Here is a 71162-nt window from a genome sequence, read left to right as displayed (position 1 = left end):
CCAAATTGGTCTTTTTAGTTGATGGTAAATTCGTACGATCGTTCTGAGAAGATTGTGGTCTCACGATCAGGATCTGATCTTTTAAAAATCTCAACATCTATGACCAGTTTAACTCAGAGTTATAGAGCTGAAAAGCAGGAAGTAGTGTTCTGGCTATTATGTTACACATCCACTCACTCCAGCCTTTATACATTACATTTTTGCCTAACTGACTATATTAGATACATGTTTTATTTTGCACTGCCTGTCTATTTACACTATTTTTATTTTCACACTGAACTGTTCCTTTAAGATGATTTTTGTCACTGTCGGCACCCAACACCAGAACAAACACCAGGCACCCTGGTCTCGGCTCGTGCTTCACCAGTAGTGGGACCGCCTTTGGGCCTCGGGAGGAGCCCTCGGCTTACTTGGGTGCCACCTGGACTTAAACGAGAGGTGCAAGACAAGGGTTCTGGATAGACAGAGGGGCACGACTGTAGAGCAAAGTCTTTGGACAGAAGATCGTAGTACAAGGCGTTAGGCAAAAGAGTAGTCAGATCAGGCCGGGTCGAGGCAGGCAGAGAATAAATGTAGTCAGGCAGGCAAGGGTCAAACCAGGAAGTCAATCAGAGGGTTCATCAGAAGAGGTAGTCGGTAATCAGGCAGGGGTCGGGATCGAGAACTCAGAATAGTCACAATAGCCAGGCAGGGGTCAAAACAGGAATCAAACAGGTTCAGTATATAGCAACGAATAGCACAAGGCTCAAGAGCACCAGGAAACACAACCCTATAACGGGCAAAATGAAAATCCAAACTGTGCCTTTAAATATAGCGCCACTGCGCGCTGATGTCAAACGCCAGCGCGCATGCGCCTTTAAATAATGTACGCGTGACGCGTGTGCGCCCTAAGGGAAGCCGGCAGAGGAACAGACTGGACGCAGGCGGCGGGCGTCACTGCCAGAGACACGGCGGATGCCCCCCCCCCGCATGTCAGGGGCACCCACTAGACCACCAGGGTAAGCGGATTTTATCACAATATTCTTGTAAGAATGTCACATTTGGTATTCTTTACATTTCTGAGTTTACTTTGTCTCTTAGAAAAGTGATTCAACCCATTAACATTCCAGGACACAAAGGACAAAGAATTTGATCTTGGTGAAAACATCAACCTGAAAGATGAGCCTGAGCAGATTTAAATAAAATAATATAACATATATAGTCACATGCACTGGTATGAACACAACAAAGCAAACAACATTGATCTGCAAATAAAACTGAAAAATAGTGACTTATAAAACCAAATAACAAATTAGGTGTATCAAGTAATAGGACACATCCTAAAAAACCTTAAAAAACTCTCTCTCTCTATGAGATGAGTTACACAGAGAGTATACCACCCACTACAGGGTCATATTAAAGAAAAAGTCAAATCCCTTTAGGAGTCAAGAGATCGTGTCTTCTTCTCTGGAGTGTGGAAGGCTGTCTGTTCTAGGAGGAAGTGGAGATCTCGATCTAGACTTGGTCTGAACTCGAGAAGGTTTTAAGTCATTTGAAAGTTTAGATTGTCGAGGAATATCATATCTCTTCCATCTTTGACCCTTTGGGGGAGAGCCAAATCTTGAGTTAGGTGTTGTTACTGAAGTAAGATTTCCACTTTTCTTTTTTTCCAGATGTAGAGTAAATCTGTGCTTCTCCAGGATCACTAAAAACTCTGGCTCCAGAAGGCAGAAAAATCTTTAGTTTAGCAGGATACATCAAAGAAAAATTGATATGTAGATTAGCCAATGCTTGGCAAGTTTTGGAAAATTCCTTTCGTTTTTGTGAGTAATGAGTAGTCCTGAAATATCAAAATTGTATTTCCTTCAACATCAAGGGGCAGAATTATCAAGGGTTGAAATTCGAAGGTTAAAATACTTCGAAATTCGACCATCGAAGTCGAATATCGAAGTCGAAGTTTTTTTCATCGAATTTGGCCATTTACGGTCAAAGTAAAATCATTTGATCGAACGATTAAATCCTTCGAATCAAATGATTCAAAGGATTTCAGTGATCAATCGAATGATTTTTCTTCGACTTCAAAAAACTTAGAAAACTGCTCTAGAAGGTCCCCATAGGCTAACATAGCACTTAGGCAGGATTAATTTGGCGAAGTATTGAAGTCGAAGTTTTTTAAAGAGACAGTACTTTGATTATTGAATGGTCGAATATTCAAACTATTTTACTTCGAGTCGAAGTCGTAGTATTCTATTCGATGGTCGAGGTATCCAAAAAATTACTTCGAATTTCGAATTTTTTTACTTCGAAAATTCCCTCAAATTCACTTCGACCCTTGATAAATCTGCCCCAAAGTGTATTCAATTTTTTGTAGGCTTGAAATAGTCAATTTTAATCCGAATAGTCCAGGTATTTGACAATTACAGCTCTTGGTCTCGTGGGTTGGAGATCTTTAGGTGGACCAATCCTGAGGAAGACCAAGTTTAAGTGGAATTGTTTTAGAAATGAGTGTGTTTAATGAGTCTTTCTGAAAAGATTCAGGTATGTTTATGAATCTAAGATTGTTTCTCCTAGATCTATTTTCCAAGTCATCAAGTTTCAGCTTGAGTTCTTGATTTTGTTTCTCTAAAGGGTCCATGACCTTCTTGAAAAACCGTCACAGAAATGTAAATGGGCAGGAAAAACTAGATATGAAGCTGCTGTTTGAGCGTTAGTAAATAAGTAGGTCCCACAAGGTTGTTACTAAAATGGCGGGTGCTGAGGTACTTGCTTCCAATGTCGTAGTGAAATCAGCATAGGACTGAGCAGAGACACCTCCAACTATTGAATCAAGTAAGGGTGCGCTTAGTGACAACTCTTATCACGCCTATAACACTTGCGATGGCTTTTTTGTAATAGCGAAACTAAACTTAGTCCTGCAGGCGCAACTTCTTAAGATGGCGGGTGCTGAGGCAACTTATTAGAAAGCCGCAATAGGGTTCGCGTTTGTCCGAGCACCACCAAAGCTGCTTCTCCTCTTCCACTTCTCTAGTCGCCAGTTCCGTTGACCGGTAAGGACAAATTTGGGGAAGGGAACAGGCGTTATTTGCCGAATGTAGAACCAAGTAGCAGGAGCTCTAATCCGGCGTCTCCATCCCTGCGGGCGCCAAACCGGAAGTCTGTATATAATAATGTATATAATAATGTATATAATAATGTAAATAATAATGTATATAATAATGTAAATAATAATGTATAAAATAATGTATATATAAATAATGTATATAATAATGTATAAAATAATGTATATAATAATGTAAATAATAATGTATAAAATAATGTATATAATAATGTATAAAATAATGTAAATAATACTGTATATAATAATGTATAAAATAATGTATATAATAATGTATATAATAATGTAAATAATACTGTATATAATAATGTATAAAATAATGTATATAATAATGTAAATAATAATGTATATAATGTAAATAATAATGTATAAAATAATGTATATAATAATGTATAAAATAATGTAAATAATACTGTATATAATAATGTATAAAATAATGTATATAATATGTATATAATAATGTAAATAATAATGTATATAATGTAAATAATAATGTATAAAATAATGTATATAATAATGTATAAAATAATGTAAATAATACTGTATATAATAATGTATAAAATAATGTATATAATAATGTATATAATAATGTAAATAATAATGTATAAAATAATGTAAATAATAATGTATAAAATAATGTATATAATAATGTATAAAATAATGTAAATAATACTGTATATAATAATGTATAAAATAATGTATATAATAATGTATAAAATAATGTATATAATAATGTATAAATAATGTATATAATAATGTATAAAATAATGTAAATAATACTGTATAAAATAATGTATATAATAATGTATATAATAATGTATATAATAATGTACTGTATATAATAATGTACTGTATATAATAATGTATAAAATAATGTAAATAATACTGTATAAAATAATGTATAAAATAATGTATATAATAATGTATATAATAATGTACTGTATATAATAATGTATAAAATAATGTATATAATAATGTATATAATAATGTATATAATAATGTACTGTATATAATAATGTAAATAATAATGTATATAATAATGTAAATAATAATGTAAATAATACTGTATATAATAATGTATATAATAATGTATATAATAATCTTCATCAGCTGTTATTTACCATTCACTGTACAGAAGCCAAACCATTTATATCTATATCTCTATATACTGTATATCCCTCCGTTCCTGCAACTGGTGTGTCGTGTGCAGGGCTGCCATTAGAAATCACAACAACATTTTTGGGGCCCCCTGGGAGGGACCCGGAAAGGACCCGCCCACCCACCCAGGCCCCACCCCAGATCCCGCCCACATCACAGTTAAAAGAGCACACCGACATCAGCACTAAAAAAGGTAAACCCCACACACACACAAGTTATAAAAAGCTATTGATGGTCAGGCCCCCTTATAAGAAAAAAAAAAACTGCCCTCCATAAAAGTTTTTTTTGAAAAAAGTGGTGAGGACCCTCTCGTACAAGTTAAAAAAAATAATAATTGGTGACCAGGGCACCCCTATAAGTTAAAAAAACATAACATTGGTGCCAGGTCCCCCATAAAAGTTTTTTTTGAAAAAAGTGGTGAGGACCCCCCTCGTACAAGTTAAAAAAAATAATAATTGGTGACCAGGGCACCCCTATAAGTTAAAAAAACATAACATTGGTGCCAGGTCCCCCATAAAAGTTTTTTTTACATAAACATTGGTGCCAGGGCCCACCTTACAAGTTAAAAAAATTGGGACCCCAAAGAATATATATATTTTTTTACAAAAACCTTGGTGCCAGGGCCCCCTTACAAGTTAAAAAAAATTGGGGCAGCAGAAAATATTTTATTTTAAAAAAACTTTAGCAACAGGACCCCCTTACAAGTTAAAAAAATTGGGTCCCCAAAGAATATTTTTTTAAAAAAAACCTTGGTGCCAGGGCCCCCTTACAAGTTAAAAAAAATTTGGGACAGCAGAAAATATTTTTTTTAAAAAAACTTTGGCACCTGGACCCCCTTACAAGTTGAAAAAATTGTGGCCCCAAGGATATTTTTAAAAAAAACCTTGGCGCCAGGGCCCCATTACAAGTTTAAAAAAAACTTGGGGCCCCATAGAATATTTTTTTTAAAAATTGGCAGAGGCCTATAGAGTATTAAAATAAAACATTAGTGGCCAGAGGATTAATAAAAAAAAAACAAAAAACCCCAGATTGGTGTCAGTAGAATTGAACTCGTGGCTTCAGGACTTCAGTGTCGGCTCCTTTTGTGACTTCGGGTCTTTCCGCGGCTTCAGGATTTCGTGTGTGTGGCACTTCCACATTCGACTGTTCAGTACTTCGATCGAGCGGCACCACTTCTGAGTTGTCAAGGGGGGCCCGGCTCTTCAAAAAATGCAGCACTGCTGGGCCCCCCTTCAGCCCCAGGACTCTTGTCCCCCCTGATGTCGGCCCTGGTGGTGTGCATCATGTGACTGACGTACAGGAATTAGACTGATGAGAGAGTTAATGGTGCAGCAGAGCTCACACTCACAATACACATACAATTTATATACAAAATACTTTCTCTTACTCACTACTCTATACAACGTTCCTCTTCACCCCAATCTTTATCTCATACTCGTTGTGTAAATTAGAGACTTCTGGGGGTGTATGTAAATGATCACTGGTTAACTCTTGAGAGAAGAGCAGTGAGAGGTGCAGTTTCACACACACTTTATTATACTGACACTTTATTGTACTGACACTTTATTATACTGACACTTTATTATACTGACACTTTATTGTACTGACACTTTATTATACTGACACTTTATTATACTGACACTTTATTATACTGACACTTTATTGTACTGACACTTTATTATACTGACACTTTATTGTACTGACACTAACATCTGCTTCTATTTAATGGGGTTGTTCCCCTTTACATTAACTGTCAGTATGATGTACAGAGGGATATTCTGAGACCATTCGCAATTGGTTTTCATTTTTTATTATTTGAGGTTTTTGACTTATTTCTTTTTTTATTCAGCAGTTCTTCAATTGGCATTTTAAGCAATCTGGTAACTAGGGTCCAAATTCCCCTAGCAACCATGCACTGATTTGAATAAGAGACTGGAATATGAATAGGAGAGACTGAATAGAAAGACTAGGAATAAAAAGTAGCAATAACAATACATTTGTAGCCTTACAGAGCATTTGTTTTTTAGATGGGGTCAGTGACCCCCATTTGAAAGCTGGAAAGAGTCAGAAGAAAAAGGCAAATAATTACAAAAGTATAGAAATGAAAAGCTCAGAGTCAGCCCTTGTATAATCTACTAAAAGTTACCTCCCGTTTCTGTGAGGGCACAGACACACTGGGCTAATAGGAAATAAAAGTGGCCAGTAATTAATATCAGTGGGAGGAGTTAGTGATGTGTAATTAGGCCACACAGTCGCACACAGCTCTGCTACACAACAAATACACAAAGTGATGTTTATTTATTACACACATTGTCATTTATTAGGGAATCTGTAAGAATCACATCAGAACTACTGAAACCCTTCCCCCACCATCCAGCGAATCCTCGTGTGTGAGACGAATCCCAATCTGCATATGTAAATTAGGGGTGGGGAGGGGAATCACCTGACGTTTTGTCTCAAAACAAGGAAGTAAAACATTTCCTTTTCCACTTGTTCTTTTCCCGCCTCTAATTTGCATCTGGAAATTCTATTTGGTATTGGGGCAAATGTTTCATAAAGGGTTTGTATTGGGACAAGATCCAGTCCTATTGGTCAGTGATCCAGTGATTGTCCTATTGGTCAGTGATCCAGTGATTGTCCTATTGGTCAGTGATCCAGTGATTGTCCTATTGGTCAGTGATCCGGTGATTGTCCTATTGGTCAGTCATCCGGTGATTGTCCTATTGGTCAGTGATCCGGTGATTGTCCTATTGGTCAGTGATCCAGTGAGTCTCCTATTGGTCAGTGATCCAGTGATTGTCCTATTGGTCAGTGATCCAGTGATTGTCCTATTGGTCAGTGATCCGGTGAGTGTCCTATTGGTCAGTGATCCAGTGAGTGTCCTATTGGTCAGTGATCCACTGATTGTCCTATTGGTCAGTGATCCAGTGAGTGTCCTATTGGTCAGTGATCCACTGATTGTCCTATTGGTCAGTGATCCAGTGAGTGTCCTATTGGTCAGTGATCCACTGATTGTCCTATTGGTCAGTGATCCAGTGAGTGTCCTATTGGTCAGTGATCCACTGATTGTCCTATTGGTCAGTGATCCAATGATTGTCCTATTGGTCAGTGATCCGGTGAGTGTCCTATTGGTCAGTGATCCGGTGATTGTCCTATTGGTCAGTGATCCAATGATTGTCCTATTGGTCAGTGATCCAATGATTGTCCTATTGGTCAGTGATCCAGTGAGTGTCCTATTGGTCAGTGATCCACTGATTGTCCTATTGGTCAGTGATCCAGTGAGTGTCCTATTGGTCAGTGATCCACTGATTGTCCTATTGGTCAGTGATCCAGTGAGTGTCCTATTGGTCAGTGATCCAGTGATTGTCCTATTGGTCAGTGATCCAGTGATTGTCCTATTGGTCAGTGATCCAGTGAGTGTCCTATTGGTCAGTGATCCAGTGATTGTCCTATTGGTCAGTGATCCGGTGATTGTCCTATTGGTCAGTGATCCGGTGATTGTCCTATTGGTCAGTGATCCAGTGATTGTCCTATTGGTCAGTGATCCAGTGATTGTCCTATTGGTCAGTGATCCAGTGATTGTCCTATTGGTCAGTGATCCAGTGATTGTCCTATTGGTCAGTGATCCAGTGATTGTCCTATTGGTCAGTGATCCAGTGAGTGTCCTATTGGTCAGTGATCCAGTGATTGTCCTATTGGTCAGTGATCCGGTGATTGTCCTATTGGTCAGTCATCCGGTGATTGTCCTATTGGTCAGTGATCCAGTGATTGTCCTATTGGTCAGTGATCCAGTGAGTCTCCTATTGGTCAGTGATCCAGTGATTGTCCTATTGGTCAGTGATCCAGTGATTGTCCTATTGGTCAGTGATCCGGTGAGTGTCCTATTGGTCAGTGATCCACTGATTGTCCTATTGGTCAGTGATCCAGTGAGTGTCCTATTGGTCAGTGATCCACTGATTGTCCTATTGGTCAGTGATCCAGTGAGTGTCCTATTGGTCAGTGATCCACTGATTGTCCTATTGGTCAGTGATCCAGTGAGTGTCCTATTGGTCAGTGATCCACTGATTGTCCTATTGGTCAGTGATCCAGTGAGTGTCCTATTGGTCAGTGATCCACTGATTGTCCTATTGGTCAGTGATCCAGTGATTGTCCTATTGGTCAGTGATCCAGTGAGTGTCCTATTGGTCAGTGATCCACTGATTGTCCTATTGGTCAGTGATCCAGTGATTGTCCTATTGGTCAGTGATCCGGTGATTGTCCTATTGGTCAGTCATCCGGTGATTGTCCTATTGGTCAGTGATCCAGTGATTGTCCTATTGGTCAGTGATCCAATGATTGTCCTATTGGTCAGTGATCCAGTGAGTGTCCTATTGGTCAGTGATCCACTGATTGTCCTATTGGTCAGTGATCCAGTGAGTGTCCTATTGGTCAGTGATCCACTGATTGTCCTATTGGTCAGTGATCCAGTGAGTGTCCTATTGGTCAGTGATCCAGTGATTGTCCTATTGGTCAGTGATCCAGTGATTGTCCTATTGGTCAGTGATCCAGTGAGTGTCCTATTGGTCAGTGATCCAGTGATTGTCCTATTGGTCAGTGATCCGGTGATTGTCCTATTGGTCAGTCATCCGGTGATTGTCCTATTGGTCAGTGATCCAGTGATTGTCCTATTGGTCAGTGATCCAGTGAGTCTCCTATTGGTCAGTGATCCAGTGATTGTCCTATTGGTCAGTGATCCAGTGATTGTCCTATTGGTCAGTGATCCGGTGAGTGTCCTATTGGTCAGTGATCCACTGATTGTCCTATTGGTCAGTGATCCAGTGAGTGTCCTATTGGTCAGTGATCCACTGATTGTCCTATTGGTCAGTGATCCAGTGAGTGTCCTATTGGTCAGTGATCCACTGATTGTCCTATTGGTCAGTGATCCAGTGAGTGTCCTATTGGTCAGTGATCCACTGATTGTCCTATTGGTCAGTGATCCAGTGAGTGTCCTATTGGTCAGTGATCCACTGATTGTCCTATTGGTCAGTGATCCAGTGAGTGTCCTATTGGTCAGTGATCCACTGATTGTCCTATTGGTCAGTGATCCAGTGATTGTCCTATTGGTCAGTGATCCGGTGAGTGTCCTATTGGTCAGTGATCCGGTGAGTGTCCTATTGGTCAGTGATCCACTGATTGTCCTATTGGTCAGTGATCCAGTGAGTGTCCTATTGGTCAGTGATCCACTGATTGTCCTATTGGTCAGTGATCCAGTGAGTGTCCTATTGGTCAGTGATCCACTGATTGTCCTATTGGTCAGTGATCCAGTGAGTGTCCTATTGGTCAGTGATCCACTGATTGTCCTATTGGTCAGTGATCCAGTGAGTGTCCTATTGGTCAGTGATCCACTGATTGTCCTATTGGTCAGTGATCCAGTGATTGTCCTATTGGTCAGTGATCCGGTGAGTGTCCTATTGGTCAGTGATCCAGTGATTGTCCTATTGGTCAGTGATCCAATGATTGTCCTATTGGTCAGTGATCCAATGATTGTCCTATTGGTCAGTGATCCAGTGAGTGTCCTATTGGTCAGTGATCCACTGATTGTCCTATTGGTCAGTGATCCAGTGAGTGTCCTATTGGTCAGTGATCCACTGATTGTCCTATTGGTCAGTGATCCAGTGAGTGTCCTATTGGTCAGTGATCCAGTGATTGTCCTATTGGTCAGTGATCCAGTGATTGTCCTATTGGTCAGTGATCCAGTGAGTGTCCTATTGGTCAGTGATCCAGTGATTGTCCTATTGGTCAGTGATCCGGTGATTGTCCTATTGGTCAGTCATCCGGTGATTGTCCTATTGGTCAGTGATCCGGTGATTGTCCTATTGGTCAGTGATCCGGTGAGTCTCCTATTGGTCAGTGATCCAGTGATTGTCCTATTGGTCAGTGATCCAGTGATTGTCCTATTGGTCAGTGATCCGGTGAGTGTCCTATTGGTCAGTGATCCACTGATTGTCCTATTGGTCAGTGATCCAGTGAGTGTCCTATTGGTCAGTGATCCGGTGAGTGTCCTATAGGTCAGTGATCCGGTGAGTGTCCTATTGGTCAGTGATCCGGTGAGTGTCCTATTGGTCAGTGATCCACTGATTGTCCTATTGGTCAGTGATCCAGTGAGTGTCCTATTGGTCAGTGATCCGGTGAGTGTCCTATTGGTCAGTGATCCGGTGAGTGTCCTATTGGTCAGTGATCCAGTGAGTGTCCTATTGGTCAGTGATCCAGTGAGTGTCCTATTGGTCAGTGATCCAATGATTGTCCTATTGGTCAGTGATCCGGTGAGTGTCCTATTGGTCAGTGATCCACTGATTGTCCTATTGGTCAGTGATCCAGTGATTGTCCTATTGGTCAGTGATCCGGTGATTGTCCTATTGGTCAGTGATCCAGTGATTGTCCTATTGGTCAGTGATCCGGTGATTGTCCTATTGGTCAGTGATCCAGTGATTGTCCTATTGGTCAGTGATCCGGTGATTGTCCTATTGGTCAGTGATCCAGTGATTGTCCTATTGGTCAGTGATCCAGTGATTGTCCTATTGGTCAGTGATCCAGTGAGTGAGAGACAAGTCTGTTTATTCCTCACACAAACCCTCTGAGAGTGGAGTGACAAATAAATAAACAAACAGAATAGAAATCACAGTTTATGTCTCTCCCTGTCCCTCAGGTATAAATTCATCACTATAATGAGATTGTGTCACACACGTGACGTCACTAATAGTCAATAATCAAATCTATCAATAAATGACACTGGACATCACTTTCCTCAGTCTTGTGCGGAAATAAAAACATTAAATAAAGTCATTTCACTCATTTAATAATGATAATTAATGACGTGCCGTGTGGGGCGGGGCCTGTGTATGTGGGGGCGGGGCCTGTGTATGTGGGGGCGGAGCGAGTGTATGTGGGGGCGGGTCTGTGTATGTGGGGCGGGGCCTGTGTATGTGGGGGCGGAGCGAGTGTATGTGGGGGCGGAGCGAGTGTATGTGGGGGCGGGGCCTGTGTATGTGGCCCCGGGGCCCCTCCAGTAGAAAGAACATAAGAGGAGCAAGAGAAGAGCAGAATGACCGGGAATGACTGAGACTCGTCACTGTCAGACACTCGGGCCCTTTATACTCAGTCAGACGGGAAATCTCCGCCAGCACAAAACATGTCTCCTGCCCGGCATCAATATCCGCGGTGCGCATGCTCCGTTACGCTAATGTTCCACACATGCGCACTAACACTGCCGAAACCTCTGGCATCTGCACTCTGAGCGGCCGCTCTATGCACTGAGCATGTGCAACTTCTGACTTTTTTCTCTTTCAGCGCATGCGCAGAAGAAATGAGTCTTTGCTTAATTTTCTCTCCCCAAAATCTAAAAATCCTACTGACGGGGATCTGCTGCCCCCCTGCTGGGACTGAGAGAAAGGTGAGTCCGACCCTCTGTTCCCTCTTATTGACCCCCAATACCTTGTATGTACCCCCCTCCCCTCCCTCTGTACCCCTCATTCCTCTCCCTCTGTACCCCTCATTCCTCTTCATCTGTACCCCTCATTCTCCTCCCTCTGTACCCCTCATTCCTCTCCCTCTGTACCCCTCATTCCTCTTCATCTGTACCCCTCATTCTCCTCCCTCTGTACCCCTCATTCCTCTCCCTCTGTACCCCTCATTCCTCTCCCTCTGTACCCCTCATTCCTCTCCCTCTGTACCCCTCATTCCTCTTCATCTGTACCCCTCATTCCTCTCCCTCTGTACCCCTCATTCTCCTCCCTCTGTACCCCTCATTCCTCTCCCTCTGTACCCCTCATTCTCCTCCCTCTGTACCCCTCATTCCTCTCCCTCTGTACCCCTCATTCTCCTCACTCTGTACCCCTCATTCCTCTCCCTCTGTACCCCTCATTCTCCTCCCTCTGTACCCCTCATTCCTCTCCCTCTGTACCCCTCATTTCCCTCCCTCTGTACCCCTCATTCCTCTCCCTCTGTACCCCTCATTCCTCTCCCTCTGTACCCCTCATTCTCCTCCCTCTGTACCCCTCATTCCTCTCCCTCTGTACCCCTCATTCTCCTCCCTCTGTACCCCTCATTCCTCTCCCTCTGTACCCCTCATTCTCCTCCCTCTGTACCCCTCATTCCTCTCCCTCTGTACCCCTCATTTCCCTCCCTCTGTACCCCTCATTCCTCTCCCTCTGTACCCCTCATTCCTCTTCATCTGTACCCCTCATTCCTCTCCATCTGTACCCCTCATTCTCCTCCCTCTGTACCCCTCATTCCTCTCCCTCTGTACCCCTCATTCTCCTCCCTCTGTACCCCTCATTCCTCTCCCTCTGTACCCCTCATTCTCCTCCCTCTGTACCCCTCATTCTCCTCCCTCTGTACCCCTCATTCCCCTCCCTCTGTACCCCTCATTCTCCTCCCTCTGTACCCCTCATTCCTCTTCATCTGTACCCCTCATTCCTCTCCATCTGTACCCCTCATTCTCCTCCCTCTGTACCCCTCATTCCTCTTCATCTGTACCCCTTATTCCTCTCCCTCTGTACCCCTCATTCCTCTCCCTCTGTACCCCTCATTCCTCCTCCCTCTGTACCCCTCATTCCTCTCCCTCTGTACCCCTCATTCTCTCTCCCTCTGTACCCCTCATTCCTCTCCCTCTGTACCCCTCATTCTCCTCCCTCTGTACCCCTCATTCCTCCTCCCTCTGTACCCCTCATTCCTCCTCCCTCTGTACCCCTCATTCCTCCTCCCTCTGTACCCCTCATTCCTCTTCATCTGTACCCCTCATTCCCCTCCCTCTGTACCCCTCATTCCTCCTCCCTCTGTACCCCTCATTCCTCTTCATCTGTACCCCTCATTCCTCTTCATCTGTACCCCTCATTCTCCTCCCTCTGTACCCCTCATTCTCCTCCCTCTGTACCCCTCATTCCTACTCCCTCTGTACCCCTCATTCCTCCTCCATCTGTACCCCTCATTCTCTCCTTCATCTGTACCATTAATTCCCTTCTTTATCTGTACCCCTAATTCCCTCCTTTATCTGTACCCCTCATTCCCTCCTTCATCTGTACCCCTAATTTCCTCCTTCAGATGTACCCCAGCTCCCCAATTCATCTCTACCCCCCAGCTTCCTGATCTAGCAGCTCCCCAGCTTCATCTGTTCCCCCTGATCTAGCAGCTCCCCTAATTCATCTGTACCCCCTGAGCCAGCATTCAGTATCCATGAATGTGATTGAGGGGGAGCATATAAACCCTGGAGATATTGTTATAGCGCCGCTCTACAGGCAGGAGACAGGAGCTACAGACTCTGATGATAAAGTCACAACTGGCACCCAGAACATTCTCTTTCCTCTACAGGGCATTGCCTGTCACCCCTCTACCCCCACTGCACCAGCATGGACCCCTCTTTTCTACCCCAGCAAGTCTCCGTCCGGGTAAGAACCATTGTGCTGTTCTGTTAGTGTAAGGGACTAGTAACCTGGTTACTAATACACATTCCTAAGGATACACCAGTCGGGGGGCAGATAATCACATGATGGTGTCTGATAGAAACGTTATGTGGATAAGGGGCATCTGAACAATCACAGCAGCAGAATTGGGAACCAGTGGGGTAAGTGTTAGAAATATAACTGACACTTTGGTGGAATCACATGGGGCACTTTAAAGGCAAAGTCTATGCACAAAGTCCCATTGCAGAAGGGTTGGGGTTCCCTTTCTTTATTGGAACAAGGTCAGCTGATCCCACATGCGCTTCATACGCCCCAGGGGGTGGTTAAACCTGTATAGTCACCAGGTCTTGTTTCAGGTCAGTGGTTGGTTAATATAAGTGTAGGGGGGGGGCAGTGTAGCTTTAGAGCCACATGTTGCCCATTAGTCACATTCTGAGCCGTTATTTGTGCCCCCCTCAGTGTCAAGTGGATGTGTGACCTGTGGACATTGGATTTGGAGCACAGACCGGGGTGCTTGAGGCAACACTAATATTGGGGCGTTGACTCCTTGTGTCTCACTCTTCAGGCTCTGGTAACGTTCCATGATGTGGCGGCATGTTTCTCAGCCGAAGACTGGCGCCAGTTAGAGGATTGGCAGAAAGAGCTTTATAAGAATGTCATGCGGGAGATCCACTCCGCCCTGGTGGCCATGGGTAAGGGGCATTGTGTGGGGCACATCTACTCCTCACTGCAATCCTCTCAAATATTGTGTGCCCAGAACATTCCTTCTCTGTATATTTGTATTTATACATATGGGAGGAGGAGGTGCCATATTGATTCCCTTAGACAGTACAGTATGAGGGTATAGCTTATTGTGTGCCCAGAACATTCCTTCTCTGTATATTTGTATTTATACATATGGGAGGAGGAGGTGCCATATTGATTCCCTTAGACAGTACAGTATGAGGGTATAGCTTATTGTGTGCCCAGAGCATTCCTTCTCTGTATATTTGTATTTATACATATGGGAGGAGGAGGTGCCATATTGATTCCCTTAGACAGTACAGTATGAGGGTATAGCTTATTGTGTGCCCAGAACATTCCTTCTCTGTATATTTATACATATGGGAGGAGGTGCCATATTGATTCCCTTAGACAGTACAGTATGAGGGTATAGCTTATTGTGTGCCCAGAACATTCCTTCTCTGTATATTTGTATTTATACATATGGGAGGAGGAGGTGCCATATTGATTCCCTTAGACAGTACAGTATGAGGGTATAGCTTATTGTGTGCCCAGAACATTCCTTCTCTGTATATTTGTATTTATACATATGGGAGGAGGAGGTGCCATATTGATTCCTTAGACAGTACAGTATGAGGGTATAGCTTATTGTGTGCCCAGAACATTCCTTCTCTGTATATTTGTATTTATACATATGGGAGGAGGAGGTGCCATATTGATTCCCTTAGACAGTACAGTAGGAGGGTATAGCTGTACATGGGGGTCCCTGTGTAAGATCCAGTGGGTGGGTCAGTAAATGTACAAGGGGATGTGACAGTTGCTTCTGGCTGTGGTGCAGGATACACAATACAGAACCCAGAGCAGCTGCTCCGTGTGCACGAACTGAAAGAGACATCACAGGACACTGGAAAGGGGAAGGAGCGGAACAACTTGCTCACTGCAGGTAATGTGCCCCCCAATATTCACAGTGACTGTATGACAATGAGAAACATGCACTTACCCCCTCTCCCACCCTAGAGACCCCCACAAACTGCCCCTGGATAAATCCCACACCTACTTCTCTGCCCCACCAATGTCTTGCACCACAGTCTCCCCCATTTATGCTCAGGTTACTCAGAGTCTCCCCATTTATGCTCAGGTTACCCAGAGTCTCCCCATTTAGGCTCAGGTGACCCAGAGTCTCCCCATTTATGCTCAGGTTACTCAGAGTCTCTCCATTTAGGCTCAGGTTACCCAGAGTCTCCCCATTTAGGCTCAGGTTACCCAGAGTCTCCCCATTTATTCGCAGGTTACCCAGAGTCTCACCATTTATGCTCAGGTTACCCAGAGTCTCCCCATTTATGCTCAAGTTACCCAGAGTCTCCCCATTTAGGCTGAGGTGACCCAGAGTCTCCCCATTTAGGCTCAGGTGACCCAGAGTCTCCCCATTTAGGCTCAGGTGACCCAGAGTCTCCCCATTTAGGCTCAGGTGACCCAGAGTCTCCCCATTTAGGCTCAGGTGACCCAGAGTCTCCCCATTTAGGCTCAGGTGACCCAGAGTCTCCCCATTTAGGCTCAGGTGACCCAGAGTCTCCCCATTTAGGCTCAGGTGACCCAGAGTCTCCCCATTTAGGCTCAGGTGACCCAGAGTCTCCCCATTTAGGCTCAGGTGACCCAGAGTCTCCCCATTTAGGCTCAGGTGACTCAGAGTCTCCCCATTTAGGCTCAGGTTACCCAGAGTCTCCCCATTTAGGCTCAGGTTACCCAGAGTCTCCCCATTTAGGCTCAGGTTACCCAGAGTCTCCCCATTTAGGCTCAGGTTACCCAGAGTCTCGCCATTTAGGCTCAGGTTACCCAGAGTCTCCCCATTTAGGCTCAGGTTACCCAGAGTCTCGCCATTTAGGCTCAGGTTACCCGGAGTCTCCCCATTTAGGCTCAGGTGACCCGGAGTCTCCCCATTTAGGCTCAGGTGACCCGGAGTCTCCCCATTTAGGCTCAGGTGACCCAGAGTCTCGCCATTTAGGCTCAGGTTACCCAGAGTCTCGCCATTTATGCTCAGGTGACCCAGAGTCTCCCCATTTATGCTCAAGTGACCCGGAGTCTCCCCATTTAGGCTCAGGTGACCCGGAGTCTCCCCATTTAGGCTCAGGTGACCCGGAGTCTCCCCATTTAGGCTCAGGTGACCCGGAGTCTCCCCATTTAGGCTCAGGTGACCCGGAGTCTCCCCATTTAGGCTCAGGTGACCCGGAGTCTCCCCATTTAGGCTCAGGTGACCCGGAGTCTCCCCATTTAGGCTCAGGTGACCCGGAGTCTCCCCATTTAGGCTCAGGTGACCCGGAGTCTCCCCATTTAGGCTCAGGTGACTCGGAGTCTCCCCATTTAGGCTCAGGTTACCCGGAGTCTCCCCATTTAGGCTCAGGTTACCCGGAGTCTCCCCATTTAGGCTCAGGTTACCCAGAGTCTCCCCCATAAATACTCCGGTTACCCAGAGTCTCCCCCATAAATACTCCACTCATAGTCACTGCTCACAGACAGACAGAGAGAGGGTTCAGCGATTGATTGTGATGGTGGTTGTGTCTCGCCCCAGGTGCTCCCGTGTTCAATCCCGACATCTCTCTGTGGATCCGGGAAGTGGTGGAGGAGAATTTTTCTGCCTCTCAGAATCCAGAACCGACGGCCGACCCAGAAACTGCCAGTTCAGGTCAGACAAGTGAATTTGTATCCCAACAAACAGGGTCCCCAGGCTCTTCCCACTCTCCCCCCCCCAGGGATCCATTACAGTACAATCAGATCAGTTACGCTTTGGATCCCATATATGAGACTATGTTCCATGATGCTATGAGCCAATCATTGGGTTTGTTGAACACATAGATTTCCAGGTTCTTTTGGGGCAGATATAAAGTCCTCAGTTCCAGGTTGTGGGTTCCGAGTGGATATTAATGTGTGTGTTGTTTGGGGGTCTCCTGATGGTGTGAATGTTTTGTGTTGCTGCAGAGCTGCCGGTGGTGAAGCCGGACATATTCCTGCGCATAAAGCCTGACGAGCTGCTGTTTGAGGCTTGTCCTGACCCGGAGCCAGATGATGGAGACACAGGGGAGAGTGAGTGACAACATGGGACGGGGTCTTTCTGGTGCTGTGTGGGACCAAAAACACTATCTGACTTCAATATTGACCGGCCCAACTGTCATTGTTTCACTCCCAACAGCCAAGTGATGACAGATAGGCCAAGTGACTGGACCTGGCAGTGTATGGTCCCTGTATGGGTGGGACTGTTCCTACAGTAGAAACCAACCCTCTGAGTGGAACTTCCCTGATAAAACCCAGTGGATTTGTTAATAACGGTGGGATATAGATCTAGACTGGTCTGGCCCAACCAACCCCATTATTTGGTGCCCCTGAAGTCACAATGGCTAGTGTACTAACATAGTTACTAACATAGGTGCCCATAGCAACCAACTGGCTCTTTGCTTTCGTTTTCCATCTTAAATTAGTGCCCGTCATAGTACATCAGCCCCACAGAACCACTGCCCCCAGCAGGAACAGACTGGCCATGACTCCTGACTTACCCACACTACGTACATACGACCCATAATCCACCCTATTGGGCTGCCAGTGTCATCAACACCCAATCACTTCACTGGACCTGAGCGGTTCTGTCTCTTCCCAGGTGCCCCGAGCGTGAGGTCCGGCATATCAGTCACTATAGACAGGGAGGTGGAGCCCTTTTGGCTGAACATCCAGGAGACAGAGAATGAGGATTTGGCAGAAGAACAGGACACAGGTGAGGAACGGCAATGGGGTCATTACATAGGGGGTTACTGGGGTGCCACAGCTAATGAGCCCAAGTGCACAAGTTGTCCATTGCGTAAAATTCCCCCTCCTTATTCAACGTCCCACTCACTTCCATGTCACTTTTTATGTGATGATGGTAAATATTGTGATTCGATATTATTATCCCCTGTGTGACATGAGGTCAGCCAGTTGGGGGGTATATAGAAAAGGGGGGACAGATATAAATGTACATGTATTATTGTTACACACACAGCTGATTCCTCACATTGATAGGAACCCCAATACTGTGTCTGTGTCATATTAAAGATAGAAAAGAGTATCAGAGTGCAGACATGGGGGAGGACAGGCACTTTGCGTATCACTTAAAGGAGAAGGAAAGGCTAAAAGTAAGTAAACTTTATCAGAAAGATCTATATAAATACACCAGTAACCCCTCAAAGTAATGCTGCTCTGAGTCCTCTGTCAAACAGCACATTTCTTTCCTTCTATTGTGTACTCATGGGCTTCTGTATCAGACTAACTGTTTTCAGCTTCAACCTCCAGGGCTAGGGCTTGAGCATGCTCAGTTTGCTCCTCTCTCCTCCCTGCTGTAATCTGAGCCCAGAGCTATGAGCAAGAACGGACAGACTCAGGCAGGAAGTGATGTCACACCAAGCTAATATGGCAGCTGCTATCCTAAACAAACAGAGACTGTGTCCAGAGATGTTTACTCTAGCTTCCACTGTTGTGGCTAATATATTGGCAATAAACTGCCGTGGTAGCTTTCCTTCTCCTTTAAGATGAAAATCCATGCCCTTTACAGCTTATTGGCTTTGTCAGATCTGTAGCCCTGCCCATAGGCTTCATAATATGACTGTGCATACTTGGAAAATAAAGGGTAAGTTAGCTATTCTAGTAATAGCATCCTGTTATCCAGACTTATTACTATAGTATATACAATATATTATACTATACCAGGTGCCAGATGTTTCTGTTATTTTGCATTGGCAGGTGATGATTTTGGCAGCAGAGAATTAGAGGATTGTCTTACGCCCCTTCAGCCCCATGACTTGCCCACAGAGAACAGCTCCCACATGTCCCAGGAGGACTGGGATAACACATCCACAATTCGACTTCCCCGGGCACGGAAGTGCCAGTCCATATACAGGATTGGTCAGTCTTTGCCCCAGTGTGCATATGACTTTACCGACCCTACTAGTCCCACCCCTCCCAGGGCATTTCAGTGTTCTGAGTGTCAGCAAAGCTTCAGTGAGAGTGAGATGTTGCTCCTCCACCAGACAGTCCACGCGTCAAGGACATGTAACCCTCAGGAAGGTGGTGGTGAGGTTTACATACCCCAACAGCCTTCACCTGCCCTTCTAGGAGGCTGCCCAGTGGTGCCAGCACCATATATATGTGGAGATTGTGGTAAAGGTTTCTCCAGCTCCTACAAACTCAAGATACACCACAGAATCCACACCGGAGAGAGGCCCTACAAGTGCCTCGTGTGTGAGAAACGTTTTCACAAAAGCGCCCACCTCAAGGTCCATCACAGAACGCACACAGGGGAGAGACCCTATGGGTGTCAGGTCTGTGGCAAGAGGTTCACCAAGTCGTATCATCTCAAGGTTCACCTGAGAACACACACGGGGGAAAGGCCATACAAATGCCCAGAATGCCTCAAAACCTTCAGTGTCAACTCCCACCTAACAGTGCACCAGAGAACTCACACAGGGGAAAAACCCTTTGTCTGCTTTGAATGCGGCAAAAGCTTCCGGCAAAAAACCAGCCTTGTGGGCCACCAAAAATCACACCAACGGATTGCAGAGCGTAGGAAGCTGTCTTGGAAGACTCTATGGCCAGAGAAATGATAGATGTTACCTGGAAGAATTCAGCATAGAAGTTACTTCATGAGTGAGAGGCTCAGGCCTTTGGGGTAGTAGGAGCTGGAGCAAGCCAGGTCCCTTGTCTTCCCATGTCTTCAGACCTATGGCTAAAGGATAGTTGCGGTTCTCTAGTGAATGCAAAAGGGATACAAACTGCTTAGCTCCTTGTTAAGCCACGTCTCCTGCCCATGAGCTCCTATTTATCTTTCTATATGTGATTCTGTCCCTTCACTGAATCTCCACCAGAAACTTGGTCCAGTCCTGCACATGACATCTGGTTTCAGAGAATTAGCTCTTTATAGTTTCAGGCTGCCATGTTGACTAATCCATGTTACACTTCTAATGGAGGCATCTGGGCAATTTATCCTCATGTTCAGGGTTCTAATGTGTTTGTTTCTATTAAAAGTGAGTTTTCACTTTGTTTGTGCCTAGTGACCCAAATGGGTGACAGTAGCGGAGATATAGTGTGCTCCATGGAACGGGAGACTGTACAACAATTGGTGAATGAGCAGTAGAGGGTCCTTGTGGGATTAGCCGTGGACCCTTCACAGCACAGAGTGCATGATCATATTTCCACTGATGAAGCGTTTACAGAGTCACACCCATTTATATTCTACCAACAGTTAGTACAGAGCCACGCCCAATTATATTCCACCAATGAAGAGTGTGCAAAGAGCCACACCTATTTATATTCTACCAATGAAGAGTTAGTACAGAGCCACACCTATTTATATTCTACCAATGAAGAGTTAGTACAGCGCCACGCCCAATTATATTCCACCAATGAAGAGTGTGCAAAGAGCCATACCTATTTATATTCTACCAATGAAGAGTTAGTACAGAGCCACACCTATTTATATTCTACCAATGAAGAGTTAGTACAGCGCCACGCCCAATTATATTCCACCAATGAAGAGTGTGCAAAGAGCCACACCTATTTATATTCTACCAATGAAGAGTTAGTACAGAGCCACACCTATTTATATTCTACCAATGAAGAGTTAGTACAGCGCCACACCCAATTATATTCCACCAATGAAGAGTGTGCAAAGAGCCACACCTATTTATGTTCTACCAATGAAGAGTTAGTCCAGAGCCACACCCATTTATATTCTACCAATGGAGAGTTTGCTAAGCATCACACCCATTTATATTCCACCTATGAAGACATAGTAGCGTCATAGCCATTTTTATTCCACCAGTAAAGAGTTTGCAAAGAGTCATAACCAATTTATATTCTGCTAATGAAGAGTTAGTATAGTCACACCCATTTATATTCCACCAGCGAAGCGTTTATAAAGAGTCACACCCATTTATTTTCTGCCAAATGAAGTTTGCAAAGAGTCACTCCCATTTATATTCCACCAATGGAGAGTTTGCAAAACTTCACATCCATTTATATGAAGACATAGTAGAGTTACACCCATTTATATTCCACCAATGAAGAGCTAGTACGGAGTCACACCCATTTATATTCTACCAATGGAGAGTTTGCAACATTTACACCGATTTATATAAAGACATAGTAGAGTTACACACATTTATATTCCATCAATAAAAAAATTGCAGTCACTCCCATTTATATTCCACTAATGAAGACTTTGCAAAGAGTCACTCCCATTTATATTCCACTAATGACGCTTGTAGAGTCACTGCCATTTATGTTCTACCAATGATGGGTTTGCACATAATCACACATTTATATTTTACCAATGAGGAATTATATATTATATAATATTCTGCTCCGTGGTACTAGGGTCATTCCTAGTTACAATGAGCCACATATCTACTGTTGCCTCCATCCAGAAACAGAATACCGTCCACCATGTTTCTCAGTTTAGTTGCTTTGTAGGCTGCAGTTTGCTGTACCCCCATAATGAAAACATGGAACTATCTTGCACTGCTACAAACATTAGGGTTACTCCACCCCCAGGAATTGGGGCACTCCCAGCACTTCTTGCGGGATATAGAACCTATAAGGCTGAGGTCAAACATATGAAATTCACATTCTTACCCCCTGCTGAGCTTTAGATGAAAGGAAAAATATCAATAAAGGCAATTCTTAATCAAGCTTTAACTCTGGATGACTGAGGGCCACAATTGTTTTTTTTAATCTCAGATTTTGAATATAGTGATTGGTCAATCTTTCATGAGGGGTTTTATGTACCCCATAGTTTTATCCTTTGCGTTCCTACAGCAGCAGCAGTTCCAAAACTGACCTATGGGAAGAGACAAGTTGGTTTGTTTGGTTCCAGGAAATGTGTTGCAGTTGTACAGATTCAGGAGTCACAAACAGCACTGCAGTGCGGATATCAAGTGAAACGTAGGGGATACCAGGAGCGCAAAGCTTGTAAAGTGTCTGTTGACACTGGAACTGCTCAAGGAGAAGCCATTAGCTGATCTACATATATATATATACAGTATACATATCTTATAATTACAGTTCTGTTTGGTGATATATACATTACTCACTAAACCTCAATGGGATTCACCACATTCAGTCATTTACAGCATGTTGGCACCACTGTTCTAATGTCTGTGGTATGAAAGTTTGGGGAATTCGTTTTTCCATGGGATTTGGGGAGAGAGGATTTCCAGGAGATTTGGGAATCCAAATGATTTGGGGGTCGAATATTTCCAGAAAATTGAAAGATAGGTAGTGGTGGTTAAGTATTTCCAAAAGATTTGGAGTCTGAGTATTTCCAGAGGATTTAGGTCATCAAGTATTTCCGGGAATATGGGGAAAGAGTATTCTCTGTTCCTTCCAAGTGGCGGTGGGCACAAAAGGGTTAATCCCTCTGCTGTGCAGAAGGCACAGGAAGTGACATCAAATAAAAGGACTTCCCCATTCCCTTGGTGCCCATCTATTGCTTCCTGCCACAGACAATACCCCTTTTATACCAGTAGAACAGGGGTCCCCAACCTTTTTCACCCGTGAGCCACATTCAGTTGTAAAAAAGAGTTGGGGAGCAACACAAGCATGAAACAAGTTCCTGCTGGTGCCAAATAAGGGCTGTGATTGGCTATTTGGTAGCCCCTGTGTGAACTGGCAGCTACAGGAGGCTCTTTTTGGCAGTACATCTGGTTTTTATACAACTAAAACTTGCCTCCAAGCCTGGAATTCAAAAATAATCACCTGCTTTGAGGCCACTGGGAGCAACATCCAAGGGGTTGGGGAGGAACATGTTACTCACGAGCTACTGGTTGGGGATCACTGCAGTAGAGTAAAGCTCTCCTCTTGCTGAAGCTCCAAAGCCAAGATTGTTCCTTTATATTATCCCTAGGTGAAGCCGGTGGGCTTGTGGCCATCCATTGCCGTCAGTGCAGTAAGACGCAATGTCATACCTGCCAAATGTGCCATTTTTCGCGAAACAGTCCCGATTTTGACAGCTCAACCTCCAGTCCCGGATTGTTACTGCAATGTCCTGACTTTCTCTTTGATCTCCTGCCCTGAACAGCCAGAAAAAGATACAAAGTTTCAAATTTAATTGGCTTTTGGCAGAGTCAGGAACAGCCACCAGGTGCACTTCGACACGTGTAACAATTTAATATAAGCAAATAAACAACTATAACAATTTAAGATAAGACAAGACGCTTGACCAGAACGTGGGTTCTATGCATGTGTATCTTCTGGGGAAGCTCTGAAAGAGGTGACTGGCGACAACATTTAAATGTATATTTTCTCCTTCCTTGAACATGTCTGTGGTAAATCTGCTTCGGCTCTGAAGTTGTGTCTATTCTGTAAGCTATATGCCCATTCTATCATAGTAATAATTGTATTATTGTCAAGGAATTCTCTACAGTATGACAGATCCAGCACACTTAAAGGAGAACTAAATCCCCCAGTAACAAAAGCACCCCTTAACTGCCTGCAATTGCTCCCCTTTCCATTCCTGCATTGTGCATAAGTCAAAAGACTGACACTAAATGCAGCGGAGTTCCCCAGCACCATCTTCTGCCCATTCAAATTGTTTCAGGTCTCTTTGCCGATACGAAGTCTGCAGGAGCATGCACAGTTGGGTCTAGTCAGGAATCGGCTTCAACTACACCTGCTCCTCCAGACTTAGTGTCGGTGGTGAGACCAGAAGACAACGTGAAGGAGCAGAAGATGGTGCCGGGAACTCTGCTGCAATTTAGGGTCAGGTTTATGTTATGGGGCACCTTTTTGACTAATACACAGTGCAGGAAGGTAGAGGGGAGCAATGGCAGGTAGTTATAGCTGTCAATGAACTAGACTTCATCCTTTCAGACCTCCTGAAGGGATTATTATGGTGGTCCCATGAAGGGAAACGTTTTGTCGGAATTTATTCTCATTTTCTTTTGAATAGAAAGCCCAACAGGCAATTTTGGATGATTTTGAACTTGAATGAACTCAACAAATGTCAATTGCTCTTGGATGGCCATGGTAGAGCTCTCAGATGCTTATCTCCATATCCCCATTTGGCATCATTACCCTTGGAAGACATTTCCAGTACTCCGCAATGCCATATGGTCTTCACCAAATTTTAGCTCCTCTTCTGACCCACTTCCGCATCTGGGGGATTCAGATCAATGGATATCTACATAGTTACATAGTTAAATTGGGTTGAAAAAAGACAAAGTCCATCAAGTTCAACCCCTCCAAATGAAAACCCAGCCCCATACACACACCCCTCCCTACTGTCACATAAATGATATATACCCATATCTATACTAACTATAGAGTTTAGTATCACAATAGCCTTTGTATTATGTCTGTCCAAGAAATCATCCAAGTCCCTCTTATAGTCATTAAAGGAAAACTATACCCCCCAAACAATGTAGGTCTCTATTAAAAGATACTGAGTAAAACAGCTCATGTGTAAAATCCTGCTTCATGTAAATTAACCATTATCATAATAATATACTTTTTTAGTAGTATGTGCCATTGGGTAATCATAAATAGAAAATTGCCATTTTAAAAAATAAGTGCCGCCCCCTGAGATCGTAAGATTCACTGTGTACACATACAAACCACATGTAAGGTCACATGAGCCAATTAACAGACAGAGTTCTGCCTTTTGCTTCTTCACTTCTTCCTGTTACAGTTAGTGTTGTAGTATTTCTGGTCAGGTGATCTCTGAGGCAGCACAGATAGAGTCACGAAATGGTGGTTCAAGGCAAGAGATGTAAAAGGGCAATATTTATATAAATATATATTCTAGTTTGGTAAGATTCTTTAATATGTCATTCAATTTGATATAAACTATCTGTTGCTTAAGTATTCATTTTGGGGGTATAGTTTTCCTTTAACTGAATCATCACCCGGCAGTGCATTCCCCAACCTCACTGTCCTCACTGTGAAGAACCCCCTACATTGACCTTCTAGTCAATGCTCCATCGAGGCTAGGCCTTCAAAACCATCTCCAGATTGTGGTGACTACCCTGGATGAATGGGGTTGACTTATAAATTAGGAGAGGTTCCCACCAAAGAGATTTCTTTTCTGTGGCCCATCAGATGTCATTTAAACCAAATCAGAAAATGCTGTCAAATCCCTGAGCTTGTGACTGAACAAAAGAAATCTGAGGGTTGCCATATCTTTAGCTCCCCCAATGTGGTAAATCATCACAACAAATGTCAGCAGGATGGGTTGGGGTGCCCACTACAAGGACCAGATCTGCCAGGGTACATGGTCTACAACAGACAGCACGAGGAGCTCAAATCGGAATGAATTCAGAGCTGTATTCCTGAGCCTGTTAAAGTTTCAACACCTGATCAGAGGTAAAGGGATTCTAATCAGGTCAGACAACCTCACGACAGGGTCCTACAGCAATAATCAAGGAGGTACCAAATCCCAAGCCCTGTTAAACATGACCACGGCTATTCTTTCATGGGTGGAGAAGAACCTCAAGAATATCTGAGCTCATATCACCTGGATGACAAAGCGTGGATAGAAATTGAACAACAGTCCACATGCACACATCTCATCCACCTACCCTGGATTGATAAAGTACATCGCCGAATACTCCACGCCTCCCACCCAGCTCTAACTTATACAATGGAGGTTTGGGATGCACTAAAGCATAAGATGCACCTCTCAACCTCTCCTTCTCCTCTCACTCCGGTAACTAATAACCCGGCATTCCCACCAGCCTTGAATTCTAATGCATTCCAGGAGTGGTTAGTGGATGGCCACCTCCAAATGATACATCTCATGACAAATGATCAATTAGCAGACCTCGAGAAATTGCGACAAACCAGACCGACCAGTCACTTGCCTGATTACCAGTACTTCCAAATTAAACATTTCTATCATTATTTGGGGGGGAACGCCTGCCTGGGCAGGAACCTTACATCTTTTGAGCAATTGTGCTTAGCACCTGACCCTCCCACACACTCTATTTCAACATTATATGGTCTTCAAACACAGCGGACTTAATAACGCACTTAAACTTTATCAAAGCTTGGGAAAGGGAATTGGCGGTGCAACTTTCAGAAGAAGATATCAGGAATGGAATAAAGGCATTGCTTTTCAGTTCGCGATGCTGCCGAATTCAAGAGATGAATTACAAACTCCTTTCCAGGTGGTACTACACACCCCAGAAATTGAAGCAGATATATCCAACAGCCAACAACATATGCTGGAGGTGTAAATCAGAGGTTGGCACACTTTTACATATTTTCTGGGACTGTAATTTATTACGACCCTATTGGGAATCAATTCTGGATGCTTGTTCTCAGTTACTAGGCCGAGAAGTAGTGCGTACCCCAGCCCATTCCTTATTGAATCTTGAGACCAGTCCGAGACACCACCAGATTCTGCCTTAGAAAGATGTCTGCTTAATGCTGCTAAAATTCTTATCCCAAGTAGATGGAAGACGACTACCTCCCCCTCCTTCAAGGACTGGCTAGGTAAGGTTAACGAGCTGGCAAAATTTGAGGAACTCTCAGCTAGAACTGAACGACAAAATCAATCCTTTAGGGACGCTTGGCTACGGTGGTTCCTATTTAGAGACTCAGACACATACAAACAACATAGCTAGGGTACCTGATAAAGGGCTGGATATTCACCGAATATTCTTAGGAACCTGTCTATTTCGTCCCAAAATCAATAAACCATTCCTTGTGATGACCATTCAGTTAGATGTGCAACAGTGACATATAGGAATACTTACTGTGGTAAATCTAGGTAATGGGCAGTCCCTATAATTCTTGACTTTCTGATACCGCATACTACTGTATGGTATTTTATACTTCATTGCGTGTAATTGTTCTGTGATGACATGATACATGACTGTTGATATTTCTGTGCAACCAATGTGTGGCAACCCCTCACCTTTATTTGTTTTGCAATTTTTCTCCCTTTGTTTTGCCATATACCCCTCCTCCTTTCTTTCTTCTGTATCCCCCTCCTTTTGTTGGAAATCTCTTCAATAAAAACTATTGAAAGAAATATTAAAAAAAAAAAAAAAAAAAAGAATATCTGAGCTTGGTACGTTTAGAATCATCTGGCACCAGGCCCGGACGGGCAATCCGTCTGTTCTGGGAAATGCCATAGGGGCCGCTCTATATTTTCTTCAAGTGGGCTGCTCCTGATCTATACTCTGTATTAGAAAGTGCCTTTCAATGCATCCAGTGGGCTCTAGGACTGCTCCTCCATCCTCTCTACCACTGTGGCTCCACCCCTCCCTCCTCTCTGTTTTTGTGCTGTGTGCAGGCCCGCCCGCCACGCCCGGACTGGCAATCTGTGGCCTCTGGCAAATGCCAGAGGGGCTGTTTTAAGATGCCATAGAAAGTTAATATTTAGTGGTCTGGTGGGGGCTGATTGGGCCTCTGTGTACCTGAAATGCCAGGGCCTATTTTAATTCTCAGTCCGGAACTGCCGCCCCCCATCAGGAGGGCGCAGGGGGGACAGTCATCCCGCGCCCAGCAGGATTTAGGCTTTAAGGGGGCCCGGCTGTGCTGCTCTTTCAGAATTAGCCGGCCCACCTTAATAGCGTGGACAGCGCTGAAGCCGAAGACCGGATCTCTCTCTGCACTCTCTGTCTCTGCACTTTCTGTGAGTCTTTGTCTCTCTCTCTGCCCTTCTCTCTGTCTCTCTCTGTCTCTGCACCTTCTGTGAGTCTCTCTCTGTCTCTCTCTCTGCCCCTCTCTCTGAATTACACTTAAGTGAGAAAGGCAGCTCGCTATGCACATACATTTTTGCAGTTTTACCCCAATATGAGCGGATGTGTAAAAGTCAGACCATCGGGTGTTTACATGTCGGCTGCTTTGATTTTTTTCACTCACCTCAACAGAAAATTCCTGGCTATTGGGGAATGGGAGCTCTATCAGGAAACGTTTGAGATGATGATAGCCAAAAAACGGGGCCCCATTTTCTTAGACCTTATGGCTTCATTCCAGAATACCAACCTTCTGCTCATGGGGGGAAAGACAGACAGATGACTTTTTGGGATGCCTTATTGTTCCCATGAAAATTTGCTTATATCTTCCCTCCTCTGGCAATGATCTCAAAGACCATCAAGAAAATCAGGGAGGACAGAGCAAATTTTATTCTATTTGTTCCATGGTGGTCAAAGAGACCCTGGTTCCCTCTTCTAATGCAGATGGAGCAAGACAAACCATTATGACTTCCGGTAATGCAAAACCTTCTTCATCAGTGGTCTCTTCTCCAAGTTTTGCAATGTATAAGTTGAAGCAGAGTGTGGAGTTGTTACGGAGGTTCGTTTTGGAACCAACAGATAACATTAAAGGCTGAAGTCTTTGCGCATAGAGAGAAGGGGAGCTGGAGCACAGAAGATCACAGTTTCTATGAAAACTATAAAGATTTTTTAATCAAAGCAAATTGAAAATTTGAAATATTGTACTGTTTCTTGAAAATAATGGATTATGTGCAGCTGATTGCTCTGTTCCTCTACTCTCCTTGCTGAAGCTGCGAGCAGGACTTTTCCCGCTGCCCAGAGCACTTGTCTGCATTCCGAAGGTCAGAGTGGGGTTTCTTCTCTTTAAATAAACAAATGAAATAACCCAGCTCTGCTTCCATGTCCTTCAGAATGCGGACAAGAACTTGATAGTTTTCTACCTACTCTCACTGGCCAGTCTGAGGAAGGTCCTGCGTGCGCTTGAGCAAGAACATGAGACAAACACTTAATTAGCTGCACAGAATCAGTTAATTTAAAGAAATGGTACAACATTTTTAATTAGAGTACATTAGGTTCGTGAGCAGGACCTGCAATATTATTTTTTCACTTTACAGCCCCTTTAAAGGGGACCCGCCACCAAAAAAAGTTATTCAAAATCCTATTTTATCACATTAGTCGAGCAAAATGAACTTTAATTACACTATATAAATTATTTGAATCTTGTTTCCTTCAGTCTGGGAATTCATAATTATAACAAGCAGGCAGCAGCCATTTTGTGGGACAGTGTTATTAAGACAAGTCTTGTATCATCTCAGAATCTTGTTTGTGCACCAGAATGGGGGACCTGATGTCCATCCCCATGTCCTGGTTACACAATTAAATGGTGAAGAGATTGGGGGACCTGATGTCCATCCCCATGTCCTGGCTACACAATTAAATGGTGAAGAGATTGGGGGACCTGATGTCGATCCCCATGTCCTGGTTACACAATTAAATGGTGAAGATATTGGAGGAATGTGGGGAGAGCAGTGACATGTAGGAAGTGCTGAATGGAAAGTGAAAGTAATTGCCTAAGGCATAGAGGAGGGGCAGACAATATTTGATTGACAGCTGAGATATTTAATTAAGCTTACAACAGCTATGAATGCTTTAATAAAAAACAGAAATTGGATTTCATGTTTAATTTGAAAAGGACTTTTATTATACAGATTTCTGTGTCTGGGTGACGGGTCCACTTTAACATGGAACCTCCTTTCCTCTAATCTGATTGTTTTACTCCTGTCTGCTGGGAGGAGCTACTGGTGAATAAAGCATCCGACCCTTCCTTGTACCTATCTAATGTATCAGCCTGTACCACTGATTCACTTCCCAGCTCTCCCTGTAACACCCCTTTCCCTCCTATAATCTCATTGGCTCCCTCCTGTCTGCTGGGAGGAGCTACTGGTGAATAAAGCATCTGACCCTTCCTTATACCTATCTAATGTATCAGCCTGTACCCCTGATTCACTTCCCAGCTCTCCCTGTAACACCCCTTTCCCTCCTCTAATCTCATTGGCTCCCTCCTGTCTGCTGGGAGGAGCTACTGGTGAATAAAGCATCCGACCCTTCCTTGTACCTATCTAATGTATCAGCCTGTACCCCTGATTCACTTCCCAGCTCTCCCTGTAACACCCCTTTCCCTCCTCTAATCTCATTGGCTCCCTCCTGTCTGCTGGGAGGAGCTACTGGTGAATAAAGCATCCGACCCTTCCTTGTACATATCTAATGTATCAGCCTGTACCCCTGATTCACTTCCCAGCTCTCCCTGTAACACCCCTTTCCCTCCTCTAATCTCATTGGCTCCCTCCTGTCTGCTGGGAGGAGCTACTGGTGAATAAAGCATCCGACCCTTCCTTTGTACCTATCTAATGTATCAGCCTGTACCACTGATTCACTTCCCAGCTCTCCCTGTAACACCCCTTTCCCTCCTCTAATCTCATTGGCTCCCTTCTGTCTGCTGGGAGGAGCTACTGGTGAATAAAGCATCTGACCCTTCCTTATACCTATCTAATGTATCAGCCTGTACCCCTGATTCACTTCCCAGCTCTCCCTGTAACACCCCTTTCCCTCCTCTAATCTCATTGGCTCCCTCCTGTCTGCTGGGAGGAGCTACTGGTGAATAAAGCATCCGACCCTTCCTTGTACCTATCTAATGTATCAGCCTGTACCCCTGATTCACTTCCCAGCTCTCCCTGTAACACCCCTTTCCCTCCTCTAATCTCATTGGCTCCCTCCTGTCTGCTGGGAGGAGCTACTGGTGAATAAAGCATCTGACCCTTCCTTATACCTATCTAATGTATCAGCCTGTACCCCTGATTCACTTCCCAGCTCTCCCTGTAACACCCCTTTCCCTCCTCTAATCTCATTGGCTCCCTCCTGTCTGCTGGGAGGAGCTACTGGTGAATAAAGCATCCGACCCTTCCTTGTACCTATCTAATGTATCAGCCTGTACCCCTGATTCACTTCCCAGCTCTCCCTGTAACACCCCTTTCCCTCCTCTAATCTCATTGGCTCCCTCCTGTCTGCTGGGAGGAGCTACTGGTGAATAATGCATCCGACCCTTCCTTGTACCTATCTAATGTATCAGCCTGTACCCCTGATTCACTTCCCAGCTCTCCCTGTAACACCCCTTTCCCTCCTCTAATCTCATTGGCTCCCTCCTGTCTGCTGGGAGGAGCTACTGGTGAATAATGCATCCGACCCTTCCTTGTACCTATCTAATGTATCAGCCTGTACCCCTGATTCACTTCCCAGCTCTCCCTGTAACACCCCTTTCCCTCCTCTAATCTCATTGGCTCCCTCCTGTCTGCTGGGAGGAGCTACTGGTGAATAAAGCATCTGACCCTTCCTTATACCTATCTAATGTATCAGCCTGTACCCCTGATTCACTTCCCAGCTCTCCCTGTAACACCCCTTTCCCTCCTCTAATCTCATTGGCTCCCTCCTGTCTGCTGGGAGGAGCTACTGGTGAATAAAGCATCCGACCCTTCCTTGTACCTATCTAATGTATCAGCCTGTACCCCTGATTCACTTCCCAGCTCTCCCTGTAACACCCCTTTCCCTCCTCTAATCTCATTGGCTCCCTCCTGTCTGCTGGGAGGAGCTACTGGTGAATAATGCATCCGACCCTTCCTTGTACCTATCTAATGTATCAGCCTGTACCCCTGATTCACTTCCCAGCTCTCCCTGTAACACCCCTTTTCCTCCTCTAATCTCATTGGCTCCCTCCTGTCTGCTGGGAGGAGCTACTGGTGAATAAAGCATCCGACCCTTCCTTGTACCTATCTAGTGTATCAGCCTGTACCACTGATTCAGGAAAATAATTCCACAGCTTTTTGTAACAACCTTTTTTGCCACATTAATACCGAACCTCCTTCCGTCTAATCTGACTCCCTTTTGTCTGCTGGGAGGAGCTACTGGTGAACAAAATAACAGCGTTTATTGTATGGTCCTTATACCCAAATCCAAGGCACAGAAATGGGCGAGTTATTAAAAACACGTTTTATTGCTTATGTTTTCACTACAGATTTCTAGTTGTAACAAAGAAATATAAAAGCCCCCTACATCAGTACGGCCCTCGGGCAACACAACCAAGTGACAGATCTAACAACACTACTGGATCTGAGCTCATCATGACTTCACATGGTGTAAAAATTCAGCACTGGCCACGCCCCTACACTACAGAGCATCTGATTGGACCTGTTAGTCACAGGGTACAGAGTTCATCTCTGCCCAGAATCCTACAAGTGTCACCTTGCCAACTGCCTTCTGTATCAACACAAAGCACAGGATCATAATGGAATCTGATGCCCCGCCCAATTCTAAACTTGCCCCGCCCCCTTACTGTGATACAGACTCAAGCCCTTCACTGCGACATAAGGGGCAGGAGCTGATAGGCTAATCCAAAGACATCAGTACCACCCCTGCTGCCAGTCTGCTTCATTCTGCCACTTCTACAACCCTCTCTAAGACTAATTCTATGGGGCAGGTGCATTAGAGCAACTAGTATTTGCACCAGGGATTCATACTCCCATGTACCAAAACGTGCCCCAATGTGCAGTGTGTGCGACGTGCGTAAAGCACTAAGGATATCCCATCATGCAGTGCTGCATAACAGGAAGTATCAGCTGCAAGTGTAACAGGAACTCATGTCTCCAGTAGAGAGCAGGTCTCTGTAGTGTAGATACTCGGCATCTGTTGGATCAGCGCAGCCTGCAGTGAGCGTAAAGAGAAGAGTAGAGAGAAGCAGTAGGGCGTCTCCTGCACAAACACCATTAATACTGCAATATTACCAGCTGCCTGGGATCAGGCCTAACAGCCCATAATACAATGTAGCAACATGGAGCCATTATGGTTCCACCTTGGGTTTGGCCATTCAGAAGAGGATTCTGGGAAGACTGAGATTTAAGGCACACACTCTCTCTGGTCGCAGGTAACGGTGCTACTGTCCAGTCGAGGCAAGAATAAAATGAACTAAACCAAGTACATAATGGGGCAGGGGGGGATTTGCTCTCTCTCTCTTCAATGCCAACTGACCAATGGAAGCAGAGAAGAGCAGATAATCCGAATGAAAGTGGTAACAGGAGATTCAGGTCCCTTCTACAGGCACAGTCCAAATGTTAATTGTTCCACGGTCACAAACACACTGAAGCACCAATTGCTGCGGGAGATGCCATACAGATGCACCCAGTGCTGTTTCATAGTGCAGCCTAAAGAACTAGCACACACACTGCAAGTGGTCACCCTCCTATACCGAGCCAGTGCCACAGATTAGGCAGGAAGAAGGAACCAAGGAGTCCACTTAGTCTGGTGTTGGGTCTCAGTGAATAAATTAAATCCAGTGTGGATAAAGCACAGGTGAAACTGGGGGGGGGGGGTCACCCCACTGGTCCCTGCATGGGGAGGGAGAACCCAGTGCCTCCTGGATTGTCACTGAACTGGAGAATATGATCAATGTTAGCATTGGTGTTAGTGCATTCTGACTGGTTATACAGGGGGTTCAGGGTTCCCCCACACTGAGGGCAGGAGTGGGACCTGCCAGGCTGGATGGAGCAATCACTGAAGCTCCTCTCACACAGGTCACATAGGTACAGCCGCTGCTGGGGCATCCAATCAGTGTTGTCCTCAGGGGAGGGGTTATTGTACTGAAGGGGGTGCTGGGATTCTCCTAGAAAATCCAGTTGCTCCTCATCGTCTGTGTCTGGCCTCTGCTCACTGCTCCGTCTCTGCGGGGGGCGCCTTTTTCTCTTGCCTGGGCGAGGGGCTTCTGGGCAATGGGATGGTGCAGATATCTCAGACATCGGCTCTTTAAATGGTAAGGGGATGGAGTGGGAGATGTGGCCTTCCTCCACTGCAAAAAATGAGGTACGGTTATAACAATGTTCCCTTTAACCTCCAGAGATTCTATCCTACAGGAGAATGGATCTGTCCAGTATTAGGAGAGAAACAAGCAAACCACCCCCAGTAATACTGTCCTACTGGAAATCCCTCTGACCAGCTCTGTATGAAAAACAAGCGCGTGGGATCCTACTCATCAATGTTTCTATAAGAACCAGGCAAAGCTAATATAGACCCCTGTAAACCCCAAATGTACGAGCCTACAGAAGATTCCCTCTGCCCAATATTAGGGAAATAACTGGCCAAATGGCAACTGAAACCAACCGGCATCACAGGGCAGGACTTGATCACTGGCATTTTCTGAAGGACACAATTCTGTCGCTTCCTTAAAGATCCACATGGAAAGGTCAGGATCAAACACTGGAATGCCTGGGAGAGAAAGAGGGACTAGTCATTTTAATTCATTTATATAGCACCTCCAGTCCATGGCACAGAAGAGAGACATAATTCCCATCAGTCCCTACCCCAGTGAGCTTACAATCTAATGTCCCCATCACATTCCCATCAGTCCCTACCCCAGTGAGCTTACAATCTAATGTCCCTATCACATTCCCATCAGTCCCTGCCCCAGTGAGCTTACAATCTAATGTCCCTATCACATTCCCATCAGTCCCTGCCCCAGTGAGCTTACAATCTAATGTCCCTATCACATTCCCATCAGTCTCTACCCTAGTGAGTTTACAATCTAATGTCCCTATCACATTCCCATCCGTCCCTGCCACAAGCGACACAGAACCTACCCCTTGATTCATTGCATATAAAAGGCACCAGTGCAAAAGACTGACACCCCCTCAGTCCTCTGCACCCCCTCCTGCACTCACTGGAGTTGGACGTTTCAAGCTCCTCCTCTTTCACAGCCACATCCATGTCTCTCCAGTCGGGAAGCTCATCGTGCTTGATTCTCAGAAGGATGTCAGGGTTGCAGCTGCCGCTGGGTGCTGGGGGGGGGCAATGGAGACAGAACATTTCTATAAGGGAGTGAATTTGTTCAGACAGACATACACCCATTCCAAACCTCAATAACAACAGCCAATAAATGAGGAGATAGCAAGCTCTCTGTTCCCTGAGGCATTTCCTGGGCCCAAAATAATCACCTGATTAATATCTGATATGGAAGAATCCTATTGGCTGAAACTAAATGAGGTAATGGCCTTAGTGTGAACCAGTTATTGTTCCAAGGACCAATCAGCCCAGTTTGTCCAAGCACTTGACTGGAGGAATGTATTTATGCAGAGGTCAATACGGAGTACGGATATTGAGTGTGTGATACAACAGTAACCCCCCCAGCATTGCTTCTGTTTATGGGCTGATTCTGCCCAAGCTACACATATGGAAGGGGATTGGTCAGTGACAGATTCGGAGTCAGATGCAGTAGATAATATTAATCATGTGCATAACAAGCCACAGAGGGACACTAACCCCAAAGCCAGGCAGAAGAGCCAGGTGCCCATCAGAGTTGGGCAACTACCTCTTCTGCCGTCCCGTAATTTGGCTTTTCTCTAACTGAAGCTGTGTCACTGCCTGACGATACAAGGTGGATGTGAAGCAAAATGGTGACAAATAGTCCTCAGCAACCCGATCCCCCTCACTCATCACTTTGGTGATGTTAATGGTTGGGGGGTTGCAGGTTGAAGGGCAGGGGCCTTCCTTGGGCGCCACTTAGGCTGAGCCTGGCACTGACTGTCATGAAATGATTCCCACCTGTGCCGGTGTCTGTCTTGTCACTGTCGCTTTCCTTCCTGCCGACACCTTCCTCTTTAATCCTTAGCAGCACGTCCGAATTGACAATGGTGCAACCTGCCCGGAAACATGAGCACAAGTGTTACACGCGACAGGAGCATTCCCTGCAGCAGGACACACACTGCCCAGCACTGACAGGAACATGAATCCCCCAGGGAGGCTAAAGCCAACCTACCCATGGCCTTCAGAGTGGCATGGATCTCCCGAATGACGTTGCGGTACAGCTCCTTCTGCCAGTCCTCTAGCAGCCCCCATTCCTTTGCTGAGAAACATGCAGCCACGTCGTGGAACGCCACGGACACCTACGTATGAGAGCAGGGGGTTGATCAGCATATGCACAATAATGCAGTGGAATCAGTAGGGCATTACAGGCAAGTCCTGTGAGTGTAGGACAAGCAAAGCCCAGCTGTGATTGGAGGCAATGCTCCGACTGCTTGACTGGCACATATAGTAAACTGGCCAATCTGAGGAAGGAAAGTCACTGCACGCAGCCATAGCTTGCCTCCTTTGTGTCCTCTATAGCATCACAGAAGCACCCACTGCTTAACTCCCACCCACAGCTTAGCGCCACTTGCCTAGCAATCACCACTGTGCTACCTGTGCTTCAGAGATGAGAGTGGGCTATGGGGTGAATACAGGGAATGATGTATGGACAAAAACCTCAGAGAGGCTACGTTTTTCCTTAGATTCACTGCTCCTGTGTCATGGGTTGGAACGTACTGTCACTTTGGTACCAAACTTTAGATTGTAAGCTTTGCAGGAAAGATGCAGACAGGGCTTATATATATATATATATATATATAAAATTAGCAGTGCTGTAGCAGAACTAACCAAAAGCTACTGACCCCCAGACAAGACATTGAATAAGTGCTCCTCACCTGCTGTGGGAAAAGGCTGCTTTCTTCGGAATCTCCTACCAGATTCAGGGAATTTTCCAGATCCAGTTCCCAGTCGTCTTTCACCCTGTTGGCCTTGTGGCTGGGAAGAGTTAAGCGCTGGCTGACCGGGGAGGAGAACGCCCGTGATATGGGAACCCGGCTGCCTCGGGTACTACTTTTCCTCGGCTTGTATTCACGCTCAGTATCCAAGGCATCCTCTGGCACAGGGAAGATTAGGGGAGGGGGGAACAGATTAGCGCTTCACTTCTATATGTAATGCGCCTGCTGCAGCCAGGATAGAGGAACATGAACAGTTACTGCCCTGGAAAGGGGCAATTCATTGTACCTTTATGGCTCAGGCTGCAAATCAGACATTCCCTCAAACTCTCCATTCTCTGAAGGCAAAATAGCACCCCAAAAATAATGCCTGGCCATGTCATGAACCTAATAGTTAGCTAAACTACAACTCCCTCTGTCTCACTACATCTGGATGCACAGGGAGAGATTAGTTCAGCTACAACCAGGGGCTGGTAACTGCCTCATTCACACTGGGGGTGACTGCCAAATAAGAGAGTAACTAGCAATCCCAAGCTGCTCCTGGAAGCCAGAATTCATCAGGGTGCTGCAAGTTTCCTACCCGAACTATGACATTCTATGCAGTTGCTAGGGTCAGGCACTTCTGGCAACCAAAATGCTGATTGACAGGAAGGCTGCCCTTTCATTATTACAAATGAATTACTACGAATGGCTCTGCGGAGGCCCATACATCTTTCAGTTTATGACTCTGGTGGCTAGAGGTCTATAACCCTAGTCCGGGGATAACGGCTTCACCATTGTACAGCGGCATAGGAAAATATTCCATGTATCCAATAAAAATGCAACACTGTGGAACATCAGTCCTGGGCTTATATAGCCTTCTGTGTCACCCAAGTGAGTGAGCCCAAAGCTTGTGTCTCATAGCCTATATCAGGGTTCCCCAACCTTTTTTTACCCGTGAGCCACATTCAAATGTAAAAAGAGATGGAGAGCAACACAAGCATAAAATAGTCCCTTGGGGTGCCAAATAAGGGCTGTGATTGGCCATTTGGTTGCCCCTATGTGGACTGGAAGCCTACAAGAGGCTCTACTTGGTACTATACTTAATTTTTATTTAATTAAAACTTGCTTCCAAGCCTGGAATTCAAAAATAAGCATCTGCTCTGAGGACACAGAGAGCAACATTCAAGGGGTTGGAGAGCAACATGTTGCTCGCGAGCTACTGGTTGGGGATCACTGGCCTATATCCATGCTCATACTCTGGCCTGGCACTGGCAGACATGACTGGTGTAGTGATGTGCAGGACCCACAGTTTTACCCACGAGTCGGACAGGTTTGGAGCAGCTACAGCAAAAAAACTTTAGGTTGGGGGTTCGGGTGTTCTCTTCTGTTCTCCCCACCGTGACCTCACACTGCTGGCTTCTGGCCCACCACTTTCATGACAGCACTGCGGGGCGTGGGTCTATAAATAGACGGGACTGAGGGGGCTGTACCCGGTTGGGAGGTGTGAGTGGGGACGGGGTCAAAAGAAAATGGGATTGCTGCCATGAGACTCCGCAAAAGCTATTTGTCTTGTCACAGGCACCCCCACATTCACAGACTGCTGCTGGGATGTATTCCCTTCTCAGGAACATGAGTATTTACCTCACTGGGTTAGTGGCCTGTTGCCATCCATGCAGCTTTTATAAGGGGGCCATGTAGCCATGCAGTGGCAGGTACTGGGGATCTCTTCCAAGTGGCCTCATTAGACATGTATGTTTAATTGTATATTTATTATCTGTGAAACCCAAAAATAAAGTTCTCCCCCCCGACCCATGCTACGCTGACTTCTGTCTCACAGTTCTACATTTTATACAGACACTTCCCTAAAGTTCTCATGAGGAAGGGGCCGGGGTAACAAACGCAGCTCTGGGGATGAGACGCACCCTAACGGTGGGTAAATGAAGGAAATCAAGTTGCCACAGTCAGGTTGGAATATGTGTGGGAGGGAGAAGGTATAAGTTAAGTACATGTTGTGCTTCACTGCTCATTGCCCTGCAAGTGGAAAGTAGCCACTATTTTTACTACAAGCCGAGAGTCTGGCTCCGGTGCATGCTACACTTACCAGTGTTTCCCGGAGGGGCCCCATTCACAGACGAGCCGGCCTGCTCATTCTTCACATCCTTGTTCCTTGGCCCAGTCAGTTCCAGACTTTTGGCTCTCAGGGACTTCAAGGAAATGTGGCTCATGATTCTCTTCTGAGGAGGCAACTTTGCCGCTGCTTTTAGGTTTTTCATGATACTCCGGATCCTGTTCTCCCCCATGGGCAGGCTTTTATACCAGCAGGCATAGCCCGGCCTGCAGTCGGACTGGGGGGTCAGATAGAAGGGGGCTTCCTTGCGTTTCATCTTCTCCGGCCTCTCCAGGGAATACTTCTCGTAAGCCCTCACTACATCCCGGTCTGGCTGCTCGGGGCTCTCGTAGATCTGCATCTTCATGGTCTCAGACGGGCGCAGTTTCCCCAAATTCCTGCCTGGGAAAAGCTTTTTCGTGTACTCCAGGTACTTCCTGCCCTGGGAGTCAGCTTTGAGGACAATTTCGCCCCATATTAGACTGTGCTGTTCCATCGCCCGGAGGCTGAAGTGGAGGCCAATGTTGAAGAAGAGCATGTGCAAGAGGGCGGTGGGATTGTGCATGCCGATGGTACCGGAGGTGTATAAGAGCTCGATCTCTTGTTCTGTCAGTGGTTCCGTGTGATGAGGATGGTTTCCTTTCCCGATCTTCTTCAGGTAACTCTGTTTCTCCTTCATGGCCTTCACCGTCTTGAGGAACTTGGTATCTCGGGAGCGGTAGATGGCATAGGGGTAGTTTGATTTCTCAAAGTGTCGGTCCAGGCTTCCCAGGATGCCCCTCAGGGTGCCGGGTTCATATTCCGAGCCGTCCTGCTTGCGGTGGGAGCCAATGAAGTTTGCCAGGTGCTGGTCCAACTCCTCCACTGGGATCTTGAGCAGCTCCCGCCTCTCGCTGACCTTCAGCAGGTACGACTGGATGATCCTCAGGTCAAACTTGGTCTTCTTCAGCGTGTTCTTGTTGTCCAACTTGCAGGGGGCCGCCATGTTTCTCTGGCAGCAGGGGGAGTGGCCTAACGAGAAGCTGAGGAGACCCTGCAAGTGCCACTTACATTCCTGATACAGCTCACACTATTGCCAGGCACAGTGACGTCACTAGGCACCACGTTACCTCACACAATGACGTCACGCACCATTAGATGACGCAGCACCATCCCCCGACTCAAGTTGTGCGGGCGGAAACGTCCTGGGGTCTCCCCTTCCCCAGAACCGAGCTCCGGCCGCTCCCAGCCGGAGAAACAGTGCGAGAGGCAATTGAGCAATGCCCGCGAGATGATACCGCGCGACACAGCACACGCATGCGCACAAGCCAGCACTACCCATGCGCGCGTCTTTGTCAGAGGCGTGGTACTCGTGTTACGCATGCGCGCCTTTAACTTTAAGCTCCTGAAGCATGCGCACTTTGTGCCGAGGAAGTTTGAGACATGCGCAGTACGCTCTTATCTGTGGCGGTAAAATGGCTGCGACTTACACTTCCTACTGGGTCTGGGTGTCATTTAGACATTTGTCACTGATGAGGTTCCCATTGGCTGTGCTGCTGTATTGTATAATACTGTATGTTCTGCTGCTGCTGGAACCCCCAGTCACGGGCGGGAGGGAGGGAACAGTGACAGCCAATCACAGCATTTCCTGGTCACTCGCTGACTGGTTGCTACGGGCAACAGCACTTGTGCAATTGAGCAGCTCCTGTATAAAAGCAGAAGGGAAAGAGCTGCCCAGAGGCGAGGCTTCTCCTTTATGGCAGCCATCTTGAAATATGGTGTGTCTTAATGGGAGGAGCTTCTATGAGGGCAAGTGTGGCCGGAGGAGATGTGGCGTGTTACACATCTGTGAGATACCGGCCACGGGGCAACAGAAGTGCCATTTACACCGGACATTAGGGACACCTGGCCGGTTTTTTGAAGGGTTGCCTTGGTCAAAACTGCCTGGCCGGAAAACTGGCAGCATTCCCTGTGATTGACGCGGCGATTGGCCAATCATCACATTAAAGCTCCGCCTGCTGATGACCAACCACAACGTCACTGTCCCGCCCCAGTCTGGAGTTTAACCTGAAGAAAGGTGGTAACCCCATCGTACGTAAACAGGGTCGGACTGGGGGCCACACCCTGCTCCTGCCGCAGCCCATTTTCAGAAGCCACTCCCCCTCCAGCGCACTCACATTGACACCTGTATTCCTGGCGGGACCGGCCTGGAGACGGGAGTTCGACGGCAGGAACAGGGGACTTGGAGAGGGAGTGGGTCTGGGCTAGTGGGACCTACAAGAGCCAGGGCCCAGTCCTACATTTATAATTCGGCAGAAGAGCAGACCCTTCACTGATGTGCCCACCTTCAGGATTATATTGGCTGCTGTGCAGGGGCACAATTAAGGTGGCCATAGACGCAAAGATCCTATCGTACGAATCCCGAGAGTCCCGACTTTTTTCGTCCGGCGGAGTTTGGTCGATCGGACAGGTTTGATTTTGTCCCGACCATCCCACCGGAGCCCATTGCACTCTCATCGTAATCCGATCGTTCGGCCATAGAGTGGAATGTTCACATTACCCCCGATATAGCCATGCCCATTAGTGGCATATCGAGGAAACATCAGCTTGTTTGGCGATGTCCCTAAACGAGCAGATATTTGCGTCTATGGCCACCTTTAGAACACAATCAACACATGAATGTGGCCCTTGATTCAATGGGAAAATCAAATCCGCCCAATCAATATCTGCCCAATCAATATCTGCACAATCAATATCTGCACAATCAATATCTGCACAATCAATATCTGCACAATCAATATCTGCACAATCAATATCTGCACAATCAATATCTGCACAATCAATATCTGCCCAATCAATATCTGCCCAATCAATATCTGCACAATCAATATCTGCACAATCAATATCTGCACAATCAATATCTGCACAATCAATATCTGCACAATCAATATCTGCCCAATCAATATCTGCACAATCAATATCTGCACAATCAATATCTGCACAATCAATATCTGCACAATCAATATCTGCACAATCAATATCTGCACAATCAATATCTGCACAATCAATATCTGCACAATCAATATCTGCACAATCAATATCTGCACAATCAATATCTGAACAATCAATATCTGCACAATCAATATCTGCACAATCAATATCTGCACAATCAATATCTGCCCAATGCTGAGACCCATCAGCAGCACACACGCCCAATCATCTGCCCACTGGGATCAGTCAGTACTTCTATCAGCTCGTCCCTCCATTAGCCACAATAGATTTCTACCCTGGAGAGTTAAATAAGAATTTCCATATGTCTGTGGAGGAAAATCCTGAGCCAGTAAAGCTGCCATAGACGCAAAGATCCGATCATACAAATCATCGTACCATCGAACTTCCCCATCTCCAGACCTGCCACTAACCATTCGGATCAGATAAAGTAGTAAAAGAACAGATGGGCTGATGTTCTGCCCCTGACAGGAATTGTATGAAAGTAATGTCTGACAAAGCTGGTGACAGTCTCCCACTGAAAATCATAAGATCAGCAATATACACAGAGATATTATCTGCAGCCGACAGAAATCTTCTAACCTGTCCCATCCACCAAACGACCAATCTCCGCCGGACGACAAATGTCGGGACTCTCCACACATAGTCTGGAAATTGTACGAATCCTCGATTCGTACGATCAGATCTTTGCGTCTATGGGCAGCTTTACTCTCTTGGGCTTTGGATCAGATTCATGGGGTCCAATGCATTTGGGTCCAGTCACTGACATGACGAGGTCCAGAGGGGACAGGGGAGAGACTGATGGAAACAGCAGTATATGAGCTGTATATTTATGAGCTGTGTATATGGGAGCTGTGTATATGGGAGCTGTGTATATGGGAGCTGTGTATAAAGGAGCTGTGTATATGGGAGCTGTGTATTTATGAGCTGTGTATATGGGAGCTGTGTATAAAGGAGCTGTGTATATGGGAGCTGTGTATTTATGAGCTGTGTATATGGGAGCTGTGTATAAAGGAGTTGTGTATATGGGAGCTGTGTATTTATGAGCTGTGTATATGGGAGCTGTGTATAAAGGAGTTGTGTATATGGGAGCTGTGTATTTATGAGCTGTGTATATGGGAGCTGTGTATATGGGAGCTGTGTATATGGGAGCTGTGTATATGGGAGCTGTGTATATGGGAGCTGTGTATAAAGGAGTTGTGTATATGGGAGCTGTGTATTTATGAGCTGTGTATATGGGAGCTGTGTATAAAGGAGTTGTGTATATGGGAGCTGTGTATTTATGAGCTGTGTATATGGGAGCTGTGTATATGGGAGCTGTGTATAAAGGAGCTGTGTATAAAGGAGCTGTGTATATGGAAACTGTGTATATGGGAGCTGTGTATATGGAAACTGTGTATATGGGAGCTGTGTATATGGAAACTGTGTATATGGGAGCTGTGTATAAAGGAACTGTGTATATGGAAACTGTGTATATGGGAGCTGTGTATAAAGGAGCTGTGTATATGGGAGCTGTGTATTATTATTATTATTATTAACATGTATTTATATAGCGCCAACATATTGCGTAGCACTGTAAAGTAAATGTGATTATACAACTACATCATATTAATTACATATATAGAATATATGGAGTAACAAACATCACAATCAATACCGGTACAAAAGGTGAGGAAGGACCTATGCAGAAAGAGCTTACACTCTAAAGGGAAGAGAGTAATACACAAGGTGTGGGAGTGGGCAAGATCAGAATTAAGAGGGGGGGGGAAATGTGGTATTGTATGTGGTGTTGTATTTGGTAGTTAAGCAGAGTGAGGGGAGGCTTCTCGAAAGAAGTGCGTATAAGAGATCTTTTGAAAACAGAAAGGTTGGGAGAGACTGTGGGAGAGAATTCCAGCAGAGGGGAGCAGCCCTAGTGTGTGAGGAGGTAATGAGAGAAGAGTTGAGGAGCAGGTCAGTAGAGGAGAGTAGTAAGCGAGTGGGTGAGTATATAGAGATGAGTTCAGAGATGTAGGGTGGGGCAGAGTTATGAAGTGTTTGAAAGTCAGTGTCATTAATTTGAATTTGATTCTGAAAGGTAACGGAAGCCAGTGCAGGGATTGACAGAATGGTGAGGCAGAGGAGGAGCGGTTGCTGAGGTGTATGAGCCTCACAGCAGTGTTCATTATGGACTGGAGAGCTGACAGTCTCTGGAGGGGGAGGCCAATAGGAGCTGTGTGTATGGGAGCTGTGTATATGTAGGGTTGCCATCTGGCCGGTATTTTACTGGCCTGACCGGTAAAAATGATGGCTGAGCCCAATGTTATTAATAGGGGAAAAAAGATAAATATATAGGACGGCCGGTATTTTTTTCCAGAAAAGGTGGCAACCCTATGTATATGGGAGCTTTGTGTACAGGAGCCGTGTTACTGTGTATATAGGAGCTCTTTATAAGGGACCTGTTATACACTGGCTATTGGCTGCTCGTTACATAATGATGCCCATTAATAAAGATAATTATACGTTTCCTTGCTCTTGAATATCTCTTGCCCCACAGAACTTTTGTCACATATACATATACATACCTCCCGACATTAAACAACCACAAACAGGGACAAAAGGTTCTGCTCTGCTTGAGGCACAAATCTATTTGACTATGCACATTTCTGGCCACACCCCCTAATTACCATATTGATTTTACAAAATGTGTCAGGTTGTGGGAAGTCTGAACCCATTTCTGGGGGTTTTAGGGTCAGGTTTTATGTGTTATTACAGTTTTGCTAATAAAGGTGAAATTGACCTTTAAGCTGTGAGTCTCCGTTCCCCCAAGAGACTTGTTTATCTTATTAGTTACAATTGTATCTCAGTGCAGGGGCTGAGTATTCTGGTCTCTTATTTAATTCAGTTTCAGGAACGGTATATGTTTCTGGTGTCAGTGCAGGAGATGAAAGAGAAAGTGGGGAGATTTCAGTAACAATAGGGACTGTGGGCTGAGCTGAGAGGAAAGGAACATTAGGGAGGTGTAACAGACACATATATATAAATATATATAAATATAAGATGGGGAGCCAGTGTATCAGTAATAATGATATGAAGCCTCAGTCACACTCCTGTATGAGCCAAAGAATCAGAGGGAATTGTAGGTGAGTAACTGGAGTTGAACTGCACAAGCTGTGAGTGTTTTGTCCTATTTTCACTAGAAACAAGAGAATATTGACAAATCTTCTGGGAAGCCTGAGAGAGCGGAAGCGCATGCGCAGTGTTGGTGTCTGATACCGCTGAAACACACAGTGACGGGGCGGAGCCTGAGCTGCAGCGGAAGTGATTATCTTGTTACCGGAAGCGCCGCCTTAGGAGCCGCTGAGAGAGATCCAGAGGGTCCGGTAACCGGTTGGATTAGAAATGGCAGAAGAGGAGATAAAAGACCCGGTGAGAAAGAGAGAGGGGGAGGAATAAGGAGCGGGAATGTAGTGTTGGTTGTACGTCGGGATGATGGTGCGGGACACTGAGGAGAAGCTGCTACAATGTCGCTGCTGGGCGGGAGTCCTGTACAATATGGTGTCCCCTGTGTTACTCACTGAGGCCCCAATGATTCTCTGGCCCCGTCAGTCTCTCAGCAGCCCCTGTACCGGCCCAGACACCTCCCACTGACCGGGAAATCCTCTCTAGTTGCGCGTGGGCGGAGCTACGGGGTGCGCAGGAGGGATGGGCGTGGCTTATACACAAGTGGGTGGGATTAGCGTTGTTAGTGATGGGGGTGGGTTATATAGTGTTTGTGGGCGGAGAGACAAATGAGCAGTTGTAGAGCCAGTGACATGGGGCTTGTCTGTCAGCTGTGGGCCCAGTGGAGCTGAATATAAGCAGATATCCGCCCTCCTGCACGACTGCTCCTCATTGGCTGACACATCCGTCTGTCATTGACTCTAATGATGTCACTGTACAATTACTGGGCTCACATGAGCCAACCAGGCTAAATACACAGTAATCACCCAAAGGAATGACAGAACTTGTGCGCTTAGTAAATAGGGGGGAAATGAAGGTTTAATATTAGTCCCGTGTTTCCATCGTATTTCCATGTTAATCAGCCAATAGTATGAACATTACGGGCCCCTTCTCATGTACAGATCATTCTCCTGTCTCATTGCTGAGCCTTTAGCACACTGGGAGCACTTGATTGGTCCGTGCAGAGCGGCAGAACGATGGTCTCTCCAGCCAATCAGGCTTCATCACTTAGCGACAACAGAATTAATTGCATCAGCTAAAGATGGAGCCCCCGTGTGTCATTGGCAGGTGGGCGGTGCTGCGTCTATGCAGGGGCGGGGCATGACACATTTCTAGCTGATTGGTTTATTTTGCTCCAGGGCACAGTGACATTTAACGACGTGGCAGTTTATTTCTCGTTGCACCAATGGGAACTGCTGGAAGACTGGCAGCAACTCCTCTATAAGAATGTCATGAAGGAGATTCATGGGGCGCTCACCGCTCTTGGTACGTTTTGTTTCTCTCCCCTCCCTCCTGTTCATTTACTGCACCTCATTCTTCTCCCTAGTCCTTTGCTGTGTCTCCCCAATATCCCACATGCACCTCATTCCTACTCACCCTAGTACCCTGCTGTGTCTCCCCAATATCCCACATGCACCTCATTCCTATTCACCCTAGTACCCTGCTGTGTCTCCCCAATATCCCACATGCACCTCATTCCTATTCACCCTAGTACCCTGCTGTGTCTCCCCAATATCCCACATGCACCTCATCCCTACTCACCCTAGTATCCTGCTGTCTCCCCAATATCCCACATGCACCTCATTCCTACTCACCCTAGTACCCTGCTGTGTCTCCCCAATATCCCACATGCACCTCATTCCTATTCACCCTAGTACCCTGCTGTGTCTCCCCAATATCCCACATGCACCTCATTCCTACTCACCCTAGTACCCTGCTGTGTCTCCCCAATATCCTACATGCACCTCATTCCTATTCACCCTAGTACCCTGCTGTGTCTCCCCAATATCCCACATGCACCTCATTCCTATTCACCCTAGTACCCTGCTGTCTCCCCAATATCCCACATGCACCTCATTCCTATTCACCCTAGTATCCTGCTGTGTCTCCCCAATATCCCACATGCACCTCATTCCTACTCACCCTACTACCCTGCTGTGTCTCCCCAATATCCCACATGCACCTCATTCCTACTCACCCTAGTATCCTGCTGTGTCTCCCCAATATCCCACATGCACCTCATTCCTACTCACCCTAGTATCCTGCTGTCTCCCCAATATCCCACATGCACCTCATCTCTACTCACCCTAGTATCCTGCTGTCTCTCCCCAATATCCCACATGCACCTCATTCCTATTCACCCTAGTATCCTGCTGTGTCTCCCCAATATCCCACATGCACCTCATCTCTACTCACCCTAGTATCCTGCTGTCTCTCCCCAATATCCCACATGCACCTCATTCCTATTCACCCTAGTATCCTGCTGTCTCTCCCCAATATCCCACATGCACCTCATTCCTATTCACCCTAGTGCCCTGCTGTGTCTCCCCAATATCCCACATGCACCTCATTCCTACTCACCCTAGTACCCTGCTGTGTCTCCCCAATATCCCACATGCACCTCATTCCTATTCACCCTAGTATCCTGCTGTCTCTCCCCAATATCCCACATGCACCTCATCTCTACTCACCCTAGTATCCTGCTGTCTCTCCCCAATATCCCACATGCACCTCATTCCTATTCACCCTAGTACCCTGCTGTCTCTCCCCAATATCCCACATGCACCTCATTCCTACTCACCCTAGTATCCTGCTGTGTCTCCCCAATATCCCACATGCACCTCATCTCTACTCACCGTAGTATCCTGCTGTCTCTCCCCAATATCCCACATGCACCTCATTCCTATTCACCCTAGTATCCTGCTGTGTCTCCCCAATATCCCACATGCACCTCATCTCTACTCACCCTAGTATCCTGCTGTCTCTCCCCAATATCCCACATGCACCTCATTCCTATTCACCCTAGTATCCTGCTGTGTCTCCCCAATATCCCACATGCACCTCATTCCTATTCACCCTAGTACCCTGCTGTGTCTCCCCAATATCCCACATGCACCTCATTCCTACTCACCCTAGTACCCTGCTGTGTCTCCCCAATATCCCACATGCACCTCATTCCTATTCACCCTAGTATCCTGCTGTCTCTCCCCAATATCCCACATGCACCTCATCTCTACTCACCCTAGTATCCTGCTGTCTCTCCCCAATATCCCACATGCACCTCATTCCTATTCACCCTAGTACCCTGCTGTGTCTCCCCAATATCCCACATGCACCTCATCTCTACTCACCCTAGTACCCTGCTGTCTCCCCAATATCCCACATGCACCTCATTCCTATTCACCCTAGTACCCTGCTGTGTCTCCCCAATATCCCACATGCACCTCATTCCTACTCACCCTAGTGCCCTGCTGTGTCTCCCCAATATCCCACATGCACCTCATTCCTATTCACCCTAGTACCCTGCTGTCTCCCCAATATCCCACATGCACCTCATTCCTATTCACCCTAGTATCCTGCTGTGTCTCCCCAATATCCCACATGCACCTCATCTCTACTCACCCTAGTACCCTGCTGTCTCCCCAATATCCCACATGCACCTCATTCCTATTCACCCTAGTATCCTGCTGTCTCTCCCCAATATCCCACATGCACCTCATCTCTACTCACCCTAGTACCCTGCTGTCTCTCCCCAATATCCCTCATGCACCTCATTCCTACTCACCCTAGTATCCTGCTGTCTCTCCCCAATATCCCACATGCACCTCATTCCTATTCACCCTAGTATCCTGCTGTGTCTCCCCAATATCCCACATGCACCTCATCTCTACTCACCCTAGTATCCTGCTGTCTCTCCCCAATATCCCACATGCACCTCATTCCTATTCACCCTAGTATCCTGCTGTGTCTCCCCAATATCCCACATGCACCTCATTCCTATTCACCCTAGTACCCTGCTGTGTCTCCCCAATATCCCACATGCACCTCATTCCTACTCACCCTAGTACCCTGCTGTGTCTCCCCAATATCCCACATGCACCTCATTCCTATTCACCCTAGTATCCTGCTGTCTCTCCCCAATATCCCACATGCACCTCATCTCTACTCACCCTAGTATCCTGCTGTCTCTCCCCAATATCCCACATGCACCTCATTCCTATTCACCCTAGTACCCTGCTGTGTCTCCCCAATATCCCACATGCACCTCATTCCTATTCACCCTAGTACCCTGCTGTGTCTCCCCAATATCCCACATGCACCTCATCTCTACTCACCCTAGTATCCTGCTGTCTCTCCCCAATATCCCACATGCACCTCATTCCTATTCACCCTAGTACCCTGCTGTGTCTCCCCAATATCCCACATGCACCTCATCTCTACTCACCCTAGTACCCTGCTGTCTCCCCAATATCCCACATGCACCTCATTCCTATTCACCCTAGTATCCTGCTGTCTCCCCAATATCCCACATGCACCTCATTCCTATTCACCCTAGTATCCTGCTGTCTCTCCCCAATATCCCACATGCACCTCATCTCTACTCACCCTAGTATCCTGCTGTCTCTCCCCAATATCCCACATGCACCTCATTCCTATTCACCCTAGTACCCTGCTGTCTCTCCCCAATATCCCACATGCACCTCATTCCTATTCACCCTAGTATCCTGCTGTCTCTCCCCAATATCCCACATGCACCTCATTCCTACTCACCCTAGTACCCTGCTGTCTCTCCCCAATATCCCACATGCACCTCATTCCTACTCACCCTAGTACCCTGCTGTCTCTCCCCAATATCCCACATGCACCTCATTCCTACTCACCCTAGTATCCTGCTGTCTCTCCCCAATATCCCACATGCACCTCATTCCTATTCACCCTAGTACCCTGCTGTCTCTCCCCAATATCCCACATGCACCTCATTCCTATTCACCCTAGTATCCTGCTGTCTCTCCCCAATATCCCACATGCACCTCATTCCTACTCACCCTAGTACCCTGCTGTCTCTCCCCAATATCCCACATGCACCTCATTCCTACTCACCCTAGTATCCTGCTGTGTCTCCCCAATATCCCACATGCACCTCATTCCTATTCACCCTAGTATCCTGCTGTGTCTCCCCAATATCCTACATGCACCTCATTCCTATTCACCCTAGTACCCTGCTGTGTCTCCCCAATATCCCACATGCACCTCATTCCTATTCACCCTAGTACCCTGCTGTCTCCCCAATATCCCACATGCACCTCATTCCTATTCACCCTAGTATCCTGCTGTGTCTCCCCAATATCCCACATGCACCTCATTCCTACTCACCCTACTACCCTGCTGTGTCTCCCCAATATCCCACATGCACCTCATTCCTATTCACCCTAGTATCCTGCTGTGTCTCCCCAATATCCCACATGCACCTCATTCCTACTCACCCTAGTATCCTGCTGTGTCTCCCCAATATCCCACATGCACCTCATTCCTACTCACCCTAGTATCCTGCTGTCTCCCCAATATCCCACATGCACCTCATCTCTACTCACCCTAGTATCCTGCTGTCTCTCCCCAATATCCCACATGCACCTCATTCCTATTCACCCTAGTATCCTGCTGTGTCTCCCCAATATCCCACATGCACCTCATCTCTACTCACCCTAGTATCCTGCTGTCTCTCCCCAATATCCCACATGCACCTCATTCCTATTCACCCTAGTATCCTGCTGTCTCTCCCCAATATCCCACATGCACCTCATTCCTATTCACCCTAGTGCCCTGCTGTGTCTCCCCAATATCCCACATGCACCTCATTCCTACTCACCCTAGTACCCTGCTGTGTCTCCCCAATATCCCACATGCACCTCATTCCTATTCACCCTAGTATCCTGCTGTCTCTCCCCAATATCCCACATGCACCTCATCTCTACTCACCCTAGTATCCTGCTGTCTCTCCCCAATATCCCACATGCACCTCATTCCTATTCACCCTAGTACCCTGCTGTCTCTCCCCAATATCCCACATGCACCTCATTCCTACTCACCCTAGTATCCTGCTGTGTCTCCCCAATATCCCACATGCACCTCATCTCTACTCACCGTAGTATCCTGCTGTCTCTCCCCAATATCCCACAGCACCTCATTCCTATTCACCCTAGTATCCTGCTGTGTCTCCCCAATATCCCACATGCACCTCATCTCTACTCAACCCTAGTATCCTGCTAAGTCTCTCCCCAATATCCCACATGCCAACCTCATTCCTATTCACCCTAAGTATCCTGCTGTGTCTCCCCAATAGCCACAGTGCACCTTCATTCACTATTCACCCTAGTTACCCTGCTGGTGTCTCCCCAATATTCCCACATGACCTCATTCCTACTTCACCCTAGTACCCGTTGCTGTGTCTCCCCAATATCCCACATGCACCTCATTCACTATTCACCCTAGCTATCCTGCTGGTCTCTCCCCAATATCCCACATGCACCCTCATCTTCTTACTCCCGCACCCTAGTTATGCCATGCTGTCTCTTCCCCAAGATCCCACAGTTGCACCTCATTCCTTATTCACCCGAGTATCCTGCTGTGTCTTCCCCAATATCCCACATGCACCTTTCATTCCTATTCACCTATAGTACCCTGCTGTGGTCGTCCCCAATGTTTTCCCACATGCACCTCATTCCCTACTCACCCTAGTAACCCTGGCTGTGTCTCCCCAATATTCCCACACTGCACCTCATTTTCCTATTTCCCCACCCTAAGTATTCCTGCTGTCTCTCCCCAATATCCCCACATGCACCTCTATCTTCTTACTCACCCTAGTATCCTGCTGTCTCTCCCCAATATCCCACATTGCAACCTAACATTCCTATTCACCCTAGTATCACTGCTGTCTCTTCCCCAATATTCCCACTATGCCACCCTTCATTCCTACTCACCCTAGTACCCTGCTGTCTCTCCCCAATATCCCACATGCACCTCATTCCTACTCACCCTAGTACCCTGCTGTGTGTCCCCAATATCCCACATGCACCTCATTCCTACTCACCCTAGTGCCCTGCTGTCTCCCCAATATCCAGCCTGCTGAGTACTTGCCTTTATTCCCATATTACTCAATAAACGTAAGGACTATGAGCACTTTGGCAAGTACCATTCTTGTCCCTTTGTTAAGGTTATGAAATTGCCAATCCTGGGATTCTGGTGAAGGTGCAGCAGTCGGATGAGCCGTGTTACAGCACACGTAATGAGGAGCAGGAGGAGATTAAATCCAAAGGTGAGAGACATTACAGCTCCAGTGCTGTGTTACTGCAGGTAATATGTGTGGCCTGGATCATGAAGAAAACTGGAGAGTCTTTAAGTGTGAAAGAAAATGTTGTTTTTTATTAACGCACTACATGTTCCGGACCCCAAAGGTCCTTCCTCTGGTGCAAGTTACAGTGTGAGCAAAATTGACTTTTAAGCACTTCATTACCCAAAAACCCCAAGTGTGTCTACAGCTCCATCATGTGGCCAGTAGACAAAATATATCAGTGTACCTTTATGCATATGAAAACTATGCTGCCATCTATTCATTGAATACACCAATAATACTTTCAGTAGTGTTACAATATAGTATCAATAGGAATAGGTTATATTCTCACCGTAGCAAGTCAATTATAGTGTCCATAAATTCAGTGTCATCCAGTTTGAGTTTCAACTGTAAAAAATACATATATAAAGTTAAAGTATAGAATCTGTGTTAAATATACAAGTGTTATTTATTCATTAATTTACAGAAAGCATTTGAGACTCCAGGCTTCATTTATCCCAAAAGGTTTGATACAATTTAGCCTATCCATCCATTTAGCCTCACACTGTAGTAAAGTTTTCTTTCTATCACCCCCCTTCATGGACATTCAATTTGTTCAGGTACCATCCACCTTAAGCTGGCAGCTTTGTGTTTAGCTGCATGAAAGTGTTTCCCCACTGGAGTATGTGTTTTCTTTTCTGCTGGATTAAATGAACTGATAGATCTCTTATGTTCACTTTTCCGAACTCTTACGTTACGGGAAGTTTGTCCCACATAAACCATGCCACATGGGCACTTTAATGCATAAACCACCCAATCTGTATTACACGGAAAATATTGTTTTACAGGAATTATTATTAATTATAGAGTTGCAGCAACTACAGTTCAGACAGGTAAAGGTGCCATTTTTCGGGGTACTTAAAATTCTTGTGGTAGATTTCTGTGTGCCAAGGTCCGCTCTAACCAAATGGTTGGAGATGTTCCTACCTCTTTTATATGAAAAGAGTGGTCATTCACGGAACAGTTTATCAAATTTATGGTCCTGTCCAAGGATGGACCAAGGATGCAACTCTATAATTAAGGGAGACCACATGGCACACCCACATAATGGTAACAAAATTCGTGTAAAACAATATTTTCCATGTAATACAGATTGGGTGGTTTATGCATTAAAGTGCCCATGTGGCATGGTTTATGTGGGACAAACTTCCCGTAACGTAAGAGTTCAGATAAGTGAACATAAGAGATCTATCAGTTCATTTAATCCAGCAGAAAAGAAAACACATACTCCAGTGGGGAAAGACTTTCATGCAGCTAAACACAAAGCTGCCAGTTTAAGGTGGATGGTACCTGAACAAATTGAATGTCCATGAAGGGGGGTGATAGAAAGAAAACTTTTCTACAGTGTGAGGCTAAATGGATGGATAGGCTAAATTGTATCAAACCTTTTGGGATAAATGAAGCCTGGAGTCTCAAATGCTTTCTGTAAATTAATAAATAAATAACACTAGTATATTTAACACAGATTCTATACTTAAACTTTATATATGTATTTTTTACAGTTGAAACTCAAACTGGATGACACTGAATTTATGGACACTATAATTGACTTGCTACGGTGAGAATATAACCTATTCCTATTGATACTATATTGTAACACTACTGAAAGTATTATTGGTGTATTCAATGAATAGATGGCAACATAGTTTTCATATGCATAAAGCTACGCTGATACATTTTGTCTACTGGCCACATGATGGAGCTGTAGACACACTTGGGGTTTTTGGGTAATGAAGTGCTTAAAAGTCAATTTTGCTCACACTGTAACTTTCACCAGAGGAACATGTAGTGTGTCAATAATAAACAACATTTTCTTTCACACTTAAAGACTCTGCAGTTTTCTTCATGATCCATGATACGGCTGAGGAGATGGCTTCTCCACTAATCTGCTGAAGAGTCTGACTACAAAGTAATTGTAGGATCCCTTGGGAATAAATCCTGTGTTCATAATATGTGTGGCCCTTGTTGAACCTCTCTCATTGCTTGTTAGGGCCCTCACAGATCAGACCAGACATCCTGCTGCGGGTGAAAATGGAAGAAGCGTTGAGTGACCAGAGATTCCAAAGGAACCTCCAAAAGGAGGAGGAGGAGCTAGAGCTGAGAGAAGAGGAGGAGGAGGAGGAAGAAGAGTTTAGCACAGACCCCAGTGAGTAGCAGTGGGGAAAATCGGGAATGTCAGGTTGTCATTATAGTGAGACACACACACAGCTGCATGTGTAATAGTACCTGCCATTTGTCTCTGCTACAGGACAAGGGAAGCAATATGGCAACTCCCACCCATCTGTGTAAATAGAAGTAATGAGGTTAGGCTTCTGTAGCATCATTATCTTATCTTCTAACCTGGTTACCCAAGTATGATCACATGACTATCCTGTTAAAGTGTCATTAATGGGGGCAGCATTGTGGGCACATGGTTTGGCTGTTTATAGGTTTTCATTTTCCTCCCCCTTTTTGTGATAATCGTGTTGCCCTGTATCTTCTCCTCACATGGGCGTTACCTTCTGCTTTGGGATTCAGATAACCTCTTGATAACTTTCTGTTTTATTTTGCAGGTGCTGCAGTGTTTAACCCCGAGCTGTCTCTTTGGATCAAGCAGGAAGATGAACCTGGAGATCAGAGCTCATCCATGGACGATGTTATTGATGTGACGCCAAGCAGAGGTGAGCACAGCCTTTCCCAGCCTAAACCTTCAAGCTAAACACTGACTGGGTGACTTACCTTGTGCTCTATGTAATTGGGGGGAATATAATCAGTTTGCAGCCATGCAGGGATCAAGGAGAGGGAGCTGAGAGCAGCATTGTTGCTCTAATACTGATAGTCTCTGTTCTTTTCACTACATGTTGTCCCTTCAGCGGGCTCCTGGCACTTGTATTTTACTTTTACTCTGTTCCCTCTTTATTACATGAAAAAGCTGCCCGCCCCCAACTGGATTGCTGGGTTCCCTTTCCACCTTATCACTAAACATGCTGGCAGCCATTGCATGTGAATGGCGCATTTCCATGGCAGCCTGCTTGATTGGCAGCTTTTCTTGTGTGACTAGGAGGGGGCAGAGTGAAAGCCAATGCTGCTGGCTGGTCGGTTGCCATTACTATATATATTAGAATGTGCTGATATTTAGTGACCAGAAGGCTGACATGTCATAGGTTTTTGTCAAATAATAAAGCAAAGTGAATGAAACAGTTGTTTTCCCCAGACATTTTCACAAAAAAGTCTTTTTATTAAACATTGGAATGACACCAGCTATTGAGCTCTCACCTTGTTATTGATAGTGATCTACATGAAAAGCAAGGAGCGAAGCTTGAGCGACAGACATCAGGTAATAAAACTTGCCCAAAAAGGAAAATCGCAGCGAGAGATCAGCAGACTAACTCTGATTCCCAAATCGACTGTTGGCTATATAATCAGGCGCTATAAAGAGACCGGGCTGATTGAATTACAGACGGGAAGAGGGCGGAAGCAGAAGCAGTGTGACGCTGTAGGAGGAGACATGAACACCAAGCGCTTTCTCTTTACACCAAAAATGGCTGCCGGGAAAGGAGAGAACTTTGGGATGCAAGTAACCACTCAGAGCATGAGAAATTTCCTTCCTCCATAATCACAAAACTCCAACAACCTCCCCTCCCTCCCCAATCAGTGTAACTAAGGCAGACTATCAGGACTGGTATGGGCAGTGTTTCCACAGTAATGCAAGGGTTAAGCCTCTGTTATCCCTGCAATGACTGCGAGATCTCATCAGACTGCAACACTTATTGGGATTTCTTGCCTTCCACCTGCAATAGGAGTTGGCATTTTCCATTTAAAGGCATGTGCAGTCTGATGAGACTTTCCAGAATTCAGTGGAAGCCACAGGGCTAGTTCTTCAGGAGGCCGTTCACTGGCTGGAACTTCAAGGTAGGGTTTTTGCCTTCTTCTCGCAGGTTTTATTTACATATAAAAGTTTCAATTTGATGGACCTAATTGACTCCGTACTATGTTAAGGTATTGGCCCACAGATAGTCTCTAGTTTGCCATACACATTGGTGTACTTTTGTTCCATTCCACTGTATGATCTCCCCATGCTCCTTATTGTCCTGGGACATCAGCAAATGAAATTTGTACTTTGTGCAGATCAGATGTGATCCTGCAAGATGGTCTATGTAAACTGAACCCCCCCCCTTCTTTTTCCTGCTTGACATATATGCCCAGAGTGTTGGGGAGTAGGGTCCAAATCAGCCAAACTAGAAGCCCAAGTGTGGGAATGTACAGCCCAACACAAGCCAAGAACATGTGCAGAGCAGGAGGCGTGAGGGGCAGCAGAGAACATGGAAACTCTGAACCACAAGGAAGTATAGCAGCAATATAGCAGCAACGTTCTTTCTACAGGAGATTGGCTTCCAATGGGACTAATCCTGCCTCTGAACCCACAACCTACCCCCACAGCACTCGGCTAAACATGGCACCCAAGCACCCTACTTTATACCACTTTCCTTCTTTTATCTTGGTGGTAACGTTAAGGTTTTTTTATTTTATTGTTTAAAACAACTTTTTTATTAAGATTGCTGTAGAATTTTAGGGTTTGGCAAAATTAGTTTAAACATGAAAATACTGTGTTACATGAGCACAAAACGTCAATCGATTGTCAATTAAATTATTCATTTGTCTCGATTTATTGTAACTGCCTAAATGTGTTTGTGTGCCGGTGCCGTTTCTGTTGGGCCAAAGTTCAGCCGATGTCTAATGCAAAATATACTGTTTATTGTTATGGGCTTATCCGCTGCCCTGTAAACCAGTATCAGTTTATAGATGACACACAAAGAATAGCACCAGGGAGCACCCACTTTATCTGCTCCAAATGTGCTGCACGTATGTGCTCCGTAGTATTCCTGTGTGTACAATGGAGCACCACTTACAGTCAAACGTTACGATTCTCTATTTATTTCATCCAATCAATGTCGAAAATACAGCAGCAGAGTTTTGCCTGTAATGCTCACAACTATCTCACTTAACACGTTTCGTAGCCACTTTCTCAAAAGCTCAATGGTTTTCATAAAGAATGTAGTAGAAAACATATAAGCCAAACATAAAATAATATAATAATAAATAAAAAAATATATATATAAATATATCAATGAATGAATAATACACAAGACCGCCCACTCCCGATTTAAACCACCAAATTCCATTTTAGGTGATAAATTGAATAAACGTCCCTGGCTGATAATGTACCCCTATGACCCCTCCTGATCTCTGATCTGGTTTATCTCTGATCTGGAGTCACAATTTATTCAAGTCACAGTGTGTCATTCCTCAGTGCTTTGCCCATTTCATATCGTCTCTTTCGGCTGCTGAAAGATGGTCTTAAAGGAGAAGGAAAGCTACGGAGGCATTTTATTGCCAATAGATTAGCTGCAATAGTGCAAGCTAGAATGCTATATTTATTCTGTAGAATGTTTTACCATACCTGAGTAAATAGCTCTAGAAACTCTCTGTTTGTTTAGGATAGGAGCTGCAGTATTAACATGGTGTGACATCACTTCCTGCCTGAGTCTCTCCCTGCTCTGGGCTCAGATTACAGTAGAGAAGCGAGGGGGAGGGGGAAGAGGAGCAAACTGAGCATGCTCTTGCCCAGGGCAATGAGGTTTAAGCTGAAAACAGGAAGTCTGATACAGAAGCCCATGAGTACACAATAGAAGGAAAGAAATGTGCTGTTTCTTTTGACAGAGGACTCAGAGCAACATTACTTTGAGGGTTTACTGGTATATTTAGATGGACCTTTCTGATAAGGCTTACTTAGTTTTAACCTTTCCTTCTCCTTTAACATTCTCACTTGGTCTGACCCACATACAGGTTGCCAGATAGACCACCCCCTCAGATAAGCAATTGAAATAATAGGCTATTTTGTATCTTTTATTGGTATTCATACTAAACAATTCTTTAGAAATAGATAATACATTACACGCCTTACACCTGCTACAACCTCATTTATACGTCAACCAATCAGCACCCTGCGACATTTTGTCGGACATGTATAAACTCCGTGATATCCATGAGCCAAACTCCTTCCTCTACAGAAAACAAATGAGGGGGTTCTATCCAATATGCTCATTCATTTTGGGTCTTGTAACAAAATATCCCAATGTTTATAAAATAGATGTTTGTTCTTACAGGCTTAGTACATAGTAGGAAACCTCATCTTACAGTTCAACACCTCCCTTCTCCCCTTGTACGAGCCAGTCTTACCACTACCCAATTTATGATCCCTCTGTCTTATACATCGTGCCCATTGCTCATACCCATGGGTCTTCACACCTACATGTTTTTCACTCACCAACGTTTCCCTATTAGAAGCAACTGCCCTTTCAAAAAGGTGTCATAACCACGTTCTAAACATTGGTTCAATTGTAGTGTGCCCAGAACATTCCTATGGATCGTTGTTGCCTTAACTAAAGAAGTAGCTAGAAATGTGCTTCTGTACCAGCCCAAGGCAACCACAGCCCTTTAGCAGTAAAGATCTGTGTCTCCAAAGATGCCCCAGTAGCTCCCCATCTTCTTTTCTGCTGATTCACTGATTCACATGCTCTGTGCTGCTGTCACTTACTGAGCTTAGGGAGCCACTCACAATATACAGTACACATAGAATAGAAATGTCACAATATAAGGCTGATTAGTAATTAATACACATAATTACTACATGGCAGCACAGAAACCAGTGCAATTAGCATCAGAATTGAATAATCAGCAAACCTGTAGCATCAGCTTATATTACAGCCAGGGAAGCTCATTTTCTGCTGGATAATTAGTGACGAGCCCTAAGCTTAGCTTCTCAACAGCCAATCAGAGCCCACTGAGCATGTGAGTGTCACAGACACTTTCCAAGATGGTGACCCCCTGTGACAAGTTTGAAGTCCTGGATCATTGCTGCTATTGACAAGCTCAAACTTTAGCCTCGTGCAATAAGTTCACTATAGAAAATATGGTATTTTTAGGGTTTAGTTCTCCATTAACCAGACAATGCAGTATGAGGGAATGCTGTGAGAAGACAATAAGCCAGACATGGGCCAGTAGCTTCTGGTGATGTAGCCCAAATGACACCCTCTGTGAGTCTACTCTGGGCTGTGCTGACAAATCCCGTATGACTGTGAGTGAAGGCAAACTCTTCTGGTGGCTCAGCTCAGGCTCTTAATGTGAAATGGCCACTGACTTAGGAGCCCCCCGGGTGGCCAAACAGGACAAAGAGTTCCGTGCCTGCTGCACTAGCCAATGTTGCACATGAGTGGCCAGATAAATCCCTGTTTTTAGCTGGAGGATATGGAATATATATTGTGCTTAGTACGAGGGATATTTGAGGGGCTGTACCTGCTTGGGGGGCTATAGCTGCTGAATTCAACTTTGTATGGGGGAAGTATGTAAAGAAGGCAAGAGAAGCAAGCTGACTCAACTACTGGCTGGGTGTATATATATATATATATATAATACACAAAAGCCATGAATATCTTGTAAATGATATCCTTATAAACGGTGAGTTCTGATGTCATCAGTTATAAACGGTGAGTTCTGATGTCATTTCTGTCACATGACTCACTGAAACTTGTGTATTATAATAAATAAAGTACCCCCAGTTGTAAAATATGAGGATATTAGAAGTCACCTCGGAGTTCCATGACCTGTATAAAAAGACGAGGCCGATGTGGTCATGGAACTCCTCGGTAACTTATAATATCCTTATATTTTACAAGAGGGGGTACTTTAGGGGGTATTTCCCAATACTGGGGTTATTGCCACCATGTGACGTTTAGGACAAACTGCCAGTGTTCTCCGTATATCCCCCACTTATTGGTGCTAATGCAGTGACAATGCTGCTGGTTCACAAGTGGAATGGGCTTAAGCTGCGAGACAATCTCTTGGTGCGTTGTGGCTTTAACTACTTGACGTAAATTCCTTTTCTTCTAGTCCCGACATGTCAGTACACATGGGTAGTATTGCCCCTCCCAGACCTGGAGGTAGGACCTATAACAGCCAATCAAAATGAATCATGACCTAGAAGATCACATGACTTCCTTCTCACAGTTATACATTTGCCATTGTGGTACAGTAACCATAATAAATAACTTGGGATGGGAAACCCTGTACTGACATGTTGGGACTAGAAGAAAAGGAATTTATGGCAAGTAGGTAAGTGCAATTCTCATTTTTCTCCATGTCAGTACACATGGGATCTACCAAGCCATGCCCCAAAAACAAGGGGTGGGAATAACCAACATAAGGCAATAACCAAACTGATGCTAAGGAGGCCCTGAGTAATAAGGCCAGCATCACATCCGTCCAATAGGGGAGCTGATAAAAATACAAAAGAAAAACTGTATTTGATTTGTCCAGTAGTGAGGAGGAAGTCATGTGCTCTCATAGGTCATGATTCATTTTGATTGGCTGTGTTACAGGTCCTACCTCCAGGTGTAGGAGGGGCAATACTGCCCGTGTACTGAATGGAGGGACGCAGAAGAAGAGTCGCTCGGGTCTCAGGCAACACAGTTTGGAGTCAGCAAGTCACACATTGTGCAGATCAGCAAACGCCGGGAGGAACTCATTACCGCTCTACAGAACAACGTGAGTGGGGACTGTGTCAGGAGACAGAAGAGAACGACCTGTATGTGGAACATTTCCATTGGTCTCATGGTGTTCTGGGGGTGCCTCTTGTTACCAGCCTGGCCCATCCACTACGGACATTTCCAGCTACTGCCCTTATAGCTCAATACTCAGGAACATGGGGATGGAAGAACAAGAAGAGGAGTTGAAGTTTGGGGCCAGGCATTAGAGGGTATAGTGTAGTCGTGTGATTGGCTGGTGACTAGTTGTGTGGCTTTGGGTTGAAATGTGTCCGTTGCAGGTTGGGGTGCGGGTCACATAGGACACTCCTCCATTGCTCCCAGGATTCCCTGTGTTGGACGGAGAGGAGCAGAGAAGTAGTGAGAGACAATATGGGGTCACACTGGGACTTGTTTGTCCTGTACATCACTAGCCCCAACAACTCTTTCCACTCAGCCAGTGTATTAGTCGGGCTGGGAATAGAAATGTACTGGTCATACAGTCGCTGGTAAATTAGTAATACCCCCCCACCCAGAATCTACTGGAAACTTTCCCTTCATTTTCTCGTGATCCTCCTCCAGGCGCATGTGACATATTGGTCCTGCCCAGGGGGGGGGCAGATCTGAAGATGAAGAGACACATGTTCAACCTTCTTATCCAAATACAACCTGCCCAACTGCCAGTTATCCTCCCCCTTCAGCTCTAATTCCCTCCCCACTATACCCCCCAGCTAATAGCAATCAGTTGTTCTGCTCAATGGAAGTGCCTGAGGAATGCTGGGAAGCCTCCTGACTTGAGGAATGCCCCCTAGCACCTGCACCCCTACTGTCATCTTGGATTGGTTATGTTCTTCCTCCAATCGGGGCTTTTCTTTGTCACTGCCGCTTGGAAGCAATGACACTCATATTGTGTATGTAGTAGTGGTTACTGTGCATGGCAGCTCAGCAGTGGCATCTAATTTCAGCTTCCCTTCTTTGATTGTTCCGTGTTTCCCCTAAACTGTCCAAATACCCATTGTCCAATCATGAGACTCTTCCAGTACGTCATGTGATCACCTTTATTGAGCACAGATACATTTAGAGGTAGAGGGACAGGTACAGAGCCCCCCAAAAGCAGCGAGCCCCAAGCAAAACTTTTCACCATTAGCCCAAATCTGTTCAGTCAGTACCCCTCATAATTCCATGCGAAGCCTTCTCTGCTGGGAGAGGAATGTTCAGAAACTGCTGCTACAGTGTACCCTTATTCTCTCCAACACAGGGTGGGGTTCAGATCTTCACCCCAACTTATATCAGGATCTTTTTCCCTATATTTGCTCCATGCACCCGGCTGGTTCATTTATAATCTAGGAGGGAGAAGAGACGACATTTAGTGATGTTCAGTCTTTTGTTCTTTAGATCCAACATGGTGGTGCCCTCTGTGGGTCTGTCCTGTAATGGCTCAGCCTTTCCCTTTATTCACCAGATTCCCAGCACTGATGTCAGACTCACCGGCCACAGCAACCTGCTCTGCCGCACCCCTAACAGCAACTTATCCTATTGGCTTTTAAGATGAACAGGTTTAATGTCTGTGTGTTGTACCCCATGTGCACTTTTGGTTATTACCCACATACCCTTCGAGGAGCCTTATGCTTGAGTTTCATACATCAGGTCCTACACAAATGTGGGTAGTTGGACATTGGTACTGTAGGTTTATAGAAGAGCATGAGCTGACCCTCAAGGAGAGTCTACTGGGTTCCCCACTCAGGGATGGAGAGTAACATGTAACAAGGGTGACCCACTGTGATGCATTGGGGTGGCAATGATCGTGATTCCATGGACCTCATCAGTTATAACTATGTGACCATATGGTGGAAATTTTTAGGAATAACTGCAGGACACTATTCAATAGGTGGGTTTGCCAAGTATTGGGGAGTTGAGGCAGGAGGGTATAGAGTGTGGTGGGGCAGTCGGACATTACGGTGGGGGGCAGTATTATTTCCAGCCCCTTTGTGATGGCGGCACATGAGCGGTGCGTTATAACCTGGAGATGGAGTCCATGTCTTATGGGTGCTGAGGAGTTGGGTGGGTAATGGAGAAGCCTCTCCCCATACACTCTGGGCTTTAATGTTGGGACCAGTGGGGTAACAATATGTCTCCTTTAATAGGGTGCCCACCTTCTGTAAGGTCCCACTCACCTCACACATTCACACATTGATTCCAGCAATCCAAGTTACAGCATTTCTGCCTCTTGAGGCAATCGCCATCGGACTCGCATTGAACTGGAGGGGGGCCCCTGCAATGACTGTCAGGTCTGCGTATCACCTCTGGGCATTTTCCTGGATTAACTGCAACATAGAACAACATTAGAATATTCCCTGGGTTAGAGTAACGTGCGGCCAATAAGAACATTAGAATATTCCCTGGGTTAGAGTAACATGCGGCCAATAAGAACATTAGAATATTCCCTGGGTTAGAGTAACCTGTGGCCAATAAGAACATTAGAATATTCCCTGGGTTAGAAGTAACGTGCCGGCCCAATAAGAACTATTAGAATATTCCTGGGTTAGAGTAACGTGCGGCCAATTAAGAACATTAGAACTATTCCCTGTGGTTAGAGTAACCGTCAGCGCGCCAATAAGAACATTAGAATATTCCCTGGGGTTATGAGTAACGTGCGGCCAATAAGCACCATAGAATATTCCCTGGGTTATGAGTAACCTGTGGCCAATAAGAACATTAGAATATTCCCTGGTTAGAGTAACCTGTGGCCAATAAGAACATTTAGAATATCCCTGGGTTAGAGTAACGTGCGGGCCAATAAGAACATTAGAATATCTCCCCTGGGTTAGAGTAACGTGCGGCCAATAAGCACATCTAGAATATTCCCTGGGTTAGAGTAACCTGTGCGCTAATAAGAACATCTAGAATATTCATGGGTTTAGCAACGTGGGCCAAATAAAACATTAGGACATATTCCCTGTTAGAGTACACGTTGCGGCAATAAAACATTAGAATATTCCCTGGGTTAGAGTAACTGGCAATTAAAGTATAGTAACCTGTCGGCCAATAAGAACATTAGAATATTCCTGGGTTAGAGTAAGTACGGTCAATAAAACATCATTAGAATATTCCCTGGGTTAGATTAACGCCGGGCAATAAGAACATTAGAATAATCCCTGGTTAGAATTAACCTTGCTGCCAATAAGAACATTAGAATATTCCCTGGGTTAGATAACGTGCGCCAATAAGAACATTAGAATATTCCCTGGGTTAGAGTAACGTCGCGCCAATAAAACAATATAGAATTCCTGGGTTAGAGTAACTGTGGCCAATAAGAACATTAGAATAATTCCGTTAAGTAACCTGTGGCCAATAAAGAACAATTAGAAATATTCCCTGGCTATAGTATGCGGCCAATAAAAACATTAGACATTCCACTGTTAAGATAACCTAGTCGCCATAACATTAAATATTCCCTGTGTTGAGTACATGCAATAAGAACATGAGAATATTCCCGGGTTAGAAGCAACGTGGCCAAAGAACATTAGAATAATTCCCTGGTAAGCAGTAACGTGCGCCATAAGAACAATTAGAACATTTCCCTGGCTAGAGTAACTGTGGAGCCAATAATGAACATTAGAAATTCCCTGGTTAGTAACTCGTCCAAAATAAGAACAATTCATTCCCTGTTAGATACGTGCGGCAATAAGACATTAGAATATTCCCTGTGTAGGAAGTACGTACGCGGCCATAAGCACATTAGAATATTCCCTGGGTATAGCAGAACCTTGGCCAATAGACTTATAGCACATTTCCTGGTAGAGTAACTGCGGTCAAATTAAGAACTGAGATATCCCTGCGTTAGAGTAACGCGGCGGCCAATAGAACCTTAGATAATCCTGTTTAGGAGGTAACTGTGCATAAAGAACATTGATATTCCCGGTTAGAATAACGTGTGGCCGAATAAGACATTGAATATCTGGGTTAGATAACCTGCGGCAATAAAAACATCGTAGAATTTTCCCTGGGTTAGCGTAACGTGCAGGCAATTAAAACATTAGAATATTCCCTGGTTAGAGTAACATCGGCCAAAACATTAATATTCCTGGTAGTATAAACGTTACTGGCCAATAACAATTAAATTTCCGTATTAGAGTAACCTACAGCGGCAAATCAAAACATTAGAATATTCCCTGGGTTAGAGTAACGTGCGGCCAATTTAGAGTATTAGAATATTCACTGTGCTAGAGCAAGCTGCAGCCAATCAGAACATTAGAACATCCCTGGGCTCTTACTGACAAACGATTGAAGCTGCGCTCCCCTGGCGAGTGAAGGCGCCGAACGCAGGTTGAGACGCAACATGCTGCATTTTTCCTGCGTTCGGCGCCTACACGCGCCTGTGTGAGTACAGCCCCATTGAAAAAAGCTAAATGCGTCTATTCCTGCGCTCCCCTACGGCTAAAAGCAGAAAAACGGAGCGCAGGGGAGCGCAGCTTCAACCGCTCGTCAGTAAGAACCCTTAGAGTAGCCTACAGCCAATCAGAGCATTAGTACATTCACCAGTATATGGCATCCAGTTGTCAATCAGATCATGCTAATGGGAACAGGTTACCCCTACCCTTCTCATCCAACCCACTGTATCAGAACCCCCCAAAAAATCACCCGTTACCCCTACACATCACAGCTTGTCCCCCATAGACTCGACTCAGAAAGTGGTGCGACTGCTGACAGTTGAGTCTCCAGTTCCAGGGTCGGACTGGCCAGACCACGTTGCACGATATTTCGATTGTGTAAAAAAAAAATTTCGTTGCCGAGTGGCGCTATTTCCATATGTGCAGCCAACGGACCCTTCATTCGTGCACGGCAAACCATCGCAGTGAGGGTGAAACGTTTTGAAAGAAAACTCAATCTCGAAATGTCCAGTTGCCTTTGACTCAATTCCACTAGTTACTGAATCACAAGGGGAACCCCAAGAGATTGCACTCGTCTCCATAGTGCAACTGTCACATCCCCAGTGACGAGGCCATAGACACAGTGTAGCACCTCCCTCACTTACTGTACCAGTGGGACTGACACTTACCTACATAAGGGCTTACACACTCCCGCCGGCACCTGGGGGCGCAGCATTTCTTATCCCCGGGGCAGTCACGGTCACTGGTACACGATCCACGCCCTCCACCCCCGCCATGGTGGGGACAGAACCCTTGGGGTGGGGGGCAGTTTCCGGGTTTTACTAGAAAATAAAAGAGCAGAAGTGATTGAGTGAAGTGAAGGGCAGTGTGTGCCGGGCAATATTAGTGACTTATATACCAACGGCAGGACTGGGGCACGAGCACAACCACTGAACCCCGACATGACACACTGGGAGGGGCCAGACTGCACCATAGGATTGTGGGTAATAGTGTGGCAGGGTCTATCTTATCAGAAAGCAGGGGTGTAACTGTAAGTAGGGGTGCAGCACAATATATGGAAAGCAGGGGTGTAACAGTAAGTAGGTGTGCAGCACAATTTATGGAATGCAGGGGTGTAATAAAAAGTAGGGGTGCAGCACAATATATGGAAAGCAGGGGTGTAATAAAAAGTAGGGGTGCAGCACAATATATGGAAAGCAGGGGTGTAACAGTAAGTAGGGGTGCAGCACAGTATATGGAAAGCAGGGGTGTAACAGTAAGTAGGGGTGCAGCACAATTTATGGAATGCAGGGGTGTAATAAAAAGTAGGGGTGCAGCACAATATATGGAAAGCAGGGGTGTAATAAAAAGTAGGGGTGCAGCACAATATATGGAAAGCAGGGGTGTAACAGTAAGTAGGGGTGCAGCACAGTATATGGAAAGCAGGGGTGTAACAGTAAGTAGGGGTGCAGCACAATTTATGGAATGCAGGGGTGTAATAAAAAGTAGGGGTGCAGCACAATATATGGAAAGCAGGGGTGTAACAGTAAGTAGGAGTGCAGCACAATATATGGAAAGCAGGGGTGTAACAGTAAGTAGGGGTGCAGCATAATATATGGAAAGCAGGGGTGTAACAGTAAGTAGGGGTGCAGCACAATATATGGAAAGCAGGGGTGTAACAGTAAGTAGGGGTGCAGCACAGTATATGGAAAGCAGGGTGTAACAGTAAGTAGGGGTGCAGCACAATATATCATAAATCAGGGGTGCAGTAGGGCTGGGGTGTAACATACAGTCGGTAGCAGGCAGTGATTGTTCAGCAGGGAGTTGCAAGGGGTAAGGGAGTTGATGGCATCTCAGTAGATAAAGGAATGTGAGTTTGTGTCGCCTCCTGGTTGGGGGTTATTGTGTCTCAGTTGTAGGTCGGTAACACAACTTACCTTTCACTGTTGGGGTGCACTGTTGACGACAGTTATAAGAGCAACATCTGTCTGTCCCTTTGCACTGACGGTCTCTGTTGCATTCTGCAGGTAGTGGTCGAACATTCTTGCAGAAACTGTCATCAAAGTATGGGCAGAAATCCCCCTTATCTGCAAGACAGAGAAACAGGTTGGGTATTGAAGGGTCCATAGAGAAGACTGGGGTACAGTTAAGTATATGGATATTCAGGGGCTCATTGGGAGGACTGGGGTGCAGTTATGTATATTGGTATTCAGGGGCCCATGTAGGGTAAGACAGTCCTTCCCATTATCTGCTCTAGTGTTTATTCCCCTTTTAGACTCCCCAAGATTCTTACTGGAGCCCAACAGACACAACAGCCACTCATGTTAGTAAATGCAGTCATAACCCCGCCCCCGAGGAGTCAAATTTGCTCTTTACCTTGCAGGGGTTCCAGGCACCTGTTCCTGCAGCTGGAGAAGCAACATTTCTTTTTCCCGTCACATTCTCTGTCCCTGTCGCATTCTTTTTGGTTGTTGGGGTTGTTATTCCCCCCACTGCATTTAGGGTAATCCACATCTTCAGGGCATTCTCCAGGTTTTGGTCTATTGCCCCACCCGTCACCCCAAGGTGGCCTATGTAGTCCAGGTGGCCCATCTCCTGGCCCTGACACAGAAATATTCATTGTAACAAGATATAAAAACATTTCTGCTGAGTTAACTATTTATCTGCCATCTGAGGGTAAGTAGGTAAGTAGGTAGGTAAGTACTCACTGTCGGGGTCTGCGGCGAGCAGCAGGGGGCACAGGCTGAGTGCCACAAATAAGGAGACAATGCCGGGGCCCATGTTGGAAATCAGAGATACAAGTCCCAGGTCCAATGCAGCCGAATTTATACCTGGGGCTCAGGGAAGGGCCACAAGGGAAGGAGGAAGGGAGGGGCCCCAATCACCAAACTGGTTCCCTAAATGTGAGCCGCACCCCAATAGCAACATTGAGAAGAAGGCTAATTAGCAAAGCCAATCAGTAATAACGAGCTTTCCAGTCCCACACACTCCCAGCACAGACATAATCCCTCCATAATTGTGATTCTTATTGCTCCACTCTCAGTATTGCTGATATAGAAGGTATCGCAGGGTTTATTGTCCATTACACGGGGTAAAGTAATGGGGGACACAGGGACTGGTTTGTAACAATGGCTGGAGCCTTAGCAGAGACTTGACATCTACTCCGGCCATGGAAACAACTCTTTTACTGGTGATTCTATTTCTGGGAGACATTTTGTGGACCCCCCTAGGGACCCCCCACTGGGGCTGCTGGAGGGACGACAAAAGGAAAGACCAACTGGAATTGCTGAGATTCCCCAACATTTACACATACTTATTACTAGGGATTCACCTAATCAACTATTTGGGATTCAGCCTAATCCCCGAATCCTTGGTGAAAGACTCGGCCGAATACCGAACCGAATCCAAATCCTAATTTGCATATGCAAATTAGGGCCAGGAAAGGAAAAAAATCTTCTTTTGTGACAAAAAGTCACCTGATTTCCCTACCCGCCCATAATTTACATATGCAAATTAGGATTCAGATTCAGTTCGACCAGGCACAAGGATTCAGCGGAATCTGAATCCTGCTGAAAAAGGCAGAATCCGAACCGAATCCTGGATTTGTTGCATCCCTACTTATTACTAAGTGTCTGGGGGATACAAATGGCAATTGGGTTCCCTCCCTGCCCAATACAGAGCCTGGTGCCAGACACAAAGAATCTGGGGCAAGTTCCAGCGTGTTCCAACTCTTGAGCTTTATTAGCCACATTTCCATGTTTGATATTGGCCAATACAATAGATGTACCACTCACGATTCTCTGTTTCTTTAAAAAGCCTTTTAAAGGAACAGAGAATCGTGAGTGGTGCTGTCCATTACACAAGTATTTGGCTAACAAGTTTTGAGTGGAAACTGTTGGACCTGCATCAGTGTGAAACAGCTTGAAAGGCACAGGTGCTGACTGGAACACTTTGTGCAATAGATGTACCACACCTAATGATACAGGCCTGAGGCTTCTCCCTGCTGATAACTAGGACACACAGCTCCCCTAATTACTGTAATTACTGAACAATAGGACTTGTTGTGTCTTCTGTAGTTTAATATGACTCCCATAATGTCACCCCATATCTCTCTGCACAGGATCTAAACACTGGCAATCTAAGTATCTCACAAGGATCAACATGGAGGAGCATTGGTCTCCTTATTCCTAATTTCAACAATAAACAAAGAGTCTGTTCAGCCCAAACCTATTCATTGCACTCATGTTGTACAAGGGGGATACTGTCCCTTTAATGATCAGCACAAGCCTATTCATTGCACTCATGTTGCACAAGGGGATACTGTCCCTTTAATGATCAGCACAAGCCTATTCATTGCACTCATGTTGTACAAGGGGATACTGTCCCTTTAATGATCAGCACAAGCCTATTCATTGCACTCATGTTGTACAAGGGGGATACTGTCCCTTTAATGATCAGCACAAGCCTATTCATTGCACTCATGTTGCACAAGGGGATACTGTCCCTTTAATGATCAGCACAAGCCTATTCATTGCACTCGTGTTGTACAAGGGGGATACTGTCCCTTTAATGATCAGCACAAGTCTATTCATTGCACTCATGTTGTACAAGGGGGATACTGTCCCTTTAATGATCAGCACAAGCCTTTTTATTGCACTCGTGTTGTACAAGGGGGATACTGTCCCTTTAATGATCAGCACAAGCCTATTCATTGCACTCATGTTGCACAAGGGGGATACTGTCCCTTTAATGATCAGCACAAGCCTTTTTATTGCACTCGTGTTGTACAAGGGGGATACTGTCCCTTTAATGATCAGCACAAGTCTATTCATTGCACTCATGTTGTACAAGGGGGATACTATCCCTTTAATGATCAGCACAAGCCTTTTTATTGCACTCGTGTTGTACAAGGGGGATACTGTCCCTTTAATGATCAGCACAAGCCTATTCATTGCACTCATGTTGTACAAGGGGGATACTGTCCCTTTAATGATCAGCACAAGTCTATTCATTGCACTCATGTTGTACAAGGGGGATACTGTCCCTTTAATGATCAGCACAAGTCTATTCATTGCACTCATGTTGTACAAGGGGGATACTGTCCCTTTAATGATCAGCACAAGCCTATTCATTGCACTCATGTTGTACAAGGGGGATTACTGTCCTTTAATGATCAGCACAAGCCTATTTATTGCACTCGTGTTGTACAAGGGGGATACTGTCCCTTTAATGATCAGCACAAGCCTATTTATTGCACTCGTGTTGTACAAGGGGGATACTGTCCCTTTAATGATCAGCACAAGCCTATTTATTGCACTCATGTTGTACAAGGGGGATACTATCCCTTTAATGATCAGCACAAGCCTTTTTATTGCACTCGTGTTGTACAAGGGGGATACTGTCCCTTTAATGATCAGCACAAGCCTATTTATTGCACTCATGTTGTACAAGGGGGATACTATCCCTTTAATGATCAGCACAAGCCTTTATTGCACTCGGTTGCACAATGGGATACTGTCCCTTTAATGATCAGCACAAGCCATTTCATTGCACTCATGTTGTACAAGGGGATACTGTCCCTTTAATGATCAGCAAGCTATTCACTGTGTTTGCACAAGGATACGTCCCTTAATATCAGCACAAGCCATTTATTGCACTCGTGTTTACAAGGGATACTTCCCTTTAATGATCAGGGGTCATGTTGTACTGTCACTGTTGTACAAGGGGATACTTCCCTTTATGATGCAACCAATCTATTCATTTGGCACTCATGTGGTATCAAGGGGGATACTGTCCCTTTTAATGATCAGCACAAGCCTATTTATTGCACTCGTGTTGTACAAGGGGGATACTGTCCCTTTAATGATCAGCACCAAGCCTATTTTATTGCACTCGTGTGTACAAGGGGGATACTGTCCCTTAATGATCAGCACATAGCCTATTTTATTGCACTCATGTGTACAGGGGGATACTATCCCTTTAATGATCCCAGCACAAGCCTTTTATTGCACCCGGTGTACAAGGG

The 71162-nt window shown here is 45.4% G+C and overlaps 4 protein-coding genes and 1 long non-coding RNA gene across 6 annotated transcripts; 3 read left to right on the top strand and 2 right to left on the bottom strand.

The window, feature by feature from the left end:
* Positions 1 to 11630: 11630 nt before the first annotated feature.
* On the top strand, positions 11631 to 22125 carry znf572.L (zinc finger protein 572 L homeolog). Its single transcript, NM_001095926.1, is given in 8 exon segments — positions 11631 to 11681; positions 13598 to 13674; positions 14255 to 14381; positions 15251 to 15355; positions 16979 to 17092; positions 17386 to 17490; positions 18059 to 18172; positions 19174 to 22125. Coding segments are annotated over 7 exon segments (1464 nt in total). The 5' UTR covers positions 11631 to 11681; positions 13598 to 13635; the 3' UTR covers positions 20034 to 22125.
* Positions 22126 to 32174: 10049 nt separating this feature from the next.
* Positions 32175 to 40200, bottom strand: qrich1l2.L (glutamine rich 1 like 2 Kruppel-associated box containing [provisional] L homeolog). 2 transcript variants are annotated; one of them, XM_041563714.1, is made up of 7 exons: positions 38844 to 40200; positions 36704 to 36921; positions 36001 to 36127; positions 35787 to 35882; positions 34826 to 35023; positions 34350 to 34454; positions 32175 to 34038 (listed from the first exon to the last, which is right to left on the bottom strand). In XM_041563714.1, exons 1-7 carry the CDS (start codon positions 39832 to 39834, stop codon positions 33566 to 33568), a joined length of 2208 nt encoding a protein of 735 aa, XP_041419648.1. In that variant the 5' UTR covers positions 39835 to 40200; the 3' UTR covers positions 32175 to 33565. The 2 variants fall into 2 exon arrangements, with proteins under 2 accessions (XP_041419648.1, XP_018097613.1); XM_018242124.2 differs by having other exon boundaries at positions 34907 to 35023; positions 38844 to 40193.
* A 4890-nt stretch (positions 40201 to 45090) lies between these two features.
* zfp282l.L (zinc finger protein 3-like, zinc finger protein 282-like L homeolog) lies at positions 45091 to 56850 on the top strand. The gene is made up of 6 exons (XM_018242125.2): positions 45091 to 45245; positions 46178 to 46304; positions 52030 to 52131; positions 54197 to 54352; positions 54759 to 54866; positions 55476 to 56850. The coding sequence occupies exons 1-6, from the start codon at positions 45219 to 45221 to the stop codon at positions 55799 to 55801; spliced, it is 846 nt and encodes a 281-aa protein (XP_018097614.1). The 5' UTR covers positions 45091 to 45218; the 3' UTR covers positions 55802 to 56850.
* Positions 56851 to 59883: 3033 nt separating this feature from the next.
* On the top strand, positions 59884 to 61809 carry LOC121393883. Its single transcript, XR_005961430.1, has 2 exons — positions 59884 to 60357; positions 60624 to 61809. It is a non-coding gene; the product is annotated as an uncharacterized LOC121393883 (long non-coding RNA).
* Positions 61810 to 61811: 2 nt separating this feature from the next.
* On the bottom strand, positions 61812 to 67984 carry LOC108705297 (whey acidic protein). Its single transcript, XM_018242126.2, has 6 exons — positions 67846 to 67984; positions 67514 to 67738; positions 67075 to 67224; positions 65827 to 65979; positions 62942 to 63091; positions 61812 to 62110 (listed from the first exon to the last, which is right to left on the bottom strand). The coding sequence occupies exons 1-5, from the start codon at positions 67916 to 67918 to the stop codon at positions 62943 to 62945; spliced, it is 750 nt and encodes a 249-aa protein (XP_018097615.1). The 5' UTR covers positions 67919 to 67984; the 3' UTR covers positions 61812 to 62110; position 62942.
* Positions 67985 to 71162: the final 3178 nt, after the last annotated feature.

This window comes from Xenopus laevis, chromosome 5L (assembly GCF_017654675.1).
Source record: "Xenopus laevis strain J_2021 chromosome 5L, Xenopus_laevis_v10.1, whole genome shotgun sequence".
NCBI classification, from domain to species: domain Eukaryota; kingdom Metazoa; phylum Chordata; class Amphibia; order Anura; family Pipidae; genus Xenopus; species Xenopus laevis.
The sequence above is the reverse complement of the archived record's forward strand: the minus strand, read 5'-3'. Positions and strand labels throughout refer to the sequence as shown.

Bases quoted from the DNA above. Each gene is read 5' to 3' on its own strand.
- qrich1l2.L (XM_041563714.1), bottom strand. From the start codon at position 39,834: ATGGCGGCCCCCTGCAAGTTGGACAACAAGAACACGCTGAAGAAGACC. The intron at 36,128-36,703 runs GTGAGGAGCACT...TCTCATACGTAG, and splicing joins GCAGCCTTTTCCCACAGCAG to GTGTCCGTGGCGTTCCACGA. The intron at 34,455-34,825 runs GTAGGTTCTGTG...TTTCTCTCCCAG, and splicing joins TATATGCAATGAATCAAGGG to GCATTCCAGTGTTTGATCCT.
- zfp282l.L (XM_018242125.2), top strand. From the start codon at position 45,219: ATGGCAGAAGAGGAGATAAAAGACCCG. The intron at 45,246-46,177 runs GTGAGAAAGAGA...ATTTTGCTCCAG, and splicing joins AAGAGGAGATAAAAGACCCG to GGCACAGTGACATTTAACGA. The intron at 46,305-52,029 runs GTACGTTTTGTT...CCCTTTGTTAAG, and splicing joins TGGGGCGCTCACCGCTCTTG to GTTATGAAATTGCCAATCCT.
- LOC108705297 (XM_018242126.2), bottom strand. From the start codon at position 67,918: ATGGGCCCCGGCATTGTCTCCTTATTTGTGGCACTCAGCCTGTGCCCC. The intron at 67,739-67,845 runs GTGAGTACTTAC...TTTCTGTGTCAG, and splicing joins GCTCGCCGCAGACCCCGACA to GGCCAGGAGATGGGCCACCT. The intron at 67,225-67,513 runs GTAAAGAGCAAA...TCTGTCTTGCAG, and splicing joins GTGCCTGGAACCCCTGCAAG to ATAAGGGGGATTTCTGCCCA.